At 38.9% G+C, this 72,089-nt stretch overlaps 1 protein-coding gene across 8 annotated transcripts; it reads right to left on the bottom strand.

The window, feature by feature from the left end:
* Positions 1-36,738: 36,738 nt before the first annotated feature.
* Positions 36,739-52,065, bottom strand: LOC107817117 (uncharacterized). 8 transcript variants are annotated; one of them, XM_075225357.1, is made up of 8 exons: positions 51,928-52,065; positions 50,878-51,087; positions 50,717-50,804; positions 48,726-50,565; positions 41,310-41,429; positions 40,797-41,160; positions 40,540-40,592; positions 36,739-37,120 (listed from the first exon to the last, which is right to left on the bottom strand). In XM_075225357.1, the coding sequence occupies exons 4-5, from the start codon at positions 49,077-49,079 to the stop codon at positions 41,382-41,384; spliced, it is 402 nt and encodes a 133-aa protein (XP_075081458.1). In that variant the 5' UTR covers positions 49,080-50,565; positions 50,717-50,804; positions 50,878-51,087; positions 51,928-52,065; the 3' UTR covers positions 36,739-37,120; positions 40,540-40,592; positions 40,797-41,160; positions 41,310-41,381. The 8 variants fall into 8 exon arrangements, 3 of the variants coding, with proteins under 3 accessions (XP_075081458.1, XP_075081457.1, XP_075081459.1); XM_075225356.1 differs by having other exon boundaries at positions 50,899-51,087; XM_075225358.1 differs by having other exon boundaries at positions 40,797-41,152; positions 50,899-51,087.
* Between the last annotated feature and the right edge of the window lie 20,024 nt (positions 52,066-72,089).

Raw genomic sequence — 72,089 nt, 5'->3', positions numbered from 1 at the left:
GAATAGCTGAGGAAATAAGAAAGAAGGCTTCAACCTAAGCACATTGACCTAAATAGGAAATGGTCTTATAACAACAGTCTCACAACAGCATTGCATGCACTCCTTAAGAAAGTGACACCTATCGTAGTTAATGAATGGGAAGAAGAAAAATAAATCAAAAGGGTGATATTCAAGATCATATGGGTTGATGGAATTTCAATATGAGTGGGCACTAAGATAATCCAAGTATGCATGCAACAAGTGGCAGAACGACCAGGGAAAGTAATTGCTTACAATTAAAGAAAGCTGAGAATGAACGAAAGGAATTATTCGATCAATGATCCATAGTTAGTTACGTTATGAATGCACTTAAGATTTCGGAATATTATTCATGCAACATATATGTTGGCAATCGTACATCCGTAGAAGACTTAGGTGTAAGTTAAAAGAAAGAATTATGTTCAGGTTATAGACAAAAAGATTGAATTGTTAGATGATGGTATCACGAATATTCCATAGTGCCCATGAAATGCTAAAGTAACACCATGAGCCGCAGATCGGAAGAGAGCTTAAGCATAAAGGTTGATCAAAAATAGAAGGAAACTAAAGAGTTACATCAATGAAGTAAATAAGGATTCGGATTATTGGACCTAGAAAATTATAGAAACTGTGATTGAGGACATTGTAGAATTACTCTTAATATTATAGGTACAAGAGAAATAGTACAGTAGCCATATTCTATAACGGCTCTACAATAAATCAAGTTAGAAAAGTACCAGCCTTATAAGAAGTCAGTATGAAGCTCTCACCGGATTGTGCATACACTAGAGGTGCAAGTATTATAAAAAAATTTAAAGTTGTGGATGTGAGTTATACCTGTGTAGGAGGGAGGTCATGAAAGAAATAGAAGATGTGATGCGAAATTTTAAGGTAAGTAAGGTAAAGATGAAGGACGTACGAGATACTTAAATATAGAAGGTAGTGAATAATCCATACTTCAGATAATAGGCTAGAAGCTGAGGATTCAATATCCAGGAATAATAGCGGCATCGTTAGTGGCATATCTTCCAACCTATGGTTTCTAGGTATCGAGAGGCCTAGTCAAGAGAATAAAGAATAGTTATGAACGATCTGATGTCTTGCTTGATGTTCCAGAAAAGCATAAGGAAATCGGTCGCAATCTAAAGTATGATACAACAACAAGATTTAAGGACAAGAAAGGGCAAGTGAGAAGGTGGCGAAAATGGATGATTACTCGGAATTAAGCCCATGGAAACAAGAGAGGTGATGGTTTCTCTAAGTTATAGCAAGTTCAGCATAGCCTGAATGAACTCAAAGGAGTCTAAGACTAATAGTATTTGAAAGAGATGGAATGTTGCCCTGGTAGTAGAATGAGGGTGTGATTTTGATAGATAAAGGATGACGTTTGGGCCTTTGATTGAGTAATGACTTGAAGAGGATTTCATGAATTGTACGGGATTAACATACCAATGTAAGGTGAGTCATATTGGAATGCTATAAAATGCGGTTTTGGGAGTATAGTATCCCCCCTAAGTGGATCAATCTAATTACTCTCGATGTCCCCGATGAAGCGTGAGCCCTAGTGGCAATATTATATAAGAGATCAAGTTATCAGTGGTAGATGATAGATCAATATTAAGGTGAATCAATAGTGGATGGACAAGACTCACAAAGTATGAGGTGAGATTAGGTCGTCATTCTTAAGATTAACAAGTAATGAGGAAGCATTAAAGGACTTAGATTTATACATATGGGATAAGCAAAGAAAGTAACCTGGAGTTCATTAGTAGACCTCAGTAACGATAAATCAAAGTAAGAGTTACGGCAGTAAACTCATTCGGATTGATAAATGGATCTATGCGATAAGATATAGCAATATTCGCGACTTTAACAAAGTACTGAGCGAAGAACTTTAGTAAACTCATAGATGCCTAGAGGGACATCTTATGAAGCTCTGTATATTTTTACAAAGTGAAGCCTAGGGATTGGATAAAGGCTGAAGGAATAAGGAGAGAAGAGTCGCATAAACACACTTACAAAGTCAGAGTCGTATAGGCTGTATGATAAAAGGTAACAATAGTTACAAGATTGGAAGGATTCAGACAACGAGTCGTGGCGTGAGAAAGAGGCTTAAAGGGGGGAATTCCTTGGCCTTTGGATTTATTCAAAGAACAGTTCCCTAAATGGATAGAAGAGTATTAAAGTATTCGCAAGAGTTATGGGTTATGAGAATGATAAGTGCATCAGTCAACGTTCGAGGACAAATGTTCTGTGGGGGGCGGGGGCGGAATGATGTTACACCTCAGGTTTTCGTACGTAAAAGTTTGCCATAAGTAAATTGATGAAAGCTCAAAAATGAGATATTACATCCCGCATTTTCGTAAGTTAAAGTTTTGTAGTATGTTAATCAACATAACTGCAGGAATGAGATTATTTTGAGATTATAAGCATTATGCTATTTTAAAAACATGACGAGTAAATTCGTGAAGGAGAAAGGGTAAGCAAATCAAAGGAAATGAATTTCGTCAAAGTTTGACATTTTAGGATACAATACGGCCTGAGCTAAAATACCCGGTATTTATGGACTAGTATCATGCAAGATACCATAAGACCATGATAGTAAGCTATTTAAGGTGTGTTAACAGTGAGTAGTATTATATATAATTTGAGATAATTCTTAAATAGATGGATAATTAATTAATTATTGAATTAGTGGGGAATTAATAAATTGATTAAGAAGAAGGGGTGAAAATTTGGATAAGTTTAAATATTGTAACATAGCAGCAAAAGGATCAAAGGATTGTGACTCTTAAGTTATCATGTATGTGGCAAGATTAGAAAGATATGATATTGCAAGTCTTAAGAGCATGAGTCATCATATTCATTTAATCAAAGGTCTTAAACAAATTGGTCACATATCCATCTAATGAAAGAGACTCATTTTAGTCTTTAAGAACGTGAGCTTTCAAGAGATGCATTACCTGAACTTTCATGGATCTTCAAGGATTCAAAAATGTTAGATTTCATACGAAGTTATACTACATAATAGCAATAGGGTTTTGCGATAAGGGAGTACAAAGCAATCCTTCTAAAGAATATCATACGGATTTTTCCCTACTTTAATTTGCCATTATATGTTTGTCACACAAGACGTGTGTTAGAGGAATTATCACGAGAATCGGTCCAGGTATGTTAAGGCTATCCTTTCTTTCTTTTGGCATGATCTATACGACACAAATAAAACAATCAAATGCGCAATTTTCATAAATGACTCTATTCATAAAAATATTAGAGATGCTTATGTTCTTGACTCCCCATGTGTCGTATTATTCTATCATCTGTTCGTGGCTCTAAAAAATATACATAAGTTGAAAAATTTTACTTTATGATATTAATCAAAGGCAAAATGATCTTATGACACTCCGAAAGATTTTATTAACATACTTCTCATGCATTGCATTCATTTATACATGTACATTGACCCATGACCAGATGTCGTTATATATACGTATATATGTATAATATATGTATATAGGATATGGAAAAAAGTTAGTGCGTTATATACGCACCACCACCTGATCAGCTAGTATACGTTGATGATTTGCCCACAATGGCTGAGATGATATGATGGGATGCCCTCAGAGGCTTGATGATGTTATGAACTTATATACCCATGCATGGTATGACATTTATATGCATATGCATGGAATTACAAAAATAAAATGATTTATAGAATTATGCAAACGTACATGTCATGTCTTTTTACTCCATGCTTCTCTCATGTATATTATTGCTGATTTTTATTCCATACATACTGGGTACATTATTTGTACTGACATTCCTTTTTCCTGGGGATACTGCATTTTATGCCCACAGGTTCCGATAGACAGGTCAAGAGCCCTCCAAGTAGGCTATCAGCTCAGTGGAAGATGTTGGTGCACTCAATTTGCTTCGGAATTGCTTGTTTGGTTAGTATGATTTAGATGTGTATTTTTAGAGGCTTGTAGACAAATATCATGTACGTAAAAGATTGTATGGCCTTGCCAGCCTATATTTTGAGTTTGCAAATTATCATGTAGGCCTTATACGCCCGTATTTCACATGTATAATTTTTTATATATATCAGGTTGGATCGTCCTATATTGAGTATTCCCCTATGTCTATTCTAGCTAGCCTATGACGTCCTGTTTGGCCCATTTGCCAATGAAAGTACAATAAGAAAGATATGTTATATTGGTACTCACTTAAGTAAGGTACCGTGTGCCCGTTGCGGCCCATCGGTTCGGATCGTGACACTATTTTTGGCTCTTTGATTCATTAAATAGTTTGTTAGGGTATATGTGATTTTCTTTGGGTTCATTGATTTTAATTGGATTTTGGATTTATATGTCATTCGAGTTTGCATGTGTCATGTGTGGTTAGATTTGTTGTGAGTTATTTTACATTATTTGTAGTCTAGAATATTCTCGAAAAGTTCTTCAAGGAAAAAGTCTAGATTAACTTGGTTTTAAAAATGATGTTAGGCCTGGACTATTATTATGCCTTTAATTTCCTACCCTTGCATATTTTCCCTAGCCAAACCCTTTTGAGCCTTTAAACTTTTTCTTTGGCAACCATGTTACAAGCTTTAACCCATCATTTTTTATTGATCTGTCACGACCCAATATCTAACCATGGTTGTGATGTCGCCTATCATGTTACAAGGCAAGCCTACTTCCCAAAGTATTACTACTAAACCGATTATAAGAAATTAATAAAACATTTCAACATTTAAATTTTTCATAAACTAAATCAACTCTTGTGACCTGATCAGCCGTCCACAATCGATACTAGTTGAAAATTAGGGTCAAGGATGACCAGTTAAAAGCCCCTCGGGCTCAGTATAACCAAGTAGGCTCCTCGCAAAAGAACCAAAACCAATCAAAGAAAGATATTAGCCGTACATTGAAGATAGGAGGAACACCCCGAGGCGTAACCCGCCTCGTAGTGATCGGAGAATAGATCGAGGATAGGATTCTCGAGGACTCTTCAACAGAGCCAGATTCAATAGCAACTCATTTTCTTTTTGCCTTTTCTTCCCCCCTTTTCTTTTGTATCTTTCTTTTTCTTCCTTTTTTTCATTTTTTTTATTTTTCAATTTTTTTTTCAATAACACTTTCAGGTTCCAAAGAAGTTAATCAAAGAAGAGTAACCATCTCAAAGGGTTAGCAAAGAGTTAAAGTGTTTGGGTAGCGATAATGAAAACCTTCGTCATCCCAACCGGAGAACATTAATGTTATATAGAGGATCCAACATAGTACCTTTTGACTGCATTTACATTGACAGTTGTTTCAAGGACATTTCCTTTGATGTGTCCCAAGTACAACGTACTTTTTTGGCAGTACTCTTGTTGCAATGTATGGACCTTTCCAATCTGGAACCAATTTTCCTTCAGCCGTTCCAACTCTTTGTTTTATTTCCTTAAGCTTATCTTCATTGCAATCTAATTCTTGATTCATTATTTCGAAGTCTGACAGCATTTTAGGATCTAGGCATGAAGTCTGCAAGCATGTCATGTTATTCAAATCTGCATTTAACAGAACTAAAAAGAGAATAAGAAAATGACAAGATTAAGAAAAGAGACATTCCTGGACAATGAAATATTAATTTCATTTGATTTTTGATTTTGAATTTTGTTTTTCAATTTTTGAAGATAGAAGGGTTTACATCGGAAAGTAAGACATTAAAGTAAAACATCCGGATCACACCCTGAGATAATTCGGACGCATAAAGGATAGCAAGACTAGCTACCGAGACTCCCATTTGATTGGGAACATTCAGGCTTGGCTACCGTTTTTTGGATTTTTTATGTCTCGGCAATGGCTGCAATGGCCTTTAGTGCCAGATCAAGTCCTCATCTTCACAAATCATTTCGACTATTGGCCCGTTATTGTGGGCAGGCAACAGATTGTTCATCACATCAAGAGCTTCTTCATCTTGGAAAAAAATTCTTTCAGCTTCAATCAAATCTCCAACTGCCCTTTTGAGGGTCCAACAGTGCTATGTACTATGTCCCACTGCTCTAGAGTGGTTCACATCTAACATCAACCCGGTGCATGGGGGACTCAGGGTTTGGCCGGTTCTGGGCCACTGGCTACAATAGATTTAGCCTGATTAGCTTTTGGAACAAGCTTGAATACGATTTACCAATAGGGATGAACTGATTCTTTCTGAAAGGCTCTCTTGGGCGAGGATTGTATTGGGGATTATTTGGTTGAGGATTATATGGATCTTGGTAAGGATGGGCATTTCTTAGAGGTGGAGCTCGGTTTTGTGGATAATGTTGTGACCGCGGGTAAGGTTGTGCGTTCATCACCGCATAGGGAGACGATGCCATGGCATAAGCAGCATCTTAAAGGGGATAATAGTGTGGTGGGACGATAGGAGGCACATATGATTGGCTAAATGACCTGCGGGCCCCCTCGAGCTTGAAACAATCATGGCTCCCTCTTCACTCCCATTTTTGTTCATCAAACCCTCCGAACCATTCTGAGCAGACTGTGATGTGGCCTTAAAAGCAGCATGACTCAAGATTCAACCTGTTTTTAAACCGTTTTCAACCATTTCCCCAATTTTGATAGCCTCAGCTAAAGGCTTACGCACAGCAGACATCATGTTCTGGAAGTAGTCAGCCTTTTAGGCCTGCAGAAAGACCGTGACCATTTCAATTTCGTCCATGGGAGGCTTTACCCTGGTAGCTTGCTCACGCCATTTGACAGCATATTCGCGGAAGATTTCCGGAGATTTCTTTTTGAAGTTGGACAAAGAATTTCTGTCTGGAGCTATGTCCACATTGTACTGGAACTGTCTGAAAAAATCCCGGGCCAGGTCATCCCATATGTGCCAATGGGAGATGTCTTGGTCCATATACCACTCTGATGCCATTCCGGTTAAGCTCTCTCCGAAATAGGCCATCAAAAGTTCTTCTTTTCCGCACACCCCTCTTAGCTGGTTGCAATATCTTTTCAAATGGGTGATCGAGTCTTCATGCCTGTCATATCTTTCAAATTTTGGCATCTTGAAGCCAGTTGACATGTGGACATGGGGAAACATACCGAGGTCAGAGTATGAGACACTCTTTTGGCCACTCAGGCCTTGCATGTTTTTCAAGCTTTGTTCCAGGCTCTTCATTTTCCGAGCCATTTCCTCTTGCTCAGGATTTTTAACAACTTTTTCTTGCTCCACCGAGGGTCATATTGCGGAGGTTGAGTGAAAGAGTATGGGTCACATATGTTATTTCTGGTTGAAGCTGTGGACCCTAAAAGATGAACATTGGAGGCGGTGCCCTTGAAGTCGGTGCCTGGATGCGAACCACAGAAGGCATGCCAGGAACATTGGATAGCCTTGGAGGGTGCCCCCATGGGATGAGCGGGTTGGGCACAGGGGCGTTGGTAACCTCACCTGACCTGGGGATCAACTCAGGGAACCCAGGGATTGCACTTGGCGATTCTATACCATTAGACCAGGCTTCTCACATTTCCAATATGCGGAGACGCAACATCTTATAGCAGTTGTTGATTCTAGCTGCAGAATAGCCGATGTCGGGCTATCCTCAGGATTGACGATTGGTAGATTGCTTGCGGAGGCCATCTGTGCCTTTGGATCTTGTGAAGGAGGGGAGCCTAGACTACCAACAAAACCAACCATCAAAACCTGGCTTATTTGCACACCCAACAACCTAATTAGCTTTTTGAGACATTTAACATATAGGAAATCGCACATTGGAATACAATGCACCTAAACAGTTAAACGCTTCTACCATGTGTTTGAACGGTTGCATATTTCATCTCGGCCTTGACTAACCCTTTGAGTATGTATCTCTTTTATTTTATTTTTTTATCTCTTTAATCACTCTTGATTTTTTTTTATTTTGTTTCTGTCGCTCTTTTATTTTTGGCCTTCTCTTTTTTTTTGTTTATGTCACTCTTTTTTTTCACATTTTCTTTTTTTTTTAACTCAATTTTTTTTTCAAATTATTTTTTTCTCAGTTTATTTATGACTATGATCGAATTTGATGGGGATTGCCTACGTATCATGATACCACATGAATAAGATCTTGCGTAGTTCGGGAAGATTGGAAATGGAGCAAATAAACTAACCCTTTTTTACTTTTTATAAAATTCAGACCATGAAAGTTTTAAGGCAAAAGAAAAAAAAATTGATTTTTGATTGATATTTTTTTAAAAATTCCAATTCTAAAAAAATGCTTTAAAAGAAGAAAGGAAATATTTTTTTTTATTTTTTATTTTAATTTTTATTTTATTTTTGAAATAAAGACTTCTAAAATTCCTTGATTGGAACTTTAGGAATTTCAAAATTAAAAGGAAAATATTTTTGTTTAAATTTTTATTTGTTTTCTCTTATTCTAAAGAAGAAAGAAAATATTTTTGGATTTTGGATGTTGCCTCTTAATTTTCGAAAGATGGACCTTTTAAGAAAATGTTTTGAATTTCTAAGTTTTTTGTTTTTAAATTTACAAAAGTACTTCTAAAGAAAAACAAAAATATTTTTGAACTTCAATTTTTCAATTTTTTTTTGACATTTACGAAAGAAAAACTTTTAAATAAGGAAAAGAATATTTTTTTTAAAATTTGTTTTTGGAAAAATACTTCAAAACAAAGAAAACCCGTATGAAATACTCCAGAAAGAGGGAAATTACTTTTTTTTTGAGTTTTAAAAACTTCCCCTTTTTTTTTGAATTTTCTAAGGAAAGATTTCTAAAGGAAAATATTTTTGGATATTTGAAAATTGGGGTTGGAACCGATGAGGTTTGCCTACGTATCTCACATCCATTGAGAATCAGACCCGCGTAGTTCGGTCAGTTTTGACGGAACAAGGGAAACTTGACCTTTAAAATTTTGGCTCAATTTTAAATGACTTTTCTTTTTGTTTTTCTTTTTTCTTCAGAATTTCGATAGAGTTTCAGAATTTTCTAAATATCTACCTCTCACTTTTTTTTAATTTTATTTTCTTTCCCTATTCTAGAAGCCAGTCAACATGCAAACCGAAACAGACAGATACGCAAGTAGCACGTAAGATGCATAAGGATGGTCTTTTAATTTGGGTACACATGTCCTAGACGGACCCAACCCGTGTGTTGTGTCCCCAAAGTCAAATGTACGTGTTGCAAACAAAACATTCCTACTAGGGATCCGGCATGATGCTATGTTATTCTAGATTTAAAACCTGGGTGTATAGTTCTAAACCTGGCTTACCCGAGCGGACAGCTCGAGCCGGGGGAGGGAGGGGCAGCGTATCGGGAATACAGAAGCTTCACTGGCTTTGCAACTTGTCCGAACCGCGTTCTAAAATTGGGATATGACTCTAACTGAAAAGAAGTCACACGGAGTGCACACTTCCCAGATGATTTAGAAGACTCGGAGAGAAAAGGGTTTCGTAACAATTTATATACAGTTCAAAGAATATCAAAGCGGTAAAAAGTGGCATTTAGCACATTAGGCTCAAACATGTAAAATCAGATAATAAATAAAGCCAAGTATAACAGTTATTCTAAGCTCGAATTCTGAACCCTGAACCAGAAGTTCTGGGTTCTTATCCCCAGCAGAGTCGCTAGAGCTGTCACACCTCCTTTTTACACCCTGAGGGTATATAGGAGTTTTTCCAATTAAAGTGACATTGTTCGAAATGAGATTATTTTATTTAATCAAATTCGCCACTTGGGATAGTTTAGTTGGTGTCCAAAACCACCTATTTATTTTAAAATCCCAAATCGAGGAAATTTCGACAATATTTTAAAAGTCTGCGAACTAGAAATTCAAAGTAAGGAATTCTGTTAACCCAGGAGAAGGTGTTAGGCATTCCCGGGTTCCTGGTTCTAGCACAGTCGCTTAAACTATTAATAATTGGTATATTATCTGATTTACTATATGTTTTAAACCTATTATGCATTTTTAGCTTTGTAACCGCTCTTTGATTATTTTAACCGCTTTTAGGATTTATGGAATAATTTCTTGAACAAGTTACAATTATCGTACACTTACCATTTTGGGACACACAGCAAACCACACTACATGAAATGCACCCGCGATTCACGATATGTTTATTTTTATTAATATTCAAAGTTATTATGATTGGATCACATGAAATGCACACCCGAATTGGGGATTATGTACCATGACCATGCCACGGAAACCATACCCATAGTCACGATGGTTATTTATTAATCGCACCTAAAGCACTCTAAGGGTGTTCATTATTCTTCCTAAATTTTGAGATTATTGCGAGGCCATGATTTAGGGATATGAAATTGACATGAGGGTCAAGAAATACGTTGGCTATTTAAAGTATATCCTAGTTATTATACATAGCAATGTTACAACCTTGATAAAAAATTATTACCCAACTATACCCACCCCTAGCTATCTCTAAATATGTGGAGACACACTTCCCACTATCATAAATTTACACTTCACTGGTTAGGAGGGTAGTAATTGAATTTCTGAAGTTTGTCTTGACCATATGTATGGTTATGGATATTCACTATTCCCAATATATGTGAATAAGAAAAATGATGCCCTATATATATTTATTAACTATAGTTCACCTAAACTAATAAAGTAGATTAACTTAATCCTAGTAGCTACAGTAAACTAGAGGAAACAAATACATAAGAACTACTAAATTCAAACTTCACTGCAAACATTGGCTCTTTCTCATCCTAATCTACTACAAACCACTATTTAAACCGTACATTATGATGCACATCTAGAATATCTACCAATAAAAAGAGCCAATATTCTAAGAGCTCATAATAGGATTTTGATTGGGAAAAGCCAACAGAAATTAATGTCTAAAAATTTAAAGTATATTTAGCATCCTTGACATGCGGTATTCAAGAGGATTCAAGCACACTTTATGAAACTTTTCTAGGATAAGTATCCATATGCAATGATAATGCACCCACAGAACATCAACAACTCTTCCAAAGTACGAACCCGTTCAGAATTTGTATAAACACAACAATAGAAAACAAGTCCTTGAAATGCCCAAAAGTATACAAAACCAATTATAATCTAACTCAAAGCAGTAACACAAACAATGTTAGAATAGAGGCTATTAACATACACATCCAAACAAAAATTACATTATTTGAAACCAGAACTCATATCTTGACCATAAAACCCCCCCAAAAAACCAAGTTGAGCCAGGACAAAGAACCAGCTCAAGCTCAACAAGATAGCAATCATCAACGACAACAGTCCACGGCAAAAATCAACCTTCAATTTCTTACACTCAAGAATCCCTGAATACTCTGATTTTAATCTTAGAAAAACATCTTGAGAACTCCAAAATATGCAGCAACTAAACAAAAACCGGAACTAGCTTTCAATTTTCCCTCTTCTTTTGGGCTTGTGCTCGGATTTCTGGAGCATTTGTTTTCGATTTTGGGCTCTTTTTTTAATATCTTATCTCTAATATGTTCTTCTACTGTGTGTGAGTGAGATGATGATTAGAGGAGGGTAAGATGAGAAAAGGGGGAATGGCGCTGTTTTGAGAGGGAAAGGGGAGGTCTGTTCTTGGTGATAATGAAAATGGGGAGGAAACTCCCTTCCAGATGCGCCGTTGCTATGTGGGGTGAGGTATCTCATTCTTTAGGTCTAGGAGCTAGGTTTTAATTAAAGGGATGGGTTTTGGGTCGGTTTGGGTCGTGTCAGGCGGGTTTAGGGCTTTTGGGGGAATTTGCGTCTTAATTAATTGGACAATTTTAGGAATTGACCCAATGTTAAAAGAAACAAGACCAAAATGTATTCTTCCTATTTTCCTTTTCTCCTATTTTCCTTTTCTTCGTTTTTCCTTTTCTTTTCTTTAATTAGTTAAAATCCTAAATCAATCTATTTTTGTAGAAAAATAAAATTATTTATCTATTTCTAACATTAAAACAACTAATTAACTTAAAACTAAAGAAAAATGCTAATTTTAATTGCTAAAATCTAAATATATAAAAATGACTATTTTTGTCGTTTTTTTGCCTAATAAAATTAATTCCTACATGCGAATTGAACCGAGTTTATGGCCAAAACATCCTTAAACTATATTCCAAATCTGCATTACATCCTTAAACTACGACATTGACAAAAAACATCCTCCAAGTATCCAATAATTAACAAGATTCATCTCTCCGTTAGGTGCCAGTTAAAACAATTAACAGACCCAACCAACATGTGCAACTCCTGCAACTTGCCATTAAAGTTCTCCAAATCAGAGACCCACACTGTCTTCTCTATTTTCTTGAGTGAACAAACAAAAGCTGGAAGAAACAAGGAAACTGGCTCTTTTCTGAACAAGTATTCCGAGTTATCAACATTTGTATGTGAGTAATTGAAATAACAAAATTAAAAACACCAAACTCACTCAAACCTTAAATAATAACTTCTTCATACAAAGTAGAAAACAACGAACAAACAGGACTAAGATTACCCAGTTATTTTACTGTGCTTCTTCAGTAGTTTGGGGGATGACCTGTTGTGGGTTTTTGCTGAACCTCGTTCAGTTATTGGCATATATTCTTATTATTGAGTTAGCTTGGTTTTTTCCTGAATTTTCTTAGATTTTTCAAAAGTCTTAATTTGAGCATTCTTTAAATCGATCATCGTTTTTTAGGTAGATACAAAACCCAATATTTGGGAGTAAAAAGTACTTTTGGCAGAAGCTTGGCCGAGCATGCTCTTAATTTGTCTCTCATCGGTTATGTACATGGTTCACTAACAAAATATAATTTCTACATAGTGTATTGTTGTTTGAAAGAGGAAAAATTCATAACTTTTAATCATGTCATTTGTGAAATGGTGACCTGCAGGCTACAAATTGCTCAACTATTTGTGGTATAGGGGAGAACTTAACAACGTTGAGATGAAACTAGAATAAAATAAAATGCAGCATTTTTTGTATAATATTGGACAAAAATTATTACTCCATATATTAAGTCTTTGCCTTCCAACGCCATTGTAGTCCTGACTCATGTAGATGTTTTTGTTCACAGGAAAGCTCATTATATCATTTCTTAGGGAAGAGAGAAGATAATTGTAAATGTGCAACTCACGTGAGTTGCACATGATGGGTACCTCTGTTAATTTTTCAACAGAGCCCTAACTGAATGACGTTTTTTGTTAAGCATAGATTACTTGGAGGATGTTCTTTGTTCAATGTAATAGTCTAAGGATGTAGTTTAACTTTAAGGTATAGATAAGGGATGTTTTCTGCCAAAAACCCAATTGAACCTAAGATGGCATGAAATTTAAAACGTGACAATTTTTATGATTTTTCTATGATTTTAAAATATTAAAAATGCATGAAATGCGACTAAATAAAGAAAAACTTCTAGAAAATCAATTAAAATTATTTTTGGTCTATCTTTAGGAGTTGTTTTCATGTAGGGCAAAAATTAGGTGCTCACACCATTTTCATTCGGGTTTGAGCTTGAGGGAGCTATTTTGAAGAGGGATTCAAGGGATAACACTTGGAGGTTAGACTTTTGAACCTAATACTCCATTATATGGAATTATTTCACTGATTTGGCTTAAAACTAATGTAAATTAAGGGTTAAAAATTGGTTAATTGGAGAGCTTTGAGGGTGATTTGAGGGATCATTTGAGATCCGATTTTGGTTCTTTTGATATGTATGAACTCGTGAGAGGATAAGGATTTATTGATGTGATTTTTATCGGATTCCGAGGCATGGACCCGGGGGTCGGGTTTGGCCAATTTCGGGATTTTTGATGTAAATTGGTTATTTTCGAGTGGGAATTGTTCCCTTAGCATATGTTGATGATATAAATCTGATTGTGGTTAGATTTGGATCATCCGGAGGCCGATTCATGGGGCAAGGGCATTACGGGCAAGAGTTTGGACCGGATCGAAGTAAGTGATTGTAAATGTCTGTCCTGAGGGTATGAAACCCCGTACTTCACATCATTGTGCTACTTTGAGGTGACGCATACGCCAGATGGCGAGTGTGGAGTCGTACACTGTTGGGAATTGTGACATAGTCCGTCCGAATGACTGTTTATAGTGTATTTAATTGAAAATTATTTGCTATCATCATGTTTTGGGCTGAATGCCATATTTGGGCCTCGTGCCAACTGTTTTGGACCCTTAGGGGATTTTCACTGCTATTTCCTCACTGTTTTTATTTTATATCTGTACGCAGTCATGCTAAATTCTACATTTTTAAATCTCAGCCATGTTTTCTCTGTGTTTAACACTTTAAATGATATTTTTGGCTGAGCATCATGTTTTACTATGCCCGATTGTTTTTTTTAGAGATTTCTGACTGAGTAGGGCCGAGGTCCTGTGATGTGAGGATTATTATGGGATCGGGCTGCACGCCGCAGTAGTGTTGCACTGATTAATGATTATAAGGCCGAGGGCCTGAGTTGTTATGCCATGAGGTGGCTTGATATGAGGCCGAGAGCCTATTGATTATGCTACAAGATGGATTGATATTGTGCTTGGGCCGTAAGAGGCCCCATCTGGAGTCTGTACACTCCCAGTGAGCGCAGGTACCCTGAGTGAGTGATATATTAATTATGCCACGAGATGGCTTGTTGTTGCGCTTGGGCCGTAAGGGGCCCCTCCCGGAGTCTGTACACCCCTAGTGAGCACGAGTACCTAGTGTGATATGTGATATAGCCCGAGGGGCTGATGTTGTTCCATGTTATTGCACAAGAGGCGGCTCTTGATTTATGTTATGCCCGAGGGGCTGATTACGAGTGCTTGTGAGGTAGCCCGAGGGGCTAGTTCTGTTGATATTATGCCCGAGGGGAGGTTTATGATACATGTTTTGCCCGAGGGGCTGCTTACATTTCTATCATGTTTACTCACTGTTTTATCACTCGTTTGAAACGATTGAAAAATTTGTTTTGAAAGGTTTTTTTTTTACCGAAACTGAGCATGATTTACGAAGTAAGTGATGTCACACCACCTTTTTCACCCGCGCCCGCAGGGGCGCAGAGGGAGTTTTTCCAATTAAAGGACAACCGAAATGGGATTTATTTTATTTATTTCAGAGTCTCCACTTAGGAGATTTATGGTGTCCCAAGTCACCGGTTGAATCCCGAATTGAGGAAAAGATTGACTATGTATTACAGTCCGCGAACCAGAAATCCAAGTAAAGAATTCTGTTAACCCGGGAGAAGGTGTTAGGCATTCCCGAGTTCCGTGGTTCTAGCACGGTCACTCCACTGTCATATTCGGCTTATTTATCTGATTTTAATACATGTTGAACCTATGTGCAAATTTTAACTGTGTACCGCTTTTATTATTATCATTATTATTTTAACAGACAATTGTAATGTTGTGAAAATGTACCTCAAACCACGTCACATCAATGTACCCGTGGTTATCAACACATTTCGACTCCGTTGAGATTTGGATTTGGGTCACATAAATGTGCACCCGAGTTTAAGAAAGTAAATTATTAAAGGCGCGCCTAAAGCGACTAGCGTATTATCATTTTGGGTAAGGCCGTGAAACTTTATTAAACGGCCCATCCCGAAGTCTAAGTAATTTTACCAACACGTATAGAGGGCCCCACAACTTGTGTATTTCTGTTTGTCGAGGCTCGTCTCGTTCATTATTTTTTTTTAAAAAAAGAATTTGCAACGTCGTGGAAATGCATCTCGGACCATGTCACAATCCATGTACTCGTGATTAGCGACACATTTCGACTTCGTTGGGATTTGGACTTGGGTCACATAAATGTGCACCCGGGTTTAAGAAGGTAATATTATTTAAAGTACGCGCCTAAAGAGACTAACGTGTTGTTATTTTGGGAAATGGCCGTGAAACTCGCTAAACGGCCTGTCCCGAAATCTAAGTATTTTAATATATACAATTATCGAGGGCCCCGCAATCTTGGTGCTTTATTTGGTGAGGCTCATCTCGTCATTTTTATTTAAAGGCCCAATCCTAAAGCAATCTATAATTTTCTATTTTTATTTGCCTCTAGAACAAAGAAGAATATCCTAATTATTTTTGCATTATTTAAGAATTAGAAAACATGGGTCTATTGAATTCATACGAAATCAAATTTTATTCGCCTTAGGTTCTCAATGCAGTCCATATAAATAGACCCTTATCTAAGTGTGTACATAGAGCAAACCAACTATAGATCTGGGCCCAGGTCCAAATGAGCATGCAGTCAGAGCTAGACCTGGGCCGTTTGCGACAGTACTGAAGCCCAAAATGTCCAAAGTGGACCACTGACCTCAGCTTCAATTCTAGTTGAACGCAGAATCACTGGAACAACTTCAAGTTATTTAACGTGCACTCAAAAAATTATGAGAAGGGAGAATCACGTTTATCTACTCAAACTAAGGAACAATTGACCATTTGAATCTCATATTAAAATTCAGCTTACTCCACCTGTTTAACTAGTGGTGATTCCTAATGAGGGATCGAGTTTTTGGACTAAACGGCTCAATTATTTGATTCTACAGACATCCACGAGCAGATTCAAAGCAGTCTTATTAATAAGGCATGTTCAATTCGATTAACTACTGCTATGAACTATTAATCCAGAATTACCAACGCTTATACTATAACAATGAAGTCCGGGCCATCAAACTTAAAGTGGTCGTCATACTGATTTCAAAATCAACTATATCCTAGAAAAAACAATTTAGTGGAATATATATGAAAGCAAACTGAGATTCCATTAATCAACACAAGTTAAATCAGATTGTTAGCTATAGAACTCTTATGCTTCCAGGAATACACATCTAATTAGTTTAACTAAATCAGATTGATGTTCTACATTCTAGAATCTATTATAACAGTCCAACATAGTCCACGAATTAAAACAAACCGTCCATCACAATCCATTGGAGTTCAGAATACTTAACTACAGTGGACAAATACACGCATCATAAACAAATTATCCATATATGCAACAGAAGTTTTTCACTATAATTCCGCAGCAGGAAACTTGCTTCATTTCTATTTCACATTCGATACGAGGTGCTACATCAAAGTCTCGAAGTGTACCTGGTATTGACAATACAAGAAGAGGAAGAAGAGGATCAGCAGCACCAGTAGCAATACAAAACAGCAGAACCAACAGCTAGTGGCATATGCAGCAGACCCAAGTGGATTTGAAACCAGTTAAAACCAGAAACTCAAACTTCAACAGCTCAAACGACCTCAGAAAGGAAATCAGAAAAAACACACTACTGCAACACTACACCCAAACTCATCTTAAACCATCTCAAAACCTATTTAAACTTTGAACTCCTTTCCCTCCCTTTTCAGATTACTTTCTCTTCTAAAGTCTGCCTAAAAGAAGAGCCAAACCAGACCCAGAGAGATCCAAGCCCAGACTAAAAAAAAATCCAAAGAGAAACTGATTTTCTGCTCCCCAAAACCAGCCCCCTATCTCTGTCCCCCAAAAAAAACCTCAAGAGAGCTGATTATCTGCTCCAAAAAACCAGCCCTTTTCTGGTCTTGAGTGACCCTATTTATCACCAAAACAGACCCCCCCTCCCAACTCTCAAAAGCATTTAAACTAATACCACCACCATCTTTGCCCATGATATTCTCTTACATCCCATTATCCAGTGTCTTGTGTCCAAAGGCATGGGCAGCTTATAATATTCAATTAATCCCCCATGTTATTATGTTTCCCAAGCCACTACTACTAGACAAAGTATTAGTTTAATGGTCAATTAAGTACCCTTACGGTCAGACCACTAACACTAAACATTTCAAGCCTTTTAAAACCCCAAAATACCCCTGAAAACTCCTGTGATTTAATGTGATACCTTAAAACCTTTAATCTATACTACATCTTTCAGCTATAACCAATTCAATTTGAATTCAAATGACCGTTCAAACTAGAATTTAAATCAGATCAAATGGCATCAACATAAGAACATTCAGGGAATAAACTAAACATAATTCCATGTTAAACCTAAATACGAACAACACTGTAAATACATTGAATGAAAACACTGAATTCATATACAAAGTGAGGGGCGATAACAGATGACATACTTTGAACTAACAGTAATAGCGAGCAATTACGGGAATAGCTACAGTTTATACAAAACTTACTAATACTAACTGATTCGAATCATTCAGGAAAATAAAGAAGAAACAAAATACAGAGTAAGCACAAAACATTCGAATTTAGACAAAAAAAATAAAAAGGGAGTAGAGGATGAATTTACTAAACAAAGAAAGAAGATAAAACGAAAACCTACCAATTAAGCGGGGCCTGGGTTCAAACATCCGATGCCTTTTGGACTTGGGGCCAAGACGGACCCTAGTCGAGTGTTCCAGAACGAGAACACATTCAACTAAGGTCCGTTTTGACCTCAGTCCCTGAACTAGCTTCAGATCACCACTCTGAGACTTTTGATTCGAGACTTTCCGGGGTGATTCGACGCTAACTAAGGGTGGTTTGGGAACGAGGGAGGTCAGAGGGTGGCAAGGTGTGAGTTTGGTGGTATTTGAACGGATTAGGGTTTGGGTTGATTCCTTCGATCTAAGATTCGAGGAGCTCGGGGGTGATTCGAAGAAAACTGAGCGTGGGACTAGAACGAGGAAGTCTTGGGGAAGCTGTGGTTTGAAATTGGAGGCTATTGGACGATATAGGGTTCCGACCTGATTTTCAATCTAATATTCGAAGCACACGGCTGGGATTCGAGGGATAAGAGTTAGGGATTCGGAATGGGGAGGTCGAGGGGAATTAGTGGTGAAAAGATGGGGTCGTTTGGACCACCGGAACCGCCGTGAGGCGATTTTCAGTGGGCGGTGCACGGTGGCAAGAGGCGGGGGATCTGTTTGGTCTCTGAAGCTCAGAGACGAAGAGGTAAGGGGGGGTATGGCTTTGGGGCGTGGGGTAAGGGATTAGGGTTATATATGGAGGGGGTGTTTTAATCCTGGCCGTTGGATCAAGCACGATCAACTGCCTAGATCAATTCACTTAATAGGCACGACGTCGTTTGGAGTAGTACTGGGGCGGTTTGAACCGGGGAACGGGTCGGGCCAGGGAATGGGTAAGGGATATTAAATCTCAGCCGTTGGATCGATTTAATCCAACGGCCTTGATTAAGAGTGACCAAACGACGTCGTTTTAAGACGTCTCTAGCCAGGCCAAACTGTACCTGGTTCATGGGTGATTTGGGCCTGATTTTTTTTTTTTGCACTGAAATTGGCCCAATTTTCACTCTTTTCTTCTTTTTCTTTCATTTTCTTTTAATTCCTTTTCAACTAAAAATCCTAATTAAATTATAAAATTGACAATTAACTGAAACATTAACTCTTAATAATATCTATCACTTGAAATTAAACATCAAATAAAGATAAAATCACACAATTTGGACATTAAATGCAAGAATGCAAAGTACATATTTTTTGTGACTTTTCCATTTTGTAAAACGAACTTGTTTGTTTAATTAATTCCTAAATTGTAAAAATCCTAAATGCACATGCAACACATATTTTTGTATTTTTTTTAATTAGAGTAGAAATAAACATGCACAGACAAAATACAAATAAATCACAAACAACACAAAACCATTTTATTTTGAATTTTTGGGAGTAGTTCTCAAGGGCAAAAATCACGTGCTCACAGCTGCCCCTCTTTGTCCGAAAACACAACGAGTTTTCGTGCAAAGATAAAGTGAGCGTATACGAGCGATTTTTGCCCATTGGAATACTCCGTGTGAAGCATTTTTGAAAAGATTTAAGCGAACCTTTGCTTCAAAGGTTTCCTACATATCTCTGGCTAGAAGGGAATCAGGTTAATGTAGTTCGGGAAGTTTTGGTAGCTGGGACTACCATGGGACTGCATCTTTGCTGTTACTATTATTGCATGCTGTTACTACTGCTTTTCGACCTCCTTATTACACCATTACTAGAAAGAAAACAAAAAGCTAGACTAGACTAATGATTACAGAATCTTATCTATCTTCGACTTGCTCTTGTAGTCTTTTTTCAGATTTCTGAAATGGGATTCATGCTGGGGGTATTTTTTATTGTAACCCTCCACATTACTGACCTCTGATTTGATCTTGAAATGTATTCCTCTGTTCTGCAGGCGGGCTCCTGACTTTAACAACTTAAAAAGTAACGCCTCCGTTCTACGGGTGGGCTCCCGAATGCAACAACTTTAAAATTTAACAACCTCCGTTCTACAGGCGGGCTCCTGATTCCTTTATCTTAAAATATAACAACCTCCATTCTACATGTTGGCTCCTGACTTCAGCTACTTCTTAAAAATGTAATACCTCCATTCTCTAGGCGGGCTCCTGATTTCGTCTGCAACTTGCAATGATAACAACCTCCATTTTACGGGCGGGCTCCTGACTTCAACAGCTTCTTAAAGATATAACTCCTCTATTTTTCAGGCGGGCTCCTGACTTCAACAGCTTCTTAAAAATATAACTTCTCTATTTTTCAGGCGGGCTCCTGACTCCTTTATCTTAAAATATAACAACCTCCGTTCTACAGGCGGGCTCCTGACTTCAGCTACTTCTAATATAACAACCTCCGTTCTACAGGCGGGCTCCTGACTTATTTGACTTAAAATTATAACAACCTCCGTTTTACAGGAGGGCTCTTGACTTCAACTTGAAATTGTAACAACCTCCATTCTACAGCCGGGCTCCTGACTTCAACAGCAACTTGAAATTTAACAACCTCCATTCTACAGGCGGGCTCCTGACTTTAACTACTTAAAATATAACAACCTCTGTTCTACAGGCGGGCTCCTGACCTCTCTGACTTAAAATCATAACAACCTCCGTTCTACAGGCGGGCTCCTAACTTCTTTGACTTAAAATTATAGCAACCTCCGTTTTACAGGCGGGCTCCTGACTTCGACTTGAAATTGTAACAACCTCCGTTCTACAGGAGGGCTGCTGATTTCAACAACAATCTAAAGATAAAGTAGCCTCCATTCTTCAGGTGGGCTCCTGACTTCAACGAACCTTAAAATTTTAACACCTCCATTCTTCAGGCGGGCTCCTGACTCCTTTAACTTAAAATAAGACAACCTCCGTTCTACAGGCGAGCTCCTAACTCCTTTAACTTAAAGTATGACAACCTCCGTTCTACAGGCAGGCTCCTAACTTCATCAACTTCAAATATAACAACCTCCATTCTAACAGGTGGGCTCCTGACTTCAACAACTTCTTAACATGTAACACCTCCATTCTTCAGGCGGGCTCCTGACTTCAGCTACTTCTTAAAAATATAATACCTCCATTCTCCAGGTGGGCTCCTGATTTCAATAAACAATTTAAAGATAACAAACTCCATTCTCCAGGCGAGCTCCTGACATCAAAAAACTTTAAAATATAACACATCCGTTCTTCAGGCGGGCTCCTGACTTCGATAAACTTTAAAATGTAACACCTCTGTTCTTCAGGCGGGCTCCTGACTTTAACAACTTCTTAAAATTATAACACCTCCATTCTCCAGGTGGGCTCCTGATTTCAATAAGCAATTTAAAGATAACAAACTCCATTCTCCAGGCGGGCTCCTGACTTCATCAGCAACTTTTGAAAATAAATCAGCCTCCATTCTCCAGGCGGGCTCCTGACTCCAACAGCAATTTTGAAAGTAAAACAGCTTTTATTCTCCAGGCGGGCTCCTGATTCACTACTTCCCAAAACATAATACCTCCATTCTACAGGCGGGCTCCTGACTTCGACTTGAAATTGTAACAACCTCCGTTCTACAGGCGGGCTCCTGACTTCAATAAACTTTAAAATGTAACACCTCCATTCTTCAGGCGGGCTCCTGACTTCAATAAACTTTAAAATATAACACCTTCATTCTCCAGGCGGGCTCCTGACTTCAACTATTTCGTAAAATGTAATACCTCCATTCTCCAGGCGGGTTCCTGACTTCAACTTCTTCTTAAACAATGTGTTTTATTGTTGTTGTTCCTTCCTGCCTCCCGAACCATTTTCCTTCTAACTTGAATCATCCTCTTTCAGAACTGCTTCCCTCAAAACTGGTGTTTTATTCCTCTGAAAACTGTTGGGGATAACACCGATGTTTTATTCAAAAATATGTTATTTTCCTTCTTCAAAGACTACTTCCTTTAAAGCTGGCGCTTTCCTTCCACTAGAACTACTTCCCTCAAACTGGTGTTTTCACTTCTGCGAGGGATAACACTGCTGGGGAATTATCTTCCTTCTTTAAGACTAGTTACTTTCCTCCTTTTAACAATGGTGGGGATGGCACTGATTCAGAGACCACTACCCTTAAAACTCAGGTTATCTTGCTTCTTCCAAGATTGCTTTCTTTAAAACTTGTATTGCCTTCTCCCGTAAACTGCTGGGGATTCCACTTCCTTCAAAACTTGTGTTATCTTCCATCTTCCCCAAGTGGGTATCTGATTTCAAGAAAATTTTCGCAATGAGAGAAAATTTTCTGCCCCAGTTTGATAATCTTCTTTGTGGCCATGTCTTCCCGCTGTCAATAACATTTCCTTTCCCTACTTCAAATCAAAGAAAAATTTGTTAGTTTAAAACGTGGTGAGTGGTCATGCCACTCCTGCTGGGGATGGTTTTTCCCTTCTTCCTTTCCTTGCTTTGCGCTTTATTACAAAACTTGTTGGGGATGATATTCCTGCCAGAGATGATTTTTCTTTTCTCTTCCTTCCCCGCTCTGTGTTGTTCGACCATCGCGGAACTTGGTCGATAATCTATCGGAGTTGTTCCTGCATCTCGCAAATATGCTGGGGATCCTCTTGGAATTTGATCCATAACTTTCAACTGTTGTTTTTCTTTTTTTCTCCAACTTCCCCTGGAAATTCGGTCCTCTTGGAATCTAGACCCATTCATCATTTGGTCTTGCGACAAACTTCTTTTCGCTTTGTCGCCTTATCTTTGGCCCGTCTTATTCACATTGTGTTTTTGCACCATCTTGGCAATTGGTAATAAGCTCTGAAAAATCCTTTTCAAAAACAAACTGCTGGGGAGATAAAGTTTTTAGACCAAGAAATGAAAAAGTGATGATTTCAAAAGAGAGAAAAAGAATAAATCTTTCTAAACAAGTGCTGGGGAAAAGGAAAGAAAAGAACTTATCTGAATGATATAACCGATCCCAACAATCATGTCATGCATTCCGGATTAATCAACCCAGTTTACTTGTATCAATCAACCTTTCGGACGGCCTCATCTTACTGGGGATAAACAGGCACTCAACTCTTTGCCAAATGCGGATCCTTTCCGCCAATCTTGTCTTGTCGCCTCATAGTGCCCTTCGAGGGGTTTTCACTACTAAGACTCTCATTTCTCTCAACTCTCGTCGCCTTATGGTGCCCTGTGAAGGTTTTCACCGATAATACTCTCTCGTTTTATTTCTCTCAACTTACGTCGCCTTATGGTGCCTGTGGAGGTTTTCACCGATAAGACTCTCTCATTTTATTTTATTTTTTCCAGCTGGGGATCGGAGTGTTACCGATATGACTCTCTCTGCTGGGGATTCTTTCGGCTACCAATTCATTTCCAGCTTATGATCCTCTTCTCTGCTGGGGATCAGAGTGTTATTCCCGACCTCCGTTTGCATGACCTGGCACTTCTCGGATACTAATCGGGTGGTCTTTTTTGGACATCAATATGGGTTTTTGTGTATGGCTAAAAGAAAAAGGGGTATCAAAAGGTTCAAAATAATTTTGATGGGTAAAATATTACAATTCTTGGAATCAAACTTCCTTCCCAAAATTACAAACAAAACTTCTGCCCCAGTTTCTTGCTTGGGGATTTTTATTTTTGTTACACTATGACCGAGCCGTGAGGTGCCTACGTATCCTTCTTTGAGGAATCAGGTCAAACGTAGTTCCCAATTCCTTTGTTTTTCTTGTGACTTTTCTTTTTGTCTTTATTATCATTATTTTCTCTTCTCTCTTCCTTTCATTTTCATTACTGATTCCAAAAGAGGGGTATGAAAGAATAAATAAGACTCAAAGTGGTAAGCAAAGGTTAAAGTGTTTGGATAGAAGAAAGAATTGCCTCCGTCATTTCATTCTCCGAAACCATGCCAAGTGCAAACAATCAACAATTACAATCAAAAGAAATCATACATAATATCTCCTAACTGCGTCAGCATTGATAGCTATGTCGACGCATTTCCCTTCGATATCTATTAAACACAGAGCGCCATTGGACAACACTCTGGTTACAATGAATGGCCCTTGCCAATTCGGGGCGAACTTGCCTTTTGCTTCTGCCTGATGTGGCAGGATTCGTTTCAACACCTACTGCCCCACTTCAAATTTTCTGGGGCGCACCTTCTTATTGTAGGCTCTTGCCATTCTCCTTTGATACTTGGCCATGGCATACTGCTGCCAATCTCTTTTCATCAATCAAGTTCAACTGCTCCAATCGGGCTTTAACCCATTCATCATCATCAATCCCAGCCTCAGCGATAATCCGAAGGGATGGAATTTCAACTTCCGCCGGTATTACTGCTTCAGTTCCGTATACCAATAAATAAGGAGTTGCACCTACTAAAGTGCGGACAGTAGTGCGATATCCCAACAATGCAAATGGCAACTTTTCGTGCCATTGCCTGGACCCTTCTACCATCTTCCTCAATATCTTCTTTATGTTCTTGTTGGTTTCCTCAACCGCGCCATTTGCCTTGGGACGATACGGGGTGGAATTACGTTGTGTGATCCTAAACTGTTGACATACCACTTTCATCAAATTGCTGTTAAGATTAGCACCATTATCCGTGATGATCACCTTTGGGATTCCAAATCTACAGATGATATGGGCATGAACAAAATCTACCACTGCCTTCTTGGTTACCGACTTGAAAATTTTAGCTTCAACCCACTTAGTGAAATAATCGATGGTCACCAGAATGAACCTATGCCCGTTGGATGTTGCTGGCTCAATGGGTCCAATGATATCCATGCCCCAGGCGACAAATGGCCACGGTGCTGACATTGTATGCAATTTTGTCGGCGGAGAATGAATCAAATCTCCATGTATCTGACACTAATGGCATTTCCGCACGAAGCTAATACAATCACGCTCCATAGTGAGCCAATAGTACCCTTCTCGAAGAATCTTCTTCGCCAATACATATTCGCTCATATGTGACCCACAAACTCCAGCATGTACCTTTGTCATAACTGTCGTGGCTTGACTAGCATCTATACATATCAGCAATCCCAAATCTGGTGTTCTTTTGTACAACATTCCCCCACTGAAGAAAAATCCATTTGTTAATTGCCGAATGGCTCTCTTTTGATCTCTGATGGCCTGTTCCGGGTATATCCCCATCCTGAGGTATTCCTTGACATCATAAAACCATGGCTCGCCATCCATTTCTTCCTCTATCATGTTGCAATAAGCATGCTGATCACGAACCTGGATATGCAACGGGTCAACATGAATTTTGTCTGGGTGGTGCAACATCGATGCTAAGGTGGCCAAAGCATCGGCAACCTCATTATGAACTCTTGGGATGTGTCTGAACTCTACTGATCGAAATCACTTGCTCAGATCGTGCAAACATTGTCGATATGGTATGAGCTTCAAATCCCTTATTTCCCATTCACCCCGAATCTGATGCACCAGGAGGTCCGAGTCTCCCAAGACCAGGACGTCCTGGACATCCATGTCCGAAACTAACCTTAAACCCAAAATGCATGCCTCATATTCAGCCATGTTATTGGTATAATAGAAACGTAGTTGTGCCGTAACAGGATAATGATGTCCTGTTTTAGAAATAAGTACCGCTCCTATTCCAACTCCTTTCGCATTTGCGGCTCCATCAAAGAAGAGCTTCCAACCTGGTTCCTCAGATAATTCCAACTCATCTACATGCATCACTTCTTCATCAGGAAAATACGTCCTCAAGGGCTCGTATTCTTCATCAACAGGATTCTCGGCCAAGTGATCAGCCAATACTTGGGCCTTCATGGCCGTCCTCGTCATATAGACGATGTCGAATTTTGTGAGTAATATCTGCCATTTCGCCAATCTTCCTGTGGGCATAGGCTTCTGAAAAATATACTTCAGTGGATCCAAGCGTGAAATGAGATAAGTAGTATATGATGACAGATAATGCTTCATTTTCTGGGCCACCCAAGTTAGGGCGCAACATGTCTTCTCGAGTTGAGTGTACTTAACCTCATAGCCTGTAAACTTCTTGCTAAGATAATAGATTGCTTGCTCCTTCCTTCCTTTAATGTCATGTTGCCCTAGTACGCAGCCAAACGAATTCTCCAGGACCGTTAGATAAAGAATTAACGGTCTTCCCGGCTCAGGTGGAACCAACACAGGTGGATTTGATAAATATCCTTTGATTTGGTCAAATGCTTCCTGACATTCTGCCGTCCATTCTACCGCAGCATCTTTCTTCAGTAGCCGAAAAATGGGTTCACAAGTTGCTGTGAGTTGAGCAATAAACTTGCTGATATAATTCAACCTTCCCAACAGACTCATTACTTCTGTCTTGTTCTTTGGTGGTGGCAAATCTTTGATGGGTTTGATCTTTGACGGGTCCAACTCAATGCCTCGACGACTGACAATGAATCCCAACAACTTTCCAGATGGAACACCAAATGCACATTTGGACGGGTTGAGCTTAATATCGTACCTTTGAAGTCTTTGGAAAACCTTCCTTAGGTCTGCTACGTGGTCTTCCTGATGCTTGGATTTTATGATCACATCGTCTACGTATACCTCAATCTCTTTGTGTATCATGTCATGAAACACAGTAGTCATTGCTCTCATGTACGTTGCCCCAGCATTCTTCAAACCAAATGGCATTACCCAATAGCAATAAGTCCCCCACGGCATAATGAAAGCCGTCTTTTCCACATCTTCTTCATCCATCAAAATCTGATGATACCCAGCATAGCAATCCACAAAAGACCCGATCTCATGTCCGGCACAATTATCGATCAAGATATGGATGTTGGGTAATGGAAAGTTATCTTTTGGGCTAGCCCTGTTCAGATTGCGGTAATCGACACACACCCTAATCTTCCCATCTTTCTTTGGCACTGGCACCACATTAGCCTACCAATCAGGATATCGAGTGACCCGAATAACCTTTGTTTGTAGCTGCTTGGTTACTTCCTCTTTAATTTTCACACTCATGTCTGTTTTGAACTTCCTCAATTTCTGCTTGACGGGAGGGCATGTCGGGTTAATGGACAATTTGTGAACCACTAAATCTGTGCTTAACCCCGACATGTCATCATACGACCATGCAAAAACGTCTTTGAACTCAATAAGTGCTTTGATTAGTTCTTCCCTGATATTTGGTGCAATGTGGATTCTTATTTTAGTTTCCCTGATATCATATGCATCCCCTAAATTGATGGCTTCTGTGTCATTTAAGTTGGGTTTGGATTTCTCCTCAAACTGGCTTAACTCTCTGTTTATCTCTTCGAAGGCTTCATCCTCATCGTATTCCGATTCATCATCATAATCGACATCTTGTACAATTAGTTCGGATCAGATTGATTTTTTAGACAGGGTTGAAGATCCGTTGTGCATGCCATGTCATTAGAACCAATATAAAGAGAACTATTCAGAAACAGAAAAGAAGAAAACAAAGTTAAAACAAAATAAGAAGAAAAAGCTTTCACTTTATTAAAATACGGGATAACAGAGTTTCACACTTTGCCGAATATAAAACAAAACTGGATTACAACTCTGGAATAATCCAAAAAAACAAGAAAGAAAAATCAGATCCCACTACCAAGACTCCCTTCGGGTAGGAAGGGGAGTAGCCATCCAATTGTTGATATTTGCCCTAGGCCTCACAAACTGTACATCTAACCTACTGGACCCTTCTTCAGCTTCTATCATGTTGACATCGGTGAACAGCCTTTCAGAGCCCTCATTCAAATCTCCATCTGGCCCAATCAGTGGTCCGAGAACTTTCGGAACCGACAACTTTCTGATACCTGCTCTGACAAATGATCTGGATAGGCACGAGATTGGCTTGGGAAGGACCCAGACTCTTTTCTTCAACTTGCGGGCCCGTCTTACATCCGCCGCTGTAGGCCTGAACCCCAACCCAAAGGTATCCAATTTTTTGGGCAAAGAAACCGGCTGAACAATACCCTGAAGATCAGCCCCTAAACCCTTGCCTGGCACAAACCCGTTTTTCAACATCTCCGAGGCTACCATGACAGTTGCAGCTGCTATTTTGGGAAGTGAGATGCTTTCACCTTCGGGAAATTTGTCCACTGAAACTGTATCAGAAACCTGGTAAACCTACGGCCCCTTATCATCATCAGTCTCTATGAAAGGTACGATGGCATTACTTACGGCGCTTGCATTGTCTTCCCCATGTACTACGATCTCTTGCCTATCCCACTCGAATTTGACCATTTGATGTAGTGTAGAAGGCACTGCTTTGGCGGCGTGGATCCAGGGTCGCCCCAACAGAAGATTATGTGACACTGCCACGTCTAACACTTGAAACTCCATGGTGAACTCGACTGGACCAATTGTTAATTCAAGTATGATGTCACCCACTGTGTCTGTACCACCACCATCAAATTCTCGAACGTAGATGTTGTTCTTGTGAATCCTGTCACTATCGACCTTCAATTTGTTCAATGTGGCCAAAGGACAGATATTGGCACTGTACCCCATTATCAATCAGTACGCGAGTGGCTACCGAGTCTTCACACTTCACAGTCAAATAAAGGGCTCTATTATGTTCTGTACCCTCCACGGGTAACTCATCGTCTGAAAAAGTGACCCTGTTGACCTCGAAAATCTTGTCTGCTATTTTCTCCTGATGGTTCACAGATATCTTATCCGGAAAATGGGCTTCATTCAGAATTTTCATCAATACCTGGTGATGCTCATCTGAATGGATCAACAACGACAACAATGAGATTTGTGTCGGGGTCTTCCTCAACTGCTCCACAATGGAGTAATCTTGTGCCTTCATTTTCTTTAAAAATTCTTTCGCCTCTTCCTCGGTAACTGGATTCTTTGTCGCTACGGGATTGGCCCTTCTTAACTCTGCGGGAGCAAAACACCTTCCCGAACGAGTTAACCCCTGTGCCTCACATATTTCTTCCACAACTTCCTTCCCCTTATGCATTACCATTACCTAACTGTAGCTCTATGGCACAGCTTTCTCGTTGATTATCGGCAACTACATTACTGGCCTGATAACAACTAGTACTATGCATGCCCCCTTCACGGCTACTGGCTTGCTTGATATCCCTAGCACCGTTACTTTGACCGGCTCTGGATTCTTGCCAACATCAGACGAACTCTTCCCTATCACCACCACTGGCTTGCCTTCTACCATTTCCGACTGTACTACCGCTTTTCCACTGATCAACTTTTCTTTCGGACTGGCACGGATCATCATTACCGTTTGTGAGGGCTTCTTGAGCTTCCCTCCTTCGTGCACTAGTTCGATCATGTGGGCTTCATGGTGTGCCGGCAACGGGTTTTGATTGATGTTAGGTGCCTCTGGCTCCTGCACCTCGATCCTATTTGTGTCAATGAGATCTTGTACGGCAGTCTTCAACTTCCAACACTTCTCAGTATCATGCCCGGGAGCCCCCGAACAATATTCACAACTTACCGAGTGGTCCAGTTTTGTGGGAAGGGGATTTGGCAATTTGGGCTCTATAGGACTCAATAGGCCTAGCTGCCTCAATTTGTGGAACAGAGTAGTATAGGTTTCTCCTAGCGGAGTGAATGTTCTCGGCCTCTACACCCTTTCGTTCCTGAAAGTCTGATTCCCACGGAAACTTGGTCCCGAAGGATTCCTGTAGGCCTTTGGTGGTGGATATATGTTTTGTGGAGGTGGATATGTGTTTTGTGGAGGTGGATATGTATTTTGTGGAGGTGGATATGTATTCTGGGGAGCCAGCGCATGCCATTGCGGGCAAGTCGAAGGCTGGGTGTAAGTTTGGGCGTGATGGACAGAGAAGTGTGGCTCTTGTGGTGGGTAGTAGGGCTGTGGAGGGCCGTATGGAATGTGTGGGTAATTTGAGTGATGGGGTCTAGGTTGGTGATGAGGGGGGGACCTCTGGATCTGGACCAAGTACCTGCCTCTACTGTTGCGACATCTTCCCTTTTCTTCTTTCCGAGCGCACCTCCCGTGCCGCTCTGGATGGCCTGAGTGGTTGCTTTAATCGACGAATAGCTCAAGATTTTGTTGGAATTAATTCCCTCTTCAATCATACCGCACATTTTTACTACTTCGTTGAAATATTTTCCAACTGACGTCACCAAGTGACCAAAGTAAGTTAGCTCTAGAGTCTGTAGAAAGTAGTCCACCATTTCCCCCTCTCTCATCGGAGGATCAACTCTTACTGCCTGTTCTCTCCACCGGAACCCAAATTCTCTAAAGTTCTCTCCCGGTTTTTTCTCAAGTTTCAGCAATGTGAGACGGTCAGGGACGATCTCAAGGTTATACTAGAAGTGACCTGCGAATGCTTGTGCTAGATTGTCCCAGGTGTACTACCTGCTCGGATCCTGTCTTGTGTACCATTCCAGTGCAGACCCACTTAGACTTTGACCAAAGTAAGCTATTAGCAGCTCATCTTTACCACCTGCTCCTCTCATCTTGTTGCAAAAACCACGCAGATGTGCCATTGGATCACTGTGCCCCTCGTATAGATCAAACTTTGGCATCTTGAATCCTACCGGCAATTGAATGTCGGGGAATGGGCACAGATCTTTGTAGGCCACACTAACTTGGTTTCCTAACCCATGGATATTCCTGAAGGACTGCTCTAGGCTTTTAAACTTTCGAAGCACTTCGTCTTGCTCTGGGCTCTTAACCGGCTTTTTAGTCTCTACCGGTATCTCGAAGTGAGTATTATAAGTATGAGGCTCGGGTGCTTTGAAGGTTGGTTCAGGGGGGTAATATTGGTTATCGTGAGCCTGAAACAACGGCTCGCTGGATGATCTTTGCAGCGTGGCTGGTGGGGGTGCCACGAAAACAGGAACATTTGGTGGATGAGGGTTCTGATTGGGTTGTGAAGCTTGGGGATCATAGGTTTTTCTTCCCTGGCAGTATTGGTGACTGGGGAAGCTTGTCGAAGGGCCGGGGAGAGGGTATTCCGGCGTGTGTCCTGGTGGGAGAGTGGGAATAACGGGAGGGTAAGGCACTTTTTGTACCCTAGCTAAGGCCAGCTGCATTTCTTTCATCTCCTTTCTCATCTTATCTATTTCCTCCTTCAGCATTTGGTTCTCCGTCCTTTCATCCTCGACACTTTGGTCTGAACTAGTCATGCTTTTTAGTACGGGCCCTTTGGATCTTGTTTGGTAATGGTAATCTGCCAGAACGTTCTAACAAACTAACTGGTTCGAAATATCTGGAAGGACAACAAACTTGTTAGCGTTAGAGTTTAACACATATTGCAATTTCAAGTTGGGGGATGCAATGCTCCTAGGCAGTTTAACCATTACTAACATGTCTTTGCTTCGACCGCATGCGTCATCCCGGCTTACTATGTTTGTGCCTCGTTTAAGTGTTTTTGAAGCTTTCTTTATCTCTCTTTTTATTTCTTTATTTTCCTTTCTTTTATTCACTTTGCCTTTCTCTTTTTCTTTTTAGTGGTGGTCGAATCTTATGTGGATTTCCTACGTATCATGTCCCCGCATGAATCAGACCGAGCATAGTTCTGCCACAAATAAAGACATCAATTTTTGGAAAATTTATTTCATTACTAAAACTTCTATTACAAACTACCCATTTGGAAAAGGAAAACAAAATACGGACTACGAAGTACTAATCATAATTTGATGCCAAAAGGAAACACACAGACAGACAACAGACTTTTGAAAATAGAAAAATACAGATTTGAACTAGGAGTACATTAATGCTTTGAATTTTGGTGCCCACGGGGCATCGTTCGGCCTTTCCGCAGGCTTTGGTGCAAGGCCCCTTTGCTAGCTTTTCAATTCTTCCATGATTCGGTGGACGTAACCCATGACTGAGGCAAAAAGGGTATCACGGGGTATTTCCTCACATGCTAGGCACCTCATGGTGACGTAATGCCCAATCTCCTCAATTCTACCCCTGATTTTATCCCTTTTCCATGAACAGTTGCTCTATTTGTTAATTCTTTGTTCCCAGTACTTGAGTGTTGTCAGCGAGTTGATCCTGAAACTCATTCATCTGTTTCTCCGTTTGGGCCATTAGATCATAGTAGCGCTTCCTATCTGCTCTGGCATCTCGGGCTTGTCTGAAGATCCGCTCTTCGAGAGTGGATATTGTTTCTCTCAATATAGCGATGTTCCTTTCGTAGTCCCTCTTCATTTGTTGCATAGACCATGCTCGCTCTTCTGCCTTCTTTATGCATTTCACCTGGATTCTCGCTAGACTAGCTTTAGATTTTTCCAGGTCTTCTTGATACTCGAGGACTTTCTTCTTCAGACCGTTTATGAGCTTTTCATCAGCTCGGCTTCTCTTCGAGTTTCTGGCAGCTATTTTCATTTCCCGGATTTGAGCTTTGAGGACCTCGCTTTCCTGAGCTAGTTTTCTCTTTTCTCCATCATCTGCAGCGATATGCAAATCTCTCTCAAATTTCAAATCTAAAACTTGCTTCTCCAACTTGCCTATTTTAACCCTGTACTCGTGCTCTTTAGCCAACCAATCCCATTGTTCTTGCGATGCCTTGACGAATTCATGGAGATGGGGTCTTTTAGCCGGCCTTTCGTGCTCAAGTTCTCTCCTGTACCAAGCAAGGTATCCTGGCACCACTTCGCCTTTGGCCTGATCCTGCACGCAAGTATCTGCTTTTAAATATTGGCATTCACTCCAGATCTTACGGACTCTTGCTTCAGGGAACTGTCCGTCAGGGCTAATCTCAATTACTTGAGCACTAAGATCTTCCTCCTGCGGTACTGTTTGACATCTCCCGAGTTGTCTCAAAACCCGATATAGCGCATAAGGCTGAATTCTCTTGAGCCCTATCAATAGAAAGTGGGTCCTAGCTGCCGGCATATGGATGACCTCGTCAACGGGCAACCATCCTAGTGTCCATTGTATTTGGATGGCAGTGAGGGTCCGAAAGAATGATGTCCATGCCGTAACTCCCTCGGGTAGACTGACCCCCTTGATTCTTGTGTAGAACTCTTCTATGCAAATTTTCTTCGAGGAGCCATAACTCAAGAGCTGGGAACGATGGCAGAGATGCTCAGTCATCCATATTTGTAGCAACAAGTTACACCCCTCGAAAAAGTTCCCTCTGGCTTTGCAGGCTGTGAGAGCTTGGAAAATATCAGATAGTATTATAGGCGCAAGAGTGCTTTCATCTTGAATGAGCAAGGTACTGACGATCCCGACTATTTTCAGATCAATGTTTCCGTCTTTCCTTGGAAATACCAAAAGGCCCAAAAAGGTTATCATAAAAGCCACTCGTCTATGCTCGTCCCATTTCTGACGGTTACTTTTGCTGCATAACTTGTTACCCAGGTTGTTGAATCCTCCGACATGACCGTATCTGTCGTATATGAAGCGCGGATTACAAAACCCTACGGCCAAATCTGGGTTATGGACTGTCTTGGGTATCTTTAATGAATCTAAAAACCGATGCACAGTGAAAGCTCTTGGAGCAACCAAGTATTTTTGCCTCAACGGAACTTCAGCATTTCCGATGTACCCGGCTATTTCCTCCAAAGTCGGAGTGAGTTCAAAATCGGAGAAGTGGAAGACATTGTGTGTCGGGTCCCAGCAGGTGACCAAAGCTCTTATGATATCCCCCCGAGGCTGGATTTCTAGTAAACCCGTAAGACCTTTTAGATATTTCTTGACCTCATCTTGCCCTTCACCACCTAAATCATCCCACCATAGTCGCAACTTGAAAGGGATTTTAGTCATTATTGAAAAAGGTTCATTTTGCATCGTGCTCATCCTGCACATTTATTAAGGTGATTTGAGCAAAAAATAAAAAAATTTTGACTCAACCAATTGGCTATTTTTTAATTTTTCACAGATTAAAAGAAAGATCCGGCTCCGCACACGGCTTTTCAGCACTTCGAGAATGAAGCTTTTAAAGCTGGGTGAGTCAACCGGTCAAAATTCCAAAAATGACTAAAAGTGGCCGTTTATGCAAAGTCAGCCTTCCGGCGTCCCTTTCGGGAACATTCGGCTATTCTTGCCAAAAATGGCATCACCCGACTTATTTATGTTGACAATTAAAATTTGACATTTTTGGCTATTTTTGTAAAAGGGGAGGTTGGACCCGATGAGGGTTGCCTACGTATCCCGCACCCTGTGAGAATCAAACCGGCGTAGTTCGAGTAGATAAAACAAACTTCTTTTGAAAACAAGACTCTTTCCAATGGCAAATAAAACCATTTTTCATAAACAAAACCCTCTTTCTTTTTTTCATTTTCTCAAAAATTCAACAGAGTTTCGACGCTATTTGGACATTGATTTTTTTAGAACAGGCGATTAACTACCTCTATCTCTCTTTACTCAAAGTATTCAAAAGCCGGTCAGTATGCAAGTCCGAAGCAAACAAATGCACGGGTAGCAAGTTGGATGCATCAGGATGGTCTTTTGTCGTTTTGGTAAACCTGTCCTAGACAGACTCAACCCCTGTGTTGAGCCTCCAAAATCAAATGTACACGATGCAAACAAACGTTCCTACTAGGGATCCGACATGAAGCTAAGTTATTCTAGGTTCGTAACCTGGGTATTTGTTCTAGACTGTGTACCCGAGCGGACAACTCGAGTCGAGGAGGGGGCTACGTACCGGGGACCCACGGGATCGTCCGACTTTGTAACTTGTCCGGCCTCTTTCTTATTCCAAGGTATGACACTAACATAATAGGGAGTCTCGACCAGCAAGCACATCCCCGAAGGTAAGAAGAGAAGGGTTTCGACACAAATTATATACAGTTCAGATAATATCAAAGCGGTAAAAGCAGAATTTAGCACATTAGGCCCAAACATGTAAAAATCAGATAATAAACAAAGCCAATTATAACAATTATTCCAAGCTCAAATTCTCGAACCCTGAACCAGAAGGCGAGGACCTTCCACTCCCCAGCAGAGTCGCTAGACCTATCACACCTCCTTTTTCACCCGCGCCCGTAGGGGCGCAGAGGGAGTTTTTCCAATTAAAGGACAATCGAAACGGGATTTATTTTATTTATTTCAGAGTCGCCACTTAGGAGATTTATGGTGTCCCAAGTCACCGGTTGAATCCCGAATTAAGGAAAAGATTGACTCTGTATTACAGTCCGCGAACCAGAAATCCAAGTAAGGAATTCTGTTAACCCGGGAGAAGGTGTTAGGCATTCCCGAGTTCCGTGGTTCTAGTACGATTGCTCAACTGTCATATTCGGCTTATTTATCTGATTTTAATACATGTTGAACCTATGTGCAAATTTTAACTGTGTACCGCTTTTATTATTATCATTATTATTTTAACAGATAATTGCAACGTTGTGAAAACGTATCTCGAACCACGTCACACCAATGTACTCATGGTTATCGACACATTTCGACTCCGTTGAGATTTGGATTTGGGTCACATAAATGTGCACCCGAGTTTAAGAAAGTAAATTATTAAAGGCGCGCCTAAAGCGACTAGCATATTATCATTTTGGGTAAGGCCGTGAAACTTTGTTAAACGGCCCATCCCGAAGTCTAAGTAATTTTACCAACACGTATAGAGGGCCCCGCAGCTTGTGTATTTCTGTTTGTCGAGGCTCGTCTCGTTCATTTTTTTAAAAAAAAAAGAATTTGCAACGTCGTGGAAATGCATCTCGAACCACGTCACAATCCATGTACCCGTGATTAGCGACACATTTCGACTCCATTGGGATTTGGACTTGGGTCACATAAATGTGCACCCGCGTTTAAGAAGCTAATATTATTTAAAGTACGCGCCTAAAGAGACTAACGCGTTGTTATTTTAGGAAATGGCCGTGAAACTCGCTAAACGATCTGTCCCGAAATCTAAGTATTTTAATATATACAATTATCGAGGGCCCCGCAATCTCAGTGCTTTATTTGGCGAGGCTCATCTTGTCATTTTTATTTAAAGGCCCAATCCTAAAGCAATCTATAATTTTCTATTTTTATTTGCCTCTAGAACAAAGAAGAAGATCCTAATTAATTTTGCATTATTTAAGAATTAGAAAACATGGGTCTATTAAACTCATACGAAATCAAATTTTATTCGCCTTAGGTTCTCAATGCAGTCCATATAAATAGACCCTTATCTAAGTGTGTACATAGAGCAAACCAACTATAGATCTGGGCCCAGGTCCAAATGAGCATGCAATCAGAGCTAGACCTGGGCCGTTTGCGACAGTACCGAAGCCCAAAATGTCTAAAGTGGACCATTGACCTCAACATCAATTCTAGTTGAACGTAGAATCACTGGAACAACATCAAGTTATTTAATGTGCAATCAACAAATTATGAGAAGGGAGAATCACGTTTATCTACTCAAACTAAGGAACAATTGACCATTTGAATCTCATATTAAAATTCAGCTTACTCCACCTGTTTAACTAGTGGTGATTCCTAATGAGGGATCGCGTTTTTGGACTAAACGGCTCAATTATTTGATTCTACTAACATCTACGAGCAGATTCAAAGCAGTCTTATTAATAAGGCATGTTCAATTCGATTAACTACTGCTATGAACTATTAATCCAGAATTACCAACGCTTATACTATAACAATGAAGTCCGGGCCATCAAACTTAAAGTGGCCGTCATACTAATTTCAAAATCAAATATATCCTAGAAAAAAACAATTTAGAGGAATATATATGAAAGAAAACTGAGATTCCATTAATCAACACAAGTTAAATCAGATTGTTAGCTATAGAACTCTTATGCTTCCAGGAATACACATCTAATTAGTTTAATTAAATCAGATTGATGTTCTAAATTCTAGAATCTATTATAACAGTCCAACACAGTCCACGAATTAAAACAAACCGTCCATCACAGTCCATTGGAGTTTAGAATACTTAACTACAGTGGACAAATACACGCATCATAAACTAATTATCCATATATGCAACAGAAGTTTTTCACTATAATTCCGCAGCAGGAAACTTGCTTCATTTCTATTTCACATTCGATACGAGGTGCTACATCAAAGTCTCGAAGTGTACCTGGTATTGACAATACAAGAAGAGGAAGAAGAGGATCAGCAGCACCAGTAGCAATACAAAACAGCAGAACCAACAGCTAGTGGCATATGCAGCAGACCCAAGTGGATTTGAAACCAGTTAAAACCAGAAACTCAAACTTCAACAGCTCAAACGACCTCAGAAAGGAAATCAGAAAAAACACACTACTGCAACACTACACCCAAACTCATCTTAAACCATCTCAAAACCTATTTAAACTTTGAACTCCTTTCCCTCCCTTTTCAGATTACTTTCTCTTCTAAAGTCTGCCTAAAAGAAGAGCCAAACCAGACCCAAAGAGATCCAAGCCCAGACTAAAATAAAATCCAAAGAGAAACTGATTTTTTGCTCCCCAAAACCAGCCCCCTATCTCTGTCCCCCAAAAAAAACCTCAAGAGAGCTGATTATCTGGTCTAAAAAACCAGCCCTTTTCTGGTCTTGAATGCTTTTATTTATATCACCAAAAACTGACCCCCTTCACGGCCCTCTTGAAACACTTAAACTAATACCACCACCATTTTTTTGCCCATGATATTCTCTTACAGCCCATTATCAAGTGTCTTGTGTCCAAAGGCATGGGCAGCTTATAATATTCAATTAATCCCCCATGCTATTATGTTTCCCAAGCCACTACTACTAGACAAAGTATTAGTTTAATGGTCAATTAAGTACCCTTACGGTCAGACCACTAACACTAAACATTTCAAGCCTTTTAAAACCCTAAAATACCCCTGAAAAATCCTGTGATTTAACGCCCTACCTTAAACCCTTTAATCTATACTACATCTTTCAGCTATAACCAATTCAATTCAAATTCAAATGACCGTTCAAACTAGAATTTAAATCAGATCAAATGGCATCAACATAAGAACAATGATTTAGGGAATAAACTAAACATAATTCCATGTTAAACCTAAATAAGAACAACATTGTAAATACATTGAATGAAAACACTGAATTCATATACAAAGTGAGGGGCGATCACAGATGACATACTTTGAACTAACAGTAATAGCGAGCAATTACGGGAATAGCTACAGTTTATACAAAACTTACTAATACTGACTGATTCGAATCATTCAGGAAAACAAAGAAGAAACAAAATACAGAGTAAGCACAAAACATTCGAATTTAGACAAAAAAAATAAGAAAGGAGTAAAGGATGAATTTAATGAACAAAGAAAGAAGATAAAACGAAAACCTACCAATTAAACGGGGCCTGGGTTCGAACCTCCGATGCCTTTTGGACTTGGGGACAAGAGGACCCTAGTCGAGTGTTCCTGAATGAGAACACATTCAACTAAGGTCCATTTTGACCTCAGTCTCTGAACTAGCTTCAGATCACCACTCTAAGACTTTTGATTCGAGACTTTCTGTGGTGATTCGACGCAAACTAAGGGTGGTTTGGGAACGAGGGAGGTCAGGGGGTGGCAGGGTGTGAGTTTGGTGGTATTTGAACGGATTAGGGTTTAGGTCGATTCCTTCGATCTAAGATTCGAGGAGCTCGGGGGTGATTCGAAGAAAACTGAGCGTGGGACTATAACGAGGAAGTCTTGGGGAAGTTGTGGTGTGAAATTGGAGGCTATTGGACGAGATAGGGTTCCGGCCTGATTTTCGATCTAATATTCGAAGCACATGGCTGGGATTCGAGAGATAAGAGTTAGGGATTCGGAATGGGGAGGTCGAGGGGTATCAGTGGTGAAAAGATGGGGTCGTTTGGACCACCGGAACCGCTGTGAGGCGATTTTCGGTGGGCGGTGCACGGTGGCAAGAGGCGGGGGATTTGTTTGGTCTCTGAAGCTCAGAGACGAAGAGGTGAGGGGGGGTATGGCTTTGGGGCGTGGGGTAAGGGATTAGGGTTATATACGGAGGGGGTGTTTTAATCCTGGCCGTTGGATCAAGCACGATCAGCGGCCTGGATCAATTCACTTAATAGGCACGGCGTCGTTTTGAGTAGTACTGGGGCGGTTTGAACCAGGGAATGGGTCGGGCCAGGGAATGGGTAAGAGAGATTGAATCTCAGCCGTTGGATCGATTTAATCCAACGGCCTTGATTAAGAGTGACCAAACGACGTTGTTTTAAGACGTTTCTGGCCAGGCCAAACTGGACCTGGTTCATGGGTGATTTGGGCCTGATTTGTTTTTTGCACTGAAATTGGCCCAATTTTCACTCTTTTCTTCTTTTTCTTTCATTTTCTTTTAATTCCTTTTCAACTAAAAATCCTAATTAAATTATAAAATTGACAATTAACTAAAACATTAACTCTTAATAATAGCTATCACACGAAATTAAACATCAAATAAAGATAAAATCACATAATTCGGACATTAAATATAAGAATGCAAAGTACATATTTTTTTGTGATTTTTCCATTTTGTAAAACAAACTTGTTTGTTTAATTATTTCCTAAATTGTAAAATTAAATCCTAAATGCACATGCAACACATATTTTTGTATTTTTCTTAATTAGAGTAGAAATAAACATGCACAGACAAAATACAAATAAATCACAAACAACACAAAACCATTTTATTTTGAATTTTTGGAAGTAGTTCTCATAGGTTAAAAATCACGTGCTCACAAATGATTTCTGTACTGTGTTGGAAATATCTTGCCTTTGTTGTAGCGTTGTGACGTGGTTTACGTATTTTCTTACTGCTCAGCTTTCATTTACCTTTATTACTTACTCAGTTAGAGTACTCACATTACACCCTGCACCTTGTGTGCATATTCAGGTATTTCTGAACCCGGTAGCGGGTCAGAGGCAGAGTCATCAGAGTTTAGCAAGGTAGTTGTTCGGCGTTCGCAGCACAGCTTTTCTCCCTCTTGTTTTCATTAGACTGTATTTAGTACACTTTCAGACTTTTCGTGGTATTTAGACCTTAGTAGATGCTCGTGACTTGTGACACCCCGATGTCGGGCTTGTAGATTATTTCCGCACTGTTTATTTAGGCTTATAATATAAAATATTTGTTTAATTAAAGCCTTAAAAAATGATTCTTATTGATTAATGGTTAATTTGGGAATTGTGTCGGCTGACCTAGTTTTATGATATGCGCCATCACGATCGGGTCGATTTTAGGATTGTGACAGTAAGATATTTAGAGAAGCAGCTGCTACGGACACTATTCCGACTCTCGTTATCACAAAAACGTTATTCTGATTCATGATATCAACATTGTTGCGGTATGAACTAAACTAAACTAAACTAAAATGTGCAACAACTACATGCAATTGTGAAAGTGGGTTTGAAACTGTTGTATTTATTAGATTTGGATAAGAAAATGGGAATATGCACGATAAGATACAATATTCATCTGCGTGTAGTATATCAACTATGTTATTCATTTTCTCTCTAATGCTAGGAAGAAAAAAGTACGAGCACAAAAATTTCACATACCTGCATTATCTCAAGAACGTCAGACACTGAGTTAAAGTTGTAGTACATGCTTGCTGCACCAAAAACAAATTGAATAAGAATCAAATAATGAGCAGCTTACACATAGCACCATGTGTTACCGTCCAATCTTTCTGACATATCTTTTCATAACTCGAATTGAATTAATGACTAAATGAATGCATAACTACAATGTCAATGTGTGTCGAGCATCACCAGAAAATTTAAATAAGTAAGACTCAAGTAATGGTGAAACTTACTTGGTGCACAGGAATAAGTTCTATCTTTGGGGATGAGCTTATAAAGCTTCACTACGACATATGCACAACCAGGTACTGAAAGGGTCATCCGCATTCAACCACCAGTGCTTTCTTTGAGCGGTTTTCCAGCGGAATCAGTTATGCCATTCGGCGTGATTTCTCATAAAAGCCACTCTACCCTGTACAGATGATCCACACCACCAGCAAATACATTTGTCAAATGTATCATCACTTAGCGCAAGCCTCAAATTCCAGCCTCTGCAAATGCTAGGACATCTTGACAGATATCATATCCAAGATGGTTTAAATTGGATCCATGGGGAATGTATGACCTCGTAAATCCTTTTATATGCTGCCTGTTTATCTAAAATGAAGCAACACTTAGGAAAAAAAATCAAATCGATACAGAAATTATATGACTCGACTCTGCCTAATAATACTTTTTAAATATATCTGGATGTTGTTGGAAGTAGTAGTAGTATCTCTAACTACAAGAAGAGAAGCAGTTTAAACCTGCAGCATGACATCACTTCTTTCTGAGTTCCTTTATATGTTCTCTTTCTCTGATAGATTTACTTCCCACCTTCACTTTTGGGAGTAGTGTCTCATCTTCTGCATCTGGTTATGGTTGACCTGCAAACAAAAGAAATTACAACAATATACAGTTCCTTCCATAAACCATATCCAACTTATTAAATCTATTTACTTCAGAATGAAGAAGAACATTTTTTTAATCTAAATAGGATGGTTAACGTACAGATTAACTAACATCACAGTCAACCAAATCAGCAAGACATCCACCACCAATTTATATTATGTCAGCAACAAAAAATATTCTTTTGTTTATTCTTATTTTGGTACTTCCCAGAACATCAAGATTCAAGAGCGTAGATAAACTTTAAGAAGATAAAAAATAAAAAAAAAAAAAAAAAAAAAAGAGTACGCCTTTCAACTGTCAGGATGAAAGCAAACAAAGTGAACTTAATGAGCCTCAAAGCTGGAGAATGTGTGTGTGCTACCATCGGATATAAATACTATCAAATCCTATTTCTATTACTATAATTCACTTTTGGAGATTTTTTTTTTTTCAATATTGTTGAAGGTCAAATAAAATGTTTTTATCACCTCAGGCAACAAATACGTTTCTAAAGTTCTCAGATCGGCATATGCTAATAGCTTCCAACAAGCTCGTATTCCATCCAGCTTTCCACAAAATTAAAGATGACAGAGAAGGAAAAGATTAACAAAAAGAGGCAATAATAGAATTAAAAAACCATAAATTACATAAATCGGATGCCGAAATAGTGACACAAATTGAAATTGAATACAAAAAACATACAGAAAGTGATAACATCAATCTGACCCAAATCTTATTTCTCTTCTTATTTTCATTGTCACTTTCGATTCAGCTACTATGATAAGGAAACTGTTAGAGACTGTGCGTCCACCAGACTGTATAGAGAACCGGGTTCTCTATGTATTTCCTCTGAAAATACTGATGAACCAAACTGTATAGGGATCTGGTCCTTTATCAGTTTTGTACAGTGATAAGTTTGTCTGAACCCACCAAATAGCAGAGTACCTGGTCCTTTGTGGGGTTCTGCTGTGAATGCTAGTAAAGTTGTATGTAAATAAGGCCGATGATTTTTAAGTGGAAAAATCTCACACAAGAGATCAAAAAATCACGACCTACACCTGTAGGCTTTTAACTTCACTAACTTGCAATCTCCCTATTACAAGTCACTTTACAATAATTCTATTGCAAAGACTTCAACTAACTTGTGATGCTCTCATCACAAGCCACTCTATAATTATCCTAGGTACAAAGAATTTGACAAACTTGTGGTATTTCCACCACAAGCCACTTTGTCACACTACGGTTACAAAGGCTTTGACTAACTTGTGATGTTTCCACCACAAGCCACTTTGTCACACTACGGTTACAAAGGTTTTTGCTTATGACTATCCCTAGTCACAACATAAACTCAAAAGCTTACGAATTTTGGTTTGTTCCTAAGACAACGCTTCTAAGAAAGCTAACTAGGAATTACAATGAAGAACACATAACAAAGACTCAACAACCTAAGGACTTAAGATGTCTTCGATCTTGGATCAGGTCCTTGAGGTTGAAGGAGTTTTGTTCTTGAGAGAGGTTCTTGAGCACTTGAAAGAATTTTCGTTTTTGTATTTGCAAGTGTTAAACCAGAATCTTGTGCCTTGCATGAGGTTTATACTACACAAGACATTATCTTAGTGATATCAATTCACAATGGTGATGTCCAATCTCAATGGAAACTGACTGTTCACTGTCTGTTGCTATATCTATTGTATTGTTGCAAGCAGTCACTTTCTGCAGTTGATTTCCAGCAGTAGTTGACTTTGTACTTCTGTTAGAGAACCCTAAGGGACCAGGTCCCTGTTGTGTTCCTCTTTGTACAGTTATGGACAGTCACTCAGTTGTGTTCTAGCTGTATAGTTGACTTGTACTTCTATCAGAGAACCCTAAGGGATCAGGTCCCTGTTGTGTTCCTCTTTGTACAGTTGCGGACAGTCACTTTCTGCAGTTGCGATCCAGCTGTATAGTTGACTTGTACTTCTGTCAGGGGAGCACCAAGGGATCAAGTTCCTGATCTGGTACTTGTGCACACTGCACAGATTGTCTTGATTTGAGTAACTTGAATCATTGTACTTTAGTTGATCAGAGAATAAGTGGGCGCTGGAAACAGTGCAGTGCGGCAGAATCATCGTTTCCAGTTGTATCCAATTGACTTTGTACTGCCGTGAGGAACCCGCTGTGTCCAATTGACTTTGTACTGCCATGAGGAACCCACAAGAGTATCAGGTCCTTGTCTGGGTTCCTACCTCCTGAAGCTATAGCAAGTTCATATTTGGCTGGAATTCGTTAGATGCAGTGTAATCCAAGTGAGTCAGGCTCCCTATCTATTTCTTGACATTAAATTTGTTAGATCATCAAAACACAAGGCAAAGATATTGAAAACCAATCAATTTTCCCTTTTTGATGATGACAAACTTAGCATTGAAAATGAGGCGTTTGAGTTCAGAGAATTAGATTGAATAACAGGAGACGACAAGTTCCCCCTGACTTTATGCCCTTACTTACACATGTTTCCCCATATGTTCCCCTGACTTTTTACTATCATTCTTGGTCTTTTATCTGGTTCCAGACAAAAAGTTTGATAGATCATCAAAACATAGATTAAAAGACCTTAAGCCCATCAATTTTCCCCTTTTTGATGATGACAAACTTTTAACATTGATGACTATTTGATTTAACTGGATAAGGTACATGCTACTGCATATGTTCCCCTTGACTCTATTCTTCCCCCCGACATATGTCATATGTTCCCCCTGACTCTATTTTTCCCCATTTTGGCATCAACAAAAAGACACAGTCAGACAAAGAGACATAAAGAAGTCCAATAAAGCTAACTCATGCCACATATGTGCACACAATCATGATAGAAAAGAGAAGCAAAAGGGAAAACAAGCATTGTACAAGAAAAAGAAGAGCTATTTTATTGATAAGAAATGTGTCTGTTTCAACAGGAGCAACAACGATGAAATGCAACATGCCATCACAAAAAGACAAACAAAAAGAAAAACAACAACCATAAAATCATCAGAGCAAAAGATAACTGTCCACTGAGAGGATCCTAGGGGGCACTATAAGAGGGAGGCTTGGAAGAGGAGGCAGCAATGGTTTTGAGAGCTATGTCCATGCGGGTAGTTGCAAACAACTGTTAGTCAAGCAATTTCTCCCTCAGGTTCTCCATTAGTTGCCTAAGTCCAGAACTTGTCTCATACTTTCCATCTCCTAGATTTGTCGAGCAAGTGTGCGACCCCACAAGACTTTTTCTGAGTTAAATCTCCTGTCCAAGGCTACTGTCACTTAGAAAGGTCTTCATTGAACCAGGTTCTCCCACAATTTCCCACTTTTATTTTCTAGATATTTCAATAAACTTCCCATTCCTTCTTGCAACAGCCACAATGTCACCCTCAAACAAATCCTTCTCAGCCACAACCTTTTGTAGATCTTTTCACTAAGGAACTAGGTTCCTCCACATTATCTTTATCAGCCACAACCACTGGAAAGTGTTTATCAGCCACAACTTCCCCCTATTTCATCAACCTCTTCTTCTTTTTTTAATACTCTGCTTACTCCTCTGCAAGGCAGAATCAAAAGCTTCTTTCTTCCACAACCACCTGGTTTGTTTCAGCTAAAAGAGAATCAGGTTCTTCAACAGGTTCTTTTGTGACGGTGTCCTGAACCGGAGACTCAAAAAGCACCAGAGTCCTTTCATTCCCTAAGAATGGAGTTTCTTCCCCCTGAGATTTAGGAACAGAAGAGAAGTAGGTTTTGCAACATATGGAAGTGAGACATGGTTTGATGGATGAGTAGAGGTGCCTAGAGATGAGGAGGCAACCTGTTGGGTACAGTAGTATCAGTGATAGTGAAGAAATAGGTTTCTGGTGATGGTATTAAGGGATGAGGATATGTAGGAGTAATGTTGATGGCAAGAGAAAAAGACGATTATTCGTTGGCCATGGCGAGAGAAGTGGTAGAGAGTTCTGAAGGAAAATTAAAAAGATGCAAAGGGAGACAATGGTTTAGAACTGTTGGTGTGAAAAGTCGGATGATGTGGCAGTTGAATTAATTTGCTATCCTTTTTTTTGAACAAGCATGCAAAAAACACATTACTACTAATATGTGGTGCAGGAACCAGGTTCCTGACCTATTTTTGTAAAAGGGTTTTTGCAGCTCTCATCCGAAGTTCAACACTGTACCTTTAGCTTCTATGATCATCATGTGTGTTTACTTGCAACGGTATAGATGTGAGTTAGGCCTAGTTAGAAAACACTTTAGCCAATTTTACCTTAGTGTGACCATCATAGCCATGTCAGCAGAACCAGGTTCTCAATTAGGTTTAAGTAATCCCAGCGCCATCATGTTTCTCAAAGTGTTCCATGCTTAGAGCTTTGGTGAAGATATCTGTTGATCTTTTGTGCAACAAAATCTTCCAATTGTTGCTTGATCCACATTGAATGAGCACATCACGAGGCAACTGCAACATATTCTGCTTCAGCTGAAGGATAGGACAGAACCAGGTTCTGTGTGCCCTTAAAATATCAGAATTCTGTTAGCAGCCTTCAGATGAGATTCCTTAGAATTTGATTGGAACCTTGCACATAATCTCATACTAAATACAATGTCTGGTCTGCTGGCAGTAAGGTAGAGTATATATCCAATGATTCCTATGCTTCCATATTACACCTTTTCAAGAGTTCTTTGATGTATTTCTGCTAACTAATACATATTCCCTTTATGGACTGCTTCACTTGAAGACCTAGGAAGATATTCAGTTCCCCCATCATGCTCATTTCAAACTCACTTCCCTTGAGTTTAGCAAATTCTTCACATAATGAGTTAGTTGTAGCTCCAAATATGATGTCATCCACATAAATCTGATCAATGAGTTCCTTCCCTGTTTCTTCAAAGACAATGTATTGTCAATCTTTCCTCTTGTGAAGCCATTTTCCATGAGAAACTGGATAGTCTCTCATACCATGCTCAAGGGGAATGCTTCAATCCGTACAGCGCCTTATCCAATTTGAATACATGTCCAGGATATACATGACGTTCAAAAGCCTGGAGGTAGCTTGATATAGACTTCTTCTTTGAGAAAACCATTCAGGAAGTCACTCTTCACATTTTTTTAGAATAAGGTAAATTCCATATGTGAAGAAAAGGCAATGTGGATCCTAATGGCTTCCATCCGAGCTACTTGGCCAAAAGTCTATCGATCCCTTCCTCTTGATTGAATCCTTGGACAGCAAGCCTTGCTTTGTTCCTTCGTAGCATTTCTATGTTCATCCAGCTCATTCCTGAATACCCACCTGGTCCCTATGATGGTTCTGTCTGAGGGTCTAGGTACCAGGTGCCATACCTTGTTTCTTTCAAGTTGATGCAGTTCCTCTTGCATTTCAGTAATCCAGTCTGCATCCTACAAGGCTTCCTTGATATTTTTTAGGGTTCTATTTGGGATAGAAATGCTGAGAAGGCTAGGGAATTTTTGGTTTTTGATCTTGTTTGAACTCCAGAATCAAGGGGGTGGTTATATTATCAAGTGAATGGGAGCTTTTGTTTTTCTAATTTGGGACTGAAGTTTGATTTGTAGAGAACCTAGGTAAGTTAAATGGATTTCCCTGCACTCTTTGTTCTGTTACTTGGGAGTGCATTGCACTGCATCTCCAACTCTTTCTTCTGCTTTAGGGGTAATGATGGAAGTACCATGTTCCTCTTGAAAAGTAGAACAGGATGTTGCATTGTCTCTCACCTGTCTCCTTCATCTTAATCATCAAATCAGCCTTCCCATTTGAAACTCTAGATATTTCTAGGGACCAAAAGTGGTTCATTATCTTAATCATCACTGTTTCCTACTTTTTAGAGGAGGATGTCTCGTTGAATAGCACATGAACACTTCCTTCCACACAGTGTGACATTTTGTTGTAGACTTTATGGGCTTTGCTTTGAGGGGATTATCCCAGAAGGATTCCTTCATTGCTTTTTGCATCAAACTTCCCAAGCTGGTCCTTCCCGTTGTTGAGAACATAGAATTTTCTTCCAAAGGTTCTCAGATGAGTTTTCTTTGGTTTTCTTCCATTGAACAACTCATAGGGTGTTTTGTTCAGGAGAGGTTTGATCATGCACTTTTTTTCACTCCTGCTCAGTATTCCCATAGGAATTGCATGCTCCGTGTTCTTTGAACTTTGAATTTGATAGACCATGGACCAGGTCCTTCTTTATAAATATATCCAGAAGTGAGAAACTTGTACCCCCCTCCCCAATCCTTTATGCCATGTCTTTGAATCATTATCAACTGCATTCAAGCAGATCTTCTCACAAGCTTAGACACGAACTTCTACCTTGTTTTATTCCCCATACCTAGAATGTACCCCTTCTTTCCATTTTCCAAAGGGTACATCCCTTCCTTGCAGGGCTTTCAGTGAGAGAAAATCCATAGTATTTCCAGTCATATGCTTTGAGCATCTACTATCCATGATCCATTGCAGTCCCCTTCCTCCCACTGTTCCCTGCACATCTAAATTATGGGTTAGATTTAGGAACTCAAACTAGTTTGGATCCCTTGTTATGATGAAAGGGATGGATAAGGGCTTTTCTAGTCCATGCATGCAACATGGTTTCTTGTGAGCGGTACCTGGTCCCCTGTTAGCAGTCAATTTGTCAGCAAACACTTTGTTTTTCTGAACATATTGAGCCTTGGCCTGGCAATTTTCTTTGAAGTGCCCATTGTTCCCACAGTGGGTACACAGCTAGTTATCAAAAACTGTGGCGTACTTGATGTGAGGGTTGTAAGGAGTTTTCTCCTTTTGGAACCCGATTCCCTGCCTGTTTCTACTATTGTTGAAGTACATGGTAGTGATAGCATCTGAGGAGCAGGTCCACTTGAGAGATTTCTCAAGATCCCTATTTACTCTCTTCAATTCAGCTTGAAGCTACCTATTTTTCTCGAGTTCACCACATATCCTAGTTCTAGTAGCTTTCAACTCCTTTTCAAGCCTAATGTGTTCCTCACTGGCTATCTCCTTTCCTTTTCAAGATTTTTCAGGTTTTAACTTAGTCCAGGGTTTCACTATTGTTTCCCTTAGGTCTGTAATTTCTGCCAAAATATCATTCTTTTCTTTTCTAATAAATTCAATGGTTTTCTTATGGCCAGTAACTACAGCCACTAAGTCGTCTCTAGTTTGTTTATATTTTACTAATTCTAAGGTCAAAGAATCCCTATTCTCCACAAGACTATGAAATGCATTGATTAATACATTAGCTAAAGACATGAGTTTTCTTGAAGAATAGGATTTTAGATTTCTCTGAACATCCCTGAAAATTACCTCTTTGTTGTGATTGTCTTCATCATCATCTGATCGAGCCAATAAAGCAAAAGTTGAGTCATATTCAGCCGAACTTTTTCTCTTGAAGTTCTTGGAGAATTCTTCCTTCAAGATAGGACAATTTTTCATGAAGTGTCCAGCCTTTCCGCACTTGTAACAAAGATCATTGTTCTTTGATCTGTTAGAGCTGTCCCTTTTTATCACTTCTCCATTTTTTCTGACCATCTTCTGAAACTTTTTAATTAAGTAAGCCATGTAACTGTTTTCCTTACTCGAATCATTTTTAGTAGCTTTAAGTGTCAGGTACTTTTTCTTCTTTGCTTCTCTCTTTTCAAAAGTTGGTGGAGCAGCCATGAGGATCCTTCCTAGGTGTTAGCCTAATAGGAAGAACCTGCTCTGATACCACTTGTTAGAGACTGTGCGTCCACCAGACTGTATAGAGAACCGGGTTCTCTATGCATTTCCTCTGAAAATACTAATTAACCAAACTATATAGGGATCTGGTTATTTATCAATTTGGTAAGGTGATAAGTTTGTGTGAGCCCACCAAATAGCAGAGTACCTGGTCCTTTGTTGGGTTCTGCTGTAAATGCTAGTAAAGCTGTATGTAAATAAGGCCGAGGATTTTTACGTGGAAAAATCCCACACAAGGGATCAAAAAACCACGACCTACACCTGTAGGCTTTTAACTTCACTAACTTGCAATCTCCCTATTACAAGCCACTTTACAATAACCCTATTGTAAAGGCTTCAACTAACTTGTGATGCTCTCATCACAACCCACTCTATAACTATCCTAGTTACAAAGAATTTGAATAATTTGTGGTATTTTCAATACAAGCCATTTTGTCACACTACGGTTACAAAGGCTTTGACTAACTTGTGATGTTTCCACCACAAGCCACTTTGTCACACTACGGTTACAAAGGTTTTTGCTTATGACTATCCCTAGTCACAACATAAACTCAAAAGCTTACGAATTTTGGTTTGTTCCTAAGACAACGCTTCTAAGAAAGCTAACTAGGAATTACAATGAAGAACACATAACAAAGACTCAACAACCTAAGGACTTAAGATGTCTTCGATCTTGGATCAGGTCCTTGAGGTTGAAGGAGTTTTGTTCTTGAGAGAGGTTCTTGAGCACTTGAAAGAATTTTCGTTTTTGTATTTGCAAGTGTTAAACCAGAATCTTGTGCCTTGCATGAGGTTTATACTACACAAGACATTATCTTAGTGATATCAATTCACAATGGTGATGTCCAATCTCAATGGAAACTGACTGTTCACTGTCTGTTGCTATATCTATTGTATTGTTGCAAGCAGTCACTTTCTGCAGTTGCTTTCAAGCAGTAGTTGACTTTGTACTTCTGTTAGAGAACCCTAAGGGACCAGGTCCCTGTTGTGTTTCTCTTTGTACATTTGTGGACAGTCACTCAGTTGTGTTCCAGCTGTATAGTTGACTTGTACTTCTGTCAGAGAACTCTGAGGGATCAGGTCCCTGTTGTGTTCCTCTTTCTACAGTTGCGGATAGTCACTTTATGCAGTTGCGATCCAGATGTATAGTTGAGTTGTACTTCTGTCAGGGGAGCACCAAGGGATCAGGTTCCTGATTTGGTACTTGTGCAGACTGCACAGATTGTCTTGAGTTGAGTAACTTGAATCATTGTACTTTAGTTGATCAGAGAATAAGTGGGCGCTGGAAACAGTGCAGTGCGGCAGAATCTTCATTTCTAGATGTGTCCAATTGACTTTGTACTACCGTGAGGAACCCACAAGAGTATCAGGTCCTTGTCTGGGTTCCTACTCCTAAAGTTGTATCAAGTTCACATTTGGTTGGAATCTGTTAGATGTAGTGTAATCCAAGTGAGTCAGGTTCTCTATCTGGTTCTTGACATTAACTTTGTTAGATCATCAAAATACAAGGCAAATATATTGAAAACCTATTAGAAACATTAAAAATCAGGAAAAAAATGAGCGTTAATGATTCATACCTTTTATTCCACAAATACAAAAGCAAAAGAAAAGGTTTGATTGCATCTACTAGTTTGAGTTTCCTTGTATCCAGACATAATCAAACAACTAAAAGAAAAAAGAAAGAGATTAAAAAAACCATGTAAGAGTAATAAAGCAATGAAGAAGCAAGAATACTGACATAGGATCGATGGAATAATACCATAGAACCCCTGAAATTAAGAATTTTGATGAATTTCCTGAACTTTACTCGAACCAGCAAAGAGCATAAAGGTTTCAGAACAAAGAGCATCCTTGTTCTGATATGTGGCTATTCATCTTCAGATAAAAGCCATGTTCCAAGGTTTAACAGCCGTGTCTCAATTAAGCATTGTGAAAAGTCTCAAATATCCTGAAATACAATTGTAAAGACTTTAAGCCAACACGTCGAAACTATCGCTTTTCTTAAATTCAAGTTTATTAGATGGCCCCTCTCTCAAATCTAGCATAAGAAGTTTAGTCTCAAAGCGTACAACTGAAAAACCAAATAAAATCCAAAACTGAGCGTGCATCATGTTTAAAAATGCATTTTATCGCTCGATTTAACACACACCAACCATGAAGTTGCAAAATTAAACTTCATCAACAGAGCCCAAAAGAAGATAGTGCAAAAATTAGAAGAAGGGAAAAAATAATGAGGAAAATCAGCCATGACATTGCAAAATTTTGAAGGTATGGAGAATCTAGAAAAAGCACGGAAGGAAATAAAGATGTAGAAAAAAAAAGAACAGAACCCGTGAAATTTGAGTAAGCACTTATACCAAAAAAATTCCTTTTAAATTAGGCTTAATACCCATATCAATACCATCAACGAATTGAGATCGAGAAGCCGTTGATCTCAACCAAGAAATTTCCATGTGGGCTGAAACTAATCGAATGAGCAAAAGAAGGAGAAACAAATACAAAACTACAAAATTGAAGTGGAAGAGGATTAAAAAGAAGTATGAACAGAACCCATAAAACTTGAGTAAGCACTATACCCGAAATTTTCTTCCTTTTAATTAGGCATGATACCCATACCAGTATCATGATTGATCTCGACAAAAATATTCGCATGTCGGATGAAATTAATTGAAAAAGCAGAAAAAGGAGAAACAAATACAAACTACAAAATTGAAGTTGAAGATAAAAGAATTGTTTAATTTATCATATGCATAGAAAAAATCATGGGGAAAATTGATTAAAATCATACCAGCAGGTAGAAGAAATTTGAGGAAGACAAAGAGAATTGGAGAAGTAATCCAGGATTTGAAAGTTTTTTTTATGCACAAAGAAATAGCTGAAAACTTAATATGCTCCGTAGAACACACGTGTACTCATTTAAAACTTGGGCTCAATTAAAACTTGCACGTAGCATTTTGTATTGAAAAATAAGCCATGTGAATAATATTGTAAGAATTGGTGCGAAATAACTAATATACCTTCGAGCTTTTTAAAAATGACATGAAACACACATATCGAAACTCTTTCTCTTCTATGTACTAGAAATATTAGCTTTTTATTATAACTTCAACACTCCTATTCAAATACGTAGCTGATTATTTATAAAATCAGCTTCGACACCTAGAAGTGCTTTTAAACATTCGATGCTTTTAGCTACTTTTAATCAAACAACTCAAACCGGATAAAATGAAATCAGAATGTATATTTATTCTTTTTGCATATATATATATATATATATATATATATATGTATGTATGTATGTATGTATATAATACAAGGTCTTTATATCAGGGCAAGGTCTATATTTTGTGAATATAACTAAATGAAATCCTAATATGGGGAAACTCTAAACTAAGTAGCTATTACAAGTGGCAGTATGCTTCACAATGATGGAATGTATATTTAATTAGTTATAGTTAAGCGATAAAAATTAATACGAAGGGGAACCTTAGAACAATAGTAAATAGTGTTGGTGTGATTTATATGTCATGATCCAAGTTTTCCCTCCGTGAACTGTTATGACGGCACCTAGTCTCTACAATTAGGTAAGCCTAACAATTACGAATAAATAAATTTAAGATGCGAAACTAGCCAACTAACAGGTAAATTGTTACCTTGTAGAATTACATTACAATGATGTTATGCTTTGCAGTATTAAATTACGACGATGTTGCACCCTATAGTATTATATGTTGAATTTGCCGTAAGGTAATTGACATCAGTCCAAGAAAAAGATTATTTGAAGATTATAAGGATTATGCTATTTCAAACAAGTGATGGGTAAATTCGTGAAGGTGATAGGGTAAGCAAATCGAAGAAAATGAATTTCGTTGAAATTTGGCATTTTGGGATAAAATATGGTCCGAGCTAAAATACCCGGTATTTATGGATTAGTACCATACAAGATACCACATGGCCATGATAGTAAGATGTATAAGGTATGTGAAAAGTGAGTGATATTTTAAGTAAGTGAAAATAATTCTCAATTATATAGATAATCGGGTAAATATTAATTTTAGTGGGAGATTAACACTTAATTAAGATGATTGATGGTTAATTGTTGGATAAGGATAACCATCAACGTGGAAGCCTTGCATTAAAGAACGATGACTCTTAAAGTCATGAAAAAAGTGGCAAATTTGGAGAGTATTAACGTTATGACTACTTCATGACCTTTTTGGCTTCTTATTAGTTTGAAGGTTGGTTAGTAATAACTTCTCACTTGTCTGTTTTAAGGAGTGAAGTTGGAAAGGATTTTGGAAGAATGCTTCAAATGAGCATGTGTCACGATCTCGGTCCACCCTCCGTGAACTATCATGACGGCACCTAGTCTCTACGACTAAGTAAGCCTAAATTGCGGAAGAAAAACCAAAATTTGCAGAAGTAAAACAATTTAAAATAGGAATAAAGTAATAATAGTGTTTAAATGTGCCACTCAGCATATACCATGTTTAACTTTCAACACCAATATGTAAATCCAAGACCCGAAAACCCACGAATCACAAGCTAAGATCAATACTACATAGCTCTAACTCCAGAATGTCTAATATAAATAGAAAAAAAATACAGAAGGGCTAAATACTAAAAGCAGGAATAGAAAGGAACTTCTCGGTATGCAGACGCGGTAGATGTACCTCGAAGTATCTAGAGAAGTCGCCTCCTCAAGGATGATAGGCCTGAGTAGCGGTACCTGGATCTGCACATGAAAAAAACATGCGCAGAAGAGGCATGAGTACACCACAGCGGTACTCAGTAAGTGCCAAGCCTAACCTCGGTTGGGTAGTGACGAGGAAGGTCAGGGCCCTACTGAGATTAAATAATTATAAAGATGACAGGATAAGATAAGCAGTACAATTGAGAATCTACAGTAAGAATCTACACAGGATAATAAGAGTACAATAACGGGAACAGAGATGAAGGCAAACCACAAGGAAGTACCACTCATAACAAGGATGATAACCGGAAATCTCTTGGTATCCCTAGGATCTCTTGGTATCCTCAATATATGCTAGGGATCTCTTGGTATCCTCAATATATGCTAGGGATCTCTCGGTATCCTGAGGACCTCTTGGTATCCTCAATGTATGATAGGGATCTCTTGGTATCCCGAGGATCTCTTGGTATCCTCAATATATGCTAGGGATCTCTCGGTATCCCGAGGATCTCTTGGTATCCTCAATGTATGATAGGGATTTCTTAGTATCCCGAGGATCTCTTGGTATCCTCAATGTATGATAGGAATCTCTTGTTATCCCGAGGATCTATTAGAATCCTCAATGTATGATATGTATCTCTTGGTATCCTCAATGTACGTGTTGGGAATCTCTCGGTATCCCGCACTTCAGCTCAAATCGTAAATGCGTACAGGAGATCTCCCAAGATGTCGTCCCAAAGTAAAACACACAACAATGGCACAAGGAATACTCTATTAAATTCAGTTTCGTATCAAGTAAAACAGGTAATTCTAATATAACATGCTTCACATAATTCAATTAAGGCAGTTAAAGCAAATAGAGCAATTAAGTCAATTAGATATGTTTCTCTAACTAACAGCAGGTTTAAAGTGCAAGTAGAATAAATAGAAAGGGGAAACACAATTAAAGTTACTTAATGAAAATCGGATTTTCAACAATTAGCACAAGTACGCACTCGTCACCTCACGTACAAAGCTTTTCAATTATCACAATACCAATCCTAAGGGGAAAGTCCCTCACACAAGTTTAGACAAGCCACTTACCTCGACCCGACTCAATAATCAATCCGAAATCAGGCTCTTGCCACGAGTACTCGACTCCAAATGGCCCAAATCTATTCAATTCAATTTCATAACGTAAATAACACTTCAAGTAACTGATTCTACAAAGAAATTCTAAGCTAATACGTGAAATTAGGTAAAATGACCAAAACGCCCCTTGGGCCCGCATCTTGGAATCGGGTAAAAAATATATTTTCAAAATCCTCACACCCACACGAGTCTAGCCATATCAAAATTATCTCAATCCAATGTCAAATCCCCAATCAAAACTCAATCTCTTGGTCTAAGAACTTTTTCCCAATTTTCATACAAATTCTAAATTAAAGGATGAATTCATGTTTAGATTAATGAGTTACAAGCAAAAATGAGTTAAGAATCATTACCCAATCGATATCTCTAAAAATCCCTCAAAATCTCGCTCAAATCCGAGCTCCCAAGCTTAAGTTTTGATAAAAATGGCTAAAACCCTCGATTTGAAATCTTATATTTGCCCAGGCGTGTTCTTCTTCGCGAACGCGTGGCTACTATTGCGAATGCGATGCACAAAAGTCCTGCTGGCCAAATTCCTCTTTCGCAAACGTGAGGTCCACTCGCGAACGCGTAGCTTACACGGGCAGACCCTATGCGAATGCGAGGACCATGTCGCGAACTCGAAGACCAACGGGTCCTTACCTTCACGAACGCAAGACATCATCGCGAACGCGAAGCACATTTCAACTGCTTCAGCCAGATGCTCTACGCAAACGCGAGACCCTCTCGCGAACGCGATGAATGTTTTCTCTGCAACACAACACCAGAAAATCTGTTGTCTTACCAAGTCCAAAAATGGTCCGTTGAGCATCCGAAACACATTCGAGGCACCCAGGACCTCAACCAAACCTGCCAACCAATCCTAAAACATCATTCAAAATTGTTCCAACCTTCGGAACGCTCAAAACAACATCAAAACAACTATTTTTCATCGGATTCAAGCCTAAGAATTCCAAAAACTCTAAAACACGCTTTCGATCAAAACGTCTATCAAACCTCATCTAAATGACCTGAAATTTTGTACACACGTCACATTCAACACTACAGAGGTACTCCAACTTCTATAATTCCATTCTGACCCTCGGATCTCACTATCGGACCGAAAATATAAAAAATTCAACCTTCGGCATTTCAAGCCTAAATTAGCTACGGACCTCCAAAACACAATCCGAACACGCTCCTAACCCTGAAATCACCCAACGGAGCTAACAGAACCATCAGATTTCCATTCCGAAGCCATATTCACACGGTTCCGACTACGGCCAACCTTCCAACACTTAAGCTCTTATTTAGGGACTAAGTGTCCCAAAACTCTCCGAAACTCAAAACCAAATATCCCGGCAAATCAAAATAGCAGAAATAAACTCGGGGAAAGCAGTTAATAGGAGATCAGGACGTTAATTCTTAATACGACCGGCCGGGTCGTCACAGCATGTGACATAAATTTATGTAAGTTGGTCTAAGTAATCATTGCGGATCATGAATGAAAGACTTGTTGCACCAATATATTCTTTCTTCCTTTTAAAAGAACGAGCTTGTACTTTCTAAAATACAAACTTTTTCTATTTGAAAGACAAAATAATCATTAAAAATCAAGGCATTTACTTGGTTCCTGGCACATGAGGGTCTTAATACCTAGGGTTTGCAATTTCGCTAATGTCAAGATGACCTTACAAATCCACAAGCTGGAATTGTTGCATTTAGTGGAGCATCATGGACAAATCCTTATTCCATAGGTTTGATGGTGTTGACCATTGTACTGTTCATAATAGGTTGGTTGTTGTATTTTTCCCTATTTCGATCCGCTGTTACGCATTATCACAATCAATGGTATTAGAGGAATTGTTAAGAGAATCGGCTCAGGTATGTTAAGGTTATCCCTTATTTATTTTGGCATGATCTATACTACACACACGAAACGAGCAAATGCGCGATTTCCATAAATGACTCTATTCATAGAAATGCTAGAGATGCTTATGTTCTTGAATCTCCATGTGTCACATTATTCTATCATTTGTTCATGGGTCTCAGAAAAATACATAAGTTGAAAAAAGCTTATTTCATGATATTACTCAAAAGCATAATGGTCTTATGACATTCCAAGAGATTTTATTGAGGTACTTCTCATGCATTGCATTCATGTACATTGACTCATGACCAGATGGAGTTATATATGTGTATATATATGTGTGTATATATATATATATATGGGATATGGGAAAAGGCTATGGCGTTATATACGCACCACCACCTGATCAACTGGTATACGTTGATGATTTTGCCCATAGTGGCCGAGATGATATGATGGAATGCCCTCAGAGGCCTGATGATGTTATGAAACATGTACCTATGCACGACATGACATTCATACGCATATGGATTACACTATAATTATTTCATGAATTACAGAATTGTCCAGACTTACAGGCTGAGTCATTTACTCCATATTTCTTCCATGTCTGTTATATACTTATTTATGTACTTTACATACTTGGTACATTATTCATACTGACATCCCTTTTGCCTAGGGACGCTGCATTTCATGCGCGCAAGTCTCGATCGACAGGTTGAGAGCCCTCCAAGTAGGCTATCAGCTCAGTAGAAGGTGTTTGTGCGCTCCATTTGCTTCGAAGTTGCTTGCTTGGTTGGTATAATTTAGACTTGTATTGTTCTTTATGAAAATTATGTATTCTTAGAGGCTTGTAGACAAATATCATGTACGTAAAAGATTGTATGGCCTTGTCGGCCTATGTTCAGTATACAAGTGCTTATTTTGATCTTATAGGCCGTATGTCTTATGCATAAGTTAGTATCACATGTTGTATTCTACTTATCTCACGGCCACCTTCCGGCTTAGTTATCTATGATAGTATGACATGAAAAGATGCGTTATGTTGTTGCTCGGTTAAGTAAGGTACTGGGTGCCCGTCTACTCATCAATTTGGGTCATGACATAAATATAATTAAAAGAGTTTAAGATGTTGCTCGGCATATACAATAGTAATACTCTCGACTGAATATAACATTCCCAAAACCCGAAATCTCATGAATCACAAGCTAAAAAAAATACATAGTGTTCTAACTCCAGAAATCTAAACAAAGGGAAACACAAGAAGTCTATAACTAAAGGGAGAATAGAGAGGGACTTCTTGGTCAGCAGATGCGGCAAATATACCTCGAAGTCTCTGGATCGCCTCATCTCACGAATAGTATGGTTGAGTAGAAGAATCTGGATCTACACATGAAAAACATGTGCAGGAAAGGGCATGAGTACACCATAGCGGTACCTAGTAAGTGCCAAGCCTAACCTCGATCAAGTAGTAATAAGATCAGGCCAAGGCCCTACTGGTTATATATATAACAGGATAAACCAGTATGACAAGTGGTAGTATAATTAAAAAACTAACAGTCAATAAAGATGAAATCACAGAAAGAAATAATTCAGTACATAGAGATAGCAACAGAGGGATCTCCTATAATAACGTCTCGTAGTCCCAAACGTAAATGTACAAAAGATCTCCCGGGATACCGTCCCGTAGTCCAAATCGTAAATGTACAGGGGGATTTCCTGGAATACTGATCCGTAGTCCCAAAGAAATATCTAGTACAGGGGGATCTCCCATGATACAGTCCTGTAGTCCCAAATATAAATATGCAGCGGGATCTCCCGGAATATCGATTCATAGTCCCAAAGTAAACATGTAAGGGGATCTCCCGGAATACCGATCAATAGTCCCAAAGTAAATACACAACAATCTCAACAAGAAATCGACAGTTCTATTCAAGTTCGTATCAAGAAATAGGTAATTTCTACTTTAAACATGCTACATAGAATCCAAGTAAGCAGTTAAAGAAGATAAGACAATTAAGTCACCTAGGCATACTTTCCTAAGCTGAACAGAATGTTTCATATACTAGTACTTGCGCAATTAAAGGAAAACATAGATATTTACTTAATCAAAATGAGGTTTTTCAACAATTAGCATGTGTACGCACTCGTCGCCTCATGTACATGGCATTCATATAACAACAGTACCAAAATCCTAAGGGGAATTCCTCCACACAAGGTTAGGCAAGTCACTTACCTCAAACACCTCAAAATCAATTCGATATCACGCTCTTGCCACGAGTATCCAACTCCAAGTGGCAATCAAATCAATTATATAACGTAAATAAAACTACAAGCAACTAGTTTAATTAATAAATTTAAAGCTAAGACGAGAAAATAGGAAAATGCCCAAAAATCCTCCCTAGGCCCACATCTCAGAATCGGGTAAAAGTTGCCAATTTAGAATACCCATTCACCCACGAGATCACTCATCCAAAAATTACTCAATTCCGACAACTAAATCCGGTGTAACGACTCGGCAGGTCATTTCATGAGTTACCATTTTGTTTCCTCCATTTCGGCTTTTTATTGTCTTGTTCAACTATATTATATGTTATCGAGTTGGTTGGCTCGTGTTCGGAGAGGTTTTGGTAAGGTTTGAGACACTTAGTCTCTTTTGAGTAAGCTTAAGTGGAAAAAGTCAACCGGATGTTAACATAGGCGATAAAGGGCTCAGATGTGAATTTCGATGGTTCGGATAGTTTCGGGAGGTGATTTGGGACTTAGGAGCTTGATCGGAATGTGTTTTGGAGGTCCGTAGTAGATTTAGGCTTGAACTGGAGAAATTGGAATTTTGGCATTTTCCGGTTGATAGGTGAGATTTTGATATAGGGATTAGAATAGAATTCTGAGAGTTGCAGTAGGTCCGTTGTGTCATTTGGGATGTGTGTGCAAAATTTCAGGTTATTCGGACGTGGTTTGATAGACTTTTTGATCAAATGTGGAATTTGGAAGATTTTTGGAACCTTAGGCTTGAATCCGATGTTATTTGGTTGATTTGATGTTGTTTGAGGTGTTTTGAAGATTGGTATAAGTTTGGATAGTGGTATATGACTTGTCCGTGATTTTGGTTGAGGTCCCGGGGGCCTCGGGGTAATTTCAGATGGTTGACGGGATATTTTGGAGTTGAGTTTGGCAGCTGAAATCTATTGTTGCTGTCATAACCGCTTCTGCGATTGGGAGGCTGCAGGTGCGATGCCCGCAGAAGCAGAAGGCAAGCCGCAGAAGCGGCCAAGAGGGAGGTCAGCTGGAACTGTAGAAGCGACTACTGGAGCGCACCTGCGATAGCGCAGGTGCGAGCGTTTGGTCACAAATGCGGAAGTGGGCTTTTAAGTGAAAACCACAGATGCGGTGCTTTGGCCGCAGATGCGGTGTAGGGACCGCAGGTGCGAGAAGCCTGGGTCAGAAAGTATATATTTCATCCTTCGCGAATTTCAGCCTTTCTTTACTATTTTTAAATCGATTTTGGAGCTTTTTGTGGAATTTTGAAGAGGGAATCCAACGTAACTTCATTGAGGTAAGATTTTTGAACATAAAACTCGTTCCTATAGTGTTTCTTGAAATTTGGAAATTTATGGGTAATTATTGAAGAAATTAGGGTTTGGGATTGGAGACCTTTGATTAAGGGTTTGAGGGGTCATTTGTGGTTGGATTTTCGAACTTTTGATATGAATGAACTCGTGGAGTGATAAGGATTCTATTGATGTAAATTTTGTCAGATTCCAAGATGTGGGCCCGAGAGCCGGGTTTGGTAAATTTCGGGATTTGTGTTGTAATTTGACTACTTTCGAGTGGGCTTTGTTCACTTAGCATATTTTAATGGTTATGTGCTGATTTTGGTTAGAATTGGAGCATTTGGAGGCCGATTCAAGAAGCAAGGGCATCGCGGGCTAGAGTTTGAACCAGATAGAGATAAGTAATGATTGTAAATGTTGTCCTGAGGGTATAAAACCCCAGATTTCATATCGTTGTGCTACTTTGAGGTGATGCACATGCTAGATGACGAGTGTGGGGTTGTGCACCATTGGGGATTGTGACTTAGTCCATCTCGTATGACGGTTTAATCGCGTATTTGATTGAAAACTGTTTGATATTATCATGTTTTGGGTTGAATGCCATATTTGGGCCTCGTGCCAACTGTTTTGGACCCTTAGGGGATTTTTACTATTATTCCTCACTGTTTTGACTTCATATTGTACTCATTCATCATGTATTGTGTTGTTTTCATAATTCAGCCATATTTACTCTGTTTTGACATCTTAAATGATATTTTGGGCTGAATATATTTTACTGTGCTCGAGTGGCTTTGAGAGATTTCTGACTGAGTGAGGCTGAGGGCCTGTGTTGTGAGGTTATTATGGGATCGGACTGCATGCCGCAACGGTATTGTGCTGATTCATGATTATGAGTCCGAGGGCCTAATTTGTTATGCCACAAGGTGGCTTGTTATAAGGCCGAGTGCCTCTTTGATTATGCCACGAGATGACTTATTATTGCGCTTAGGCCGTAAGGGGCCCCTCCCAGAGTATGTACATCCCCAGTGAGCGCGGGTACCCAGTGTGAGATGTGATATAGCCCGAGGGCTAATGATGTTCCATGTTATTGCCCGAGGGGTTGATACGAGTGATTGTGAGATAGCCCGAGGGGCTAGTTCTGTTGGTATTTCGCCCGAGGGGCCGATTTATGTTTTCTATCTTTTCTCACAATTTTCATTCACTCGTTTAACTGCTAAAAGACATTTTAAAAAGGTTTTTACTGTCTTAATGCATTACTCTGATTTTATACTGCCTCGTTGTAGTATTTTGCTGTGTTTTACGTGTTTTCTTATCACTCAGCTGCCTTTACTTTTATTACTTACTGAGTTGGCGTACTTACATTACTCCCTGCACCTTATGTGTAGATTCAGGAGTCTCAGGTCACACTAGCGAGGGCTGATTTGCTTTCACCGTAGGCTTATTTGGAGGTGACTAGGTAGCTGCTCGGCGTTCACAGCCCAGTGCTTCTCCCTCCTATCTTTACTTTCCTTTGTACTAGCTCTGCAATAAACTATGTAGTCCTTTTTCATACTCTTAGATGGATGTTTAGATGCTCATAACTGGTGACACCCCAATGTCGGACTGTGTTATTTCTGCAATTTATTCTATTTCACTCTATAATTTGGGATTTATGGCTTATTAATGACTTAAAAATTAATTATTATAACTGTTTAAATGGATTGGGGATTTATGTAGGCTGACCTTGTTTCACGATAGGCGTCATTACGACCGGGTTCGATTTAGGGTCGTGACATCCCAATCAAAACCCAAAAACTCGGTTGGGGAACTTTTCCCCCAAATTTCCATTTTTACACTCTAATTCCTTGATCACGAAACAGGGTTAGTGATCGTTACCCACTGATTTCCTCTTCAAAAACCTCACACAATCGCCTTCTCCCGAGCTCAAAATCAAATTCGGTTATGAACTTCAAACCCTCAAAATTTCATATTTCTGCCCAGCGATTACCGCATCTGCGGTCATGGGGCTGCATCTGCGGTCCCGCTTCTGCAACTAGGGAACCACACATTTGAAAACTCATTAGATCCCCAGGCACCGCACCTGCGCTCCATTCCTCGCATATGCGATTCCGCTTCTGCGGTCCTTGAGCCGCATCTACGACCAGTGATCTTCATGCCTTAGACCGCATCTGTGATTTCCATACCTCTTCTACGGCGTCACACCTGCAGTCCAAAGTCCGCAGGTGCGAAACCAACAAGTTCAGTACATATGAAATTTGCCTAAGTCCAAATTCTCATCCATTAAGCATCCAAAACTCACCTGAGGCCCCCGAGACCTCGACCAAACATACCAACCAATCCTATAACATTATACGAACTTAGTTGAGCCCTCAAATCACATTAAATAACGCTAAAACCCTGAATCACTCTCCAATCCAGACTTAATGAACTTGAATTTCCAAAATTCTATAACCGATGCCGAAATCAACCAAACCACGTCCGATTGACCCCAAATTTTGCACACAAGTCAAATTTAATACTACGGAATTACTCCAACTTCCGGAATCGGATTTCGACCCCGATATCAAAATTTCACTATCGGCTCGAAAACTCCAAAAATTCAACTTTCGGCATTTCAAGCCTAAATAAGCTATAGACATCCAAAACACAATCTGAACATGCCCCTAAGTCTGAAATCACCCAACGGAGCTAAAAGAACCGACAAAATTCAATTCTGGACCCGTCTTCATACTGCTCTGACTACGGTCCAAATTCTAAGGATTAAGCTCTCATTTAGGGACTAAGTGTCCCAAAACACTCCGAAGCTCAAGATGAACCATTTCGACAAATCACAAGAATAGAAATAGACACGGGAAAAGCAGTTAATAAGGGATCGGAGCATTAATTCTCAAAACGACCGATCGGGTCGTTACATTCTAGGTCACGAGTTCAAACTGTGAAATCAGCTACAAATATTTGTGTCAAGTTAAGAAGCTGCCCTGATAAAAGTTATATGGAAATATGCGTCATTCATTTATTTATTTAGTCTAACTACAGTTATAGTGAAACCTTAGTTTTTTGTGGGATTCGACTCCGGTCTCTTAGACCAGATTATATTTGCAATGACCGCTTAGTCCTTTTTATAAGGTACTAGTATAAATACTCGCGCGATGCGCGGATAATATTTAGAAAATAAACGGCAGAAAATAATATAAGTAAAAAATAGTAAAGACATATAATACTACTTTTAATTAGTTTTGATTGCAATCGAATAGATAATTTTTTATGTAATATACATGTATGAAAAATCAATTATATATTAATAAAATTACAAAAGTATAAATATATTTAGTAGAATTATAACCAAGATGAACTGAATATTTTATTATCAAGGTGTAAGGGATAATAATAGACGATTCTTTATTTCTTTATTCTGTAATCTTTGTCTATTATCTATCTTTCGAATACACCTTTATTATGTCAATCCCTAAATTACATGTTTTCTTCCTTCTTTCTTTTTATCCCTCTCTTTGTCTCTTCTACGGCTAACTGAAAAAAGAATTTCCTCCCTTTGGTAGTATGCAAAGTTTAAAGACATATATTATATTCCCTTCTATCTCAAGCAATGAGATACGATTACCTTTCAAGACTCTAGTACTTACTCATGTTACATATTTTTAGTGTTGTATAGACACACCAACGATTCTTTGATTTCATACGATTCAAGTTTGAATTATTAATAAATTTTATTTAATTTAATAATCGGAACAATGTCTGTCCCAAAAAAGATACAGTTTTATTGTATCATAACTCGAAAAAAGATAAGTATCCTCAACCCCGTCAAGTATTCCACCATCGGAAGGCATCGCAATGTCTTGAGCAAAGAAGTTACGTTTATTTGTTTGCGAAAACTAATTTGTTTACATATGCATAATAATGCTAACGAGCACCATATTTAGGTAATAGTAATTCTCAATGACAATTTTACAAAGAAAAACCAAAAAAATAGCCCAAACAGAAAAATAATTAAGTCAAGAACGCAAAATATTTGGCTAGTTCTTTGATTACATAACAGAGTCATGAGATCCTTCAATAGAATTGAGTAGCCAATAATCTTGAGTATCTTATAGTTGGTAGGAGAAATACCCACTACCATATTTTTAATTGTAGGAGAGACAATTTCTCCTTTGAAATTTTTGAAACTATTGTCGAAGCACGAATTGACACCCATTATAATGCCTTCAATTCTGCAACCATGATTCTATTACCATTAGTAGGGCATGTGTAAGCGAAGATGACAGCCCCATTATCATTATGCAGAATTTCACCTATGCCGCTATTGCCAGTCTCTTTATATAAACTTTTATCATTATCAAGTTTTCATCTCTATGAAGCTGGTCTATCCCAAGTAATATAATTGTTAATGATATTCTGCCTTAGCATTTTAACATATTCATAAAATTAAGTCCAATGCATATTGATATTGCAGCTAGGGAGTAATATCCAAGGTGGTATTGATCATCCAACTAATATCTTTCTCAATTTTGAACAGAAAACTTCTTGGAGTCACCATACACTACCTCACCTTTGTGCTTCCAAATGATCCAGCAAATTACCAAAGGAGTAATTTTGAGAGCGTAGCTCAATAATCTTATCCTTACATATTCTAGCGGAGCATATCTACTAATTATTTTACACTCTGTATTTTAGTAAGTGTCATAATAATAAGTTATAAAACTATCACACAGTAAGTTTTAAGTTGTCAAACAAATTCTTGTTTTGATTGAAGGAGTACTTGATTTTGACTTACAGTGGAAATATCAATCCAATGATTAAGAGCGCTAAGAGCTTTCTCTGAATGATGTGTGGTACATGCCATTGCTACTCCATCTAAGTTAACAAATCGCCCACTGACTAATAGTGTAGCTGCGACATTCAATATCTTAATTTGCATTTATGCAGAAGCTTCATATGATCAGTAAGAGTTCAAGTTCTACACATTGACAGCGTATAGAGAAAATCAGCTTAATTTGATTTACAAGAACAGGTAATCTTTCATAGCAAGTCTGATATATGGTAACTTAAAATACCCGATTAAAGAGTTAAAATTAATTTTCATAGCAAATCCGATATATGGTAACTTAAAATACCCGATTAAAGAGTTAAAATTATTTATAATGTCAGTATATATAACTTTGATATATAAAAGAACATTTGCTAAGTGCTAATCATGTGATTCAAGGCACTCTATCACTACTGCGACTATAAAGGGTATTCCGAACCAATATTGCTATGTCATAAGATATCGTGCAACCTCCAGGTATAGCATATGACAAAAATAGGTATAATCCTATTATACTGACTTAGCATAAAAGGATCCAAGAAAATATAATGACTTACCGCACATCATTCAATTGGCCCCTTTTCTTTCACCTGAAAGCACACGCCTTAGTATCTCAACATTGTACTTTGGCTCTCCCTTCCAGGTTCTGTAAACCGCAGTGGGGTATATCAAAAGAGTGCGGAACCAAAATGTGATTTTTTTTTTACTCAAAATACGCAAATAAGTGTAAAAATAAAAAGTTACCAAACTATATATAACGCCACAAATAGTGGCGCTATACAGTAACGTTAACTGCACCGTTACTGTATAGCGCCACTATTTGTGGCGTTATACTGACACACCTTACATAGCGCCATTAATAGTGGCGCTATACCCCTTATTACCTGAACACATAGCGCCATTAATAGTGGCGCTATACCCCTTAATAAAAATCCTCCGTCTTCTTCTTCTTCGTTCCATCTCCCTCATTTCTCATTTCTAGTCCCCCACCACCACCACCACCACCGATTCTGCCCCCATTTTTTATAAAAAAAAAATTTGGGTCCCCCTGTCACATAAAAGTTTAATATTTGTGGTCCCACTGTCGAGTAGAGCTTCGTGTTATTGTGGATTCACTCTTCCGGAGTCAAAATTTCAATCTATTTACATTCCGAAAATTCTAAATCGAGGCATTTCGATTTATTTTAAGTTGAAACTTTTATAACAATGCATATTACTTGATTTGTATGTGTTCTATTTCGGTTTGTGTTTATTTTTTCCGAAACTAGCATGTTAAATTTTATCCGGATTTAATTTTAGTGTTGTATAAAAATATGTAAATTAGTCTAAAAAATGTGTTTGTTAATATCCTCATGTATATTTATGTGTTTTTATGCCGTTTAGTTTAGATTATTTTTTAGCGTAGTAAAATGTAGACCTTTTTTAGCGTAGTAAAACGTAGACCTTTTTAGCGTAGTAAAACGTAGACCCTTTTAGCGTAGTAAAATGTAGAGCCTTGTAGCGTAGTATTATGTAGACCCTTTCAGCGTAGTAAAATGTAGAGCCTTGTAGCGTAGTATTGTGTAGTAATTATTTAATTATCTTATATTCTAGCACGAAACCCATAATTATATATATATAATTCTTACAATTAATTTATTAAAAAATATGAATAAAAATTATAAAAAAACATAAAATTATTAATGATAGTTTGGTACTACTGGGCCTCAGAAAATCTAGCACGAAACCCATAATTATAAAAATTATAAACCCATAATTATATATATATAATTCTTACAATTAATTTATTAAAAAATATGAATAAAAATTATAAAAAAACATAAAATTATTAATGATAGTTTGGTACTACTGGGCCTCAGAAAATCTAGCACGAAACCCATAATTATAAAAATAATATATATTTATATTCTAGCACGAAACCCATAATTATATATATATAATTCTTACAATTAATTTATTAAAAAATATGAATAAAAATTATAAAAAAACATAAAATTATTAATGATAGTTTGGTACTACTGGGCCTCAGAAAATCTAGCACGAAACCCATAATTATAATATTTTTACAATTTAGTTATTAAATAAATATGAATAAAAATTATTAAAAAAACATAAAATTATTAATGATAGTTTGGTACCACTGAGCTTCAGAAAATCTAGCACGAAACCCATAATTATAAAAATTATATATATATATATATATATATATATATATATATATATATATATATATATATATATAATTTTTACAATTAAGTTATTAAAAAATATGAATAAAAATTATTAAAAAAATATAAAATTATTAATGATAGTTTGGTACCACTGGGCCTCAGAAAATCTAGCACGAAACCCATAAGTATATATATAATTTTTACAATTAAGTTGTTAAAAAATATGAATTTAAATTATAAAAAACACACATAAATTTTAATGATAGTTATTAAAAATTATGAATTTGCAGTTGACGACATGGATGCACTTATACATCCCGGCCCTCGGACGTCGGAGCTACTACCCCTACAGCCCCAGCATAGATCCGAGCATATATGGGGCTTATGCAGACTTTTCGGGGCAGGAGAGTGGATTTATTGTGGGAGTTTTTGACTCCTCCCCGCGTTCTAATCCCCGTGTGGTCCATCACCTGGAGGAGATGGGATTATATAGGATCATTAGCATTGGCTGGATACAGCTCGACTATGCTTTGATCACGGCGTTGATTGAGCGGTGGCGACCGGAGACGCACACTTTCCATCTGCCCATCGGCGAAGCCACCATCACATTCCAGGACGTCGAGATTTTATATGGCTTGTCCACTGATGGCTTGCCAGTTTTACTGCCTAGGAATATGAGATATTTTAACCGGGCTTCATATATGGATATGCTGCACAGGCTCACGGGCTTCAGGTCTGAGGACCCAAATGTAGCAATTGGGAGCAGTCGTATGCAGTTGGTCCCCATTAGAGACCACTTGGTGCAGATCCACGATACTATCACCGACGACTCAGCGGAGGTGGATGTGGAGCAATATACGAGGCTGTTGTTGCTCCTTCTATTTGGGGGGTCTTGTTCCCGAACACTTCGGGGAACCTAGTGAGCCTCCGTTTTCTACATCATATTGCGGACTTCGATGATACAGTCAGCTACAGCTGGGGTGGTGTTGTCCTATTTTTTTTGTACAGGCAGATGTGTCGGGCATCCATGGGCACACAGAGAGACGTTTCTGGCTTTCTGCCACTTCTACAGGTGACAACTTATTCAAATAATTTGTCGTTTAGTTACAATTCTACCTAGTTATAGTTAATCTTTACGTCAACTTTGTGTTTTAGGTTTGGGTGTGGGAGCGATTTCTGCAACTTCGGCCACCTCTACCACAGCTACCGGCTAATGTACATATTCCTGATCTCCCTCTAGCTTGTAGGTGGGTATTGCGTCGTAGACTTGCACGAGAGTATCATGGCCATCATAATCTCCCCTTCTGTAGGGATGTGTTGGATTTTCTGGAGGATGCACAGGTGAATATCTAACTAAACTTACCAATTATTGTTTAACTAGGTGTTGCGCATACTAACGGTTTGTGTTATTATTTGATAGTTCATCTGGACGCCGTACAGCGAAGAGCTGATAGGTACCCTGCCAACGTATTGCACGTACGGCTGCCATATTTGGAGGGCTTCTGTCCCTCTCACGTGCCTCGATATTGTTGAGCATCATGCCTCAGAGCGAGTAATTCGTCAGTTTGGATTTCCGCAGTCTATACCGACTCGGCCTGCATGGGATCCTTTACATTATGAGAGGGATGATCGGATGAGAGTGGACAACACATTTATTGATTGGCTGACAGCGCAGTTGGGTATTTGGGATAGCCGAGGGGACTTGACCCCAGCTCTGCAACACTTTCCTATCAAAGTTTATATGGCATGGTACCGCACTGTTTCCCGACTTTTTATCGGGAACCCAGTTCATTAGGTAGATGGTCGGTACGTCTCATACGCCGGGAGACATGAGGCTCTGGTATGTTTTCTGTTATTATCAATTATATTAATAGTAATTTCTAGTCAAATACGTAGTTTATATTAAAAACTTTTGTGCAGGCGATTGGATTGCATACTGTATATCGTATGGGGCAGCAGATGTAGAGTTATGTCCACGATCCTATGATCATGCAGGACTATAGTCGTCGCTTAATGGATGTGGCTGCCCAGACACTGCAGCGAGGCCGATCGGATCAGCGTTTGGCACACCAGCCAGATTATGTTGACCCAGCCACGTACCAGCGAGGTCGTGGTATGCCACGGGGTGGTGGCCGATGAGCTGCTGCTGCTCCACGACGACCTGCTGGTGTTGGACGACGTGGTAGTGGGCGGAGAGGAGGTCCCCAGCAAGGGGGCTTTGAGGCTCCTGCTGATGATGTTGCTGCTGATATGGGAGTTGGCATGCATGAGACCGACATGCTGTCTTACAGCCTTGGCATTTATGACACTCCAGGGACGTCGCAGGTGACCCCATCGGGTCAATTCTTGATCATGGGCTCGGATTTTCAAGGAGTGGAGTTGGGTAGATATTTCCCTGGCCCGTCTACCCCTGATGAGTCTCGACCGATCCGAGATTTTGATAGTGAGCACCGACTGAGTTATGGCAGTTCATCACATGCGCAGGTATGAGTTTATTAGTATTAATTTTATTACTGTTTTTACTATAACTTATTTATTTATTTAACTTTATTAATTTACTTTTTTAGGCTTCATGCGATGCTGCGACAGATGACTACATTCAATATCTAGATACGATTATGGTAAGATAATATAAATTTTTGTGAATTGTTATGTAGTTTTCTATACTAAGTTTGATATTATTATGTAGCCTTCTACTGGACCTGACAGCACCACCGATACATGTCATCCTGTGCCGCATCCGGCCATAAGGAGACGACTTGATGATGATGATCCTGATAGCGTACCCGGGCGGCAGGGGATGCGCCTCAGGCCAACGGCTACTTTGAGACACACCGGATGCGGGACACATTGATTCGGTCTTCCATTTTTATGTTTTTTTGGTGTAAATAATATTTTTGTATACATTAACAACAATATTTAGCTGAATATGACAGTTACTTTTTTTTAGTTCTCATTTCGTTTTATAGTATTTGGTATAGTAACACAACAACTTAAACTTAACTTCCACTTAAATTAAAATAAAATTTAGTACAACAAACAAGGAAAATATTACTACAACACAAACACAAACATAACAGGCCAACATAATAAAAATACATGACATATGAAAATGACACTAAACACATACACGCCAATGCTCCATCCTCAGTTGTCATTTATTCTTCGCTCCAACCACTTAAATCGTTCTTCCATTTGTTCTTTTTCTTCTTCTAACTCTTTCACTCTCGCCTTCACCTCTGCAAGTTCCCGTTTATATTTTTCGTTGCTTTCCTTGTGTGCTTCACAATTCCATTCTGCTCTCCATTTTTTATCTTCCACCTCCTTCAGTTTCTCCCTCATTTCTGTAATAATTCTATCTCCCTCCTTTTGTATTCTATGCTGGTATAACCACATATTATGAAATTCCTGTAATCTATCCCTGTAGCTTTCCTGATAACATGGTTCCTCAGCCCATTCATCAAATTCACAAGTAGGTTCGTCGAGTTGCTTGTACAACTTGTTCATACAGCACCAATAGCGGCGTCCAATGTTAGCACCTTCCCACCCACAATCCAGCATGCATGGTTTTCCACATAAGCAAATTGGTGGACGACCAGGTTGAGCCATTTGTGAAATATTTGCTTATAATAAAAACCTTACTTAGTTTTAATGAAATATTTCTTGGGGGAAATTTTTAGCACACAAAATAACTACAATGACCCCATTATTTATAGGCTAAACAAGACACATATAGCGCCATATCTAATGGCGCTATATTAGATAGCGCCATATCTAATGGCGCCATATCATGATGTTGACGAGACGACTTTATGTCAGCCGGTCACACATATCTAATGGCGCCATATCATGATGTTTTCAGCTTTTTCAGTTCGACAAGACAAGACACACATAGCGCCATATGTATATTTTGTGTATTAAATATCGTGATAGCGACAAGACAACACACATAATAAATATACCGATAATTATATTAAATTATTATTTAAATAGGTAAAAAGGGAAAGTACAAATCATAATTAACAAACAAGAAAATATTATTTCATAAATACTAAAATCGTATACATAACAACTAATTATTACAACATGAACTCATGGGTAGTTAGGTACAATAGAAAACACCCGCCCTGAGCTTGATTATTGTTGCCACCCAAAGGACATTTTCTACGGTCGTGGCCTGTTTGCGAGCATATACCACATTTGCGTGCATATACGATATCACTAACATCCATTTGGTTCCGTATACGCGTTCTCTTCTGCACCTGTCTTTTACGCAAATAGGACTTGTTACACACCATTTTAAATGGTTCTAGGGGCCAGTAATGCTCAGAACCCACTGGTTGCAACTGACCACTATATGTGTTTAGGTATTTGGAAACACTATATTGTTGATCAATATAGTTGGTCTCCGCATAACCAACACGTTGAAATCACTTGATGGCATGTGGTAGATTGACCATTTCCCACATGAGCATAACCTTGTGGATTCATTTACATTATGTACATTATTACCCCGATTATTATGGATAGCGGTGCGAACTTCAAAAATACCTCGTTCGTTATCATATTGCAAAAAGGAATGCCAACGTGCTCGCCGTCTGTATTTCTCTAATCTCTTCATAGGCACTGGCATAAATTCAACACCCCTTTCCATCAATTTCGTTACAGCTGCAGACCGTTGTAAAACCTCTCCGCCATCTGCTTGAACGACATACGCACCATGGCTGTGA

The sequence above is a fragment of the Nicotiana tabacum genome, chromosome 11 (assembly GCF_000715075.1).
Source record: "Nicotiana tabacum cultivar K326 chromosome 11, ASM71507v2, whole genome shotgun sequence".
Lineage (NCBI taxonomy): Eukaryota > Viridiplantae > Streptophyta > Magnoliopsida > Solanales > Solanaceae > Nicotiana > Nicotiana tabacum.
Note: the sequence above shows the minus strand (reverse complement) of the source record. Positions and strands in the feature narration are given on the sequence as shown.

Bases quoted from the DNA above. Each gene is read 5' to 3' on its own strand.
- LOC107817117 (XM_075225357.1), bottom strand. From the start codon at position 49,079: ATGGCTGCTCCACCAACTTTTGAAAAGAGAGAAGCAAAGAAGAAAAAG. The intron at 41,430-48,725 runs GTAATTTTCAGG...TTTTGTTTGCAG, and splicing joins AAGACAATCACAACAAAGAG to GTCAACCATAACCAGATGCA.